Source organism: Pezoporus flaviventris, unplaced genomic scaffold, assembly GCF_033815535.1.
Source record: "Pezoporus flaviventris isolate CSIRO_AGI_PZ_B2104156 unplaced genomic scaffold, CSIRO_AGI_Pfla_v1 ptg000007l, whole genome shotgun sequence".
NCBI classification, from domain to species: domain Eukaryota; kingdom Metazoa; phylum Chordata; class Aves; order Psittaciformes; family Psittacidae; genus Pezoporus; species Pezoporus flaviventris.
The window spans coordinates 23,554,482-23,626,570 of NW_026892555.1; the positions used below are offsets into that span (position 1 = coordinate 23,554,482).

Sequence of the window (72,089 nt, forward strand, 5' to 3'; positions counted from 1 at the left end):
CTAATGATTTGCTAAGAATATGATGAGTGTAACACACTTCCTCCCAGTTCTGATTTGTATGCCTGAGTAAGTATAAAATTCAATCATTTTATAAGTGGCAGTGGTTCCTAAGCACATACTCCAAGTGTATATACTCAAAAGACTCCAGTTAGACATGGGTTGCCCAGAGCTGAACTCTGACTGCTCTTTGGGTCAACAGGAGAAAGGGAAGTGGGAATTTTCAATGGGAAAACTCAAGAGTATCACATGGATAGACTGAATGATGTCTGACTTCCAACGCCTGCATCTATACATACTGCACACGGGGACTAGTGTTTCTTCCCTTCTTGCACTGTTGGTGCGTATGGCAAACCCTGGGATACCACACCCCCGCTGGACGTGACACTGCCCACCTGAGGCAAGGAGAGCAGCAGGGGAGCTGAGAGAAGCACTGACAGGCACTGGGCAGGCAGCACTGAATGCAGGGATGATGGGCAGCCCAGTGCCCACCCCTCCGGAGGAAAGACCTCCAGCACTGCTGGGCTTTGCACCCATTCTCTGACTCTGTGTGGGTTTCACTGAATTGCTAAATGGTTTAACGTCCATGGACCTCGGAATGGACCTTGGTAACTTTTACACAGCCAGGAAGCTGTTTCTGTGACTACTTGTGGCTTTCAGCAATGTGTTTGCATTTCTCCAATTCACAGCTTTGCTCAGAAGTTGCTCAGGGTGTACTTCCTCTCTAAATACTGTTGAATCACTGCCAATAGGGTGTTTTCAAGCTTTGTCACTGTAGTATCATTTTATATGCTTTTTAGCTATATTTTCAGTCTTCTGTGCTTCAAGATTTTCCTCTTCCCCTTGGTACAATCTTGTGACATGAATGGCTGCATTTGTTCCTCCTTATTCAGAAGTAGGGATGCTCCCTTAAGGATGCTCCCTTGGCAGGGAGCAATCCCATGGCAGGATTTTTACCCATACAGAAATTCATCCTCTGATATTTGTGGCAAAGCAAATTGATATTGTTTGGTTTAAGGACTTCAGACTTGCCTTGGAGAACTATTGAAAAGGAATCTAAGGACCCTTGAGAAGAAATACCCTACTGCTTTGGACCAGTGGTGTTTCCATCCCTGTGCTGTCTTTAAGAAGAGGAAGCAAAGCAGTAATAGGACATGCTGTTCAGGGATATCACCTATGTGACCTTATGAACAGCAGTTTTTCACTCACTTTCTCCACTAGCTTTGTGAAACTGAAATTATCAGTCACTTCCCCTTCAGCCACCTTCTCTCCATGTCAAGAAGTCCCAAACCTTTCAGTGTTTCCCCTAAGGCAATTGCTCAAATCCCTTAATTGTGTTCATTGCCCTTCTCCGTTCATTCTATAATGGTCTCCTGCCTGAGAGGCAGAGGATGCAGCACACACTACTCAGGATGCTACATTTCAGAGAGCAATATAACATCACTTTCTAGCCTGCTTTCAGTACCCTTCTTGATTATGTTTCGCATTTGTTGGCATATTTGACTGACATTACACACTGCTTTCAGACCAGTCAATGGTAACTGGTCACCTGCCATCTTTTTACCCACTCACTCAATTTTCTAAGGTACTTCATCACCAAGAATAATTTTTATGTAAATTATGCTCCATTTAAATGCATTAAACATTTCTTTCATGCATTAGTTTGAAAATTACTAATTTGTAATACAATTTGTAATGCAAACTTTTCCTAATTAGGGATTTAAATATGTATGTTTAGCCACAGGACACAATTCCTATAGTCTAGGTGCCACAAAACTTGTCTTCATAAGGATTATTGGACCAAGTCGTTCCCACAGATAAAAATCTTGTATGGACACCTGAAGAGGTGACAGGTTGGTGAAGGGCAGCTCTGTCACTCCTGACAGTGGGATTACACCCTACAATGAGCGGGAGGAGGGATGCCTGCATCTAGTCCTTGCAGATGTTTGCTTAAGCAAGTGGTCCACTCCATGTTACTCACAGCAGTGGCATTTTGAGGACTAGATGATGTCCTTTTTACTGAATCAAAGAAGGACTAAGTGCCAAAAAAGATCTGTTGTATGTTTGTGAATAAGAAGTTATGTCATCCTTCCACACAAAAAGGAAACACATCCTGGTTTCATCTGGTCTGTCTGATACTTCTTTTAAGGTGTGCTCTTATCTCCGATGGGTGGGGCCTGGAAGTGCTCTGCACTTTGGCATACACCGAAACAAGATATTGTCTTGAGACTGAGTACAAACTTCTCTGAACTGCTCAGAGCTGGAGGCATGCTGCATGGAGACAACATTTCTGTGCAAGTATAATTTTCCATTTAGGCTGTGCACTCAACCTCTTCAATAACTTGCTGTCCAGATCACCAAAAGCTGTTAAAAATGGGTACAATCCATAAGATAGCACATAGATCCACTAGCTGATTCACATTTGCTCTGAAAAAAGTAATTTCATGTGTAGAATTTGGTTGAAAATAGGTCTCTCTGAGCTTACAGCAACCTCATGGTTAAGGATGGCATCTTAATTTTATTCCTGATCCCTTCCTTGACTCTGGATCCAATTACAGCCAGGCTACTTAACAAAGTAGCCTGTTTTCCCCCTGCATGCTGGGAGCAGCGCTGCCTCCTTTTCTACCATATGTGGTTGAAAGATGTCATTTTAAATGCCATGCAAGGCTCAAGGATGGCTGGTACATTTTGGGAGGTGCATTCCTCAGGATGCGGTAGATGACATCCAGCCCCACCAGCTCCCATGTGCAGCACAGTGTTTCCTGTGTATAATCCTGACCTCAGTATGATAAGACATGGGCTCTGCCGTGTGGAGGCTGAGGACTGCCAGCTGGGAGAGGTCCAGGCAAACCTTGCCCACAGTCCAGCTCCACACCTGAGGGCCACTACTTTAATAGCTCCTACCTGCAGTATTTCATCAATGTGGTGATTAAGCACTCCCATTTAAATAGAAGAAAGAAATGACCAGAGTGCTTCAGATTCACAGGAGGATTTAAGGGCTTAGCTCTGGAAGGCAGGGTTTGCTACGAGTACCACAGTGACTTTGTAGAACATTTGCATCCCTGGTGGACGGTATGGGCTACAAGGCTGCTGAAGTACAAGACACCAGTGACAGTTCTGGTTGCCAGAGTGGTAACCTAGAGGGGAAAAATGCTGCTTCCTAGTCCTGCTGTGGGAGTCAGAAGACCTTGGTTACAACAGTTTAGACTGCTGCATACTGTACAGTAGAGGAAACCCTTCTGCAGAACCTCAGGCATGGTGCCGGCTCTGTCACTGTGCATTTACTGCAGTGATTCTGGCTATCCTTGTCAAAGTCTTTGCTAAAGTTTACTGCAATACAAATAAACTAACAAACTTTTCCCTCTCTAAATAAAAAAGGAGTTTAGCCGGATGGCAGGAAAGTGTATGTAACATACATAGTTATATAGTGTTGAGATTCTGACCTTGAACCAGGCTATTAAAAATTGCATGTGTCTTCAGAAGCCACATTATTGCCTGGATGCAGTATGTATTTAAAGCAGTTACAGAAATACTAACCACATTTGCAGAAATAGAAGACCATATTCAGCTGTTGACACATAAGTCTGGCTAAAGAAAATGAAACTACTTGAAATCTAAATAAGAAAAAAACTACAGTTCCTGAAGTGACTCTCCACTGATCTGCAAGATTTTAGCAAAGCAGAAGGCTCCCTGCACAGCACCTCCAAAAATCCCCAGGAAGACCATGCACCACTGAGCCCCTGCCCTGCCCGCTTGCAGTCCTGCCATCCTGGCCTATGTAAGTAGCACTAATGCTGCTCACTTCACAGGGCTTCTCTCTTGGTTGTGATCTTTGCTATTTTGCAGAGGACTTTGCATTAAAAGCCATTAGCAAAAATAATGAAGCCAGATGTGCTGCCTGGCTGCCATCTAGCTTGCCTGTCCATGGCCGCTTGGCATCAATAGCTCAGCTGGAAGCTGACCCCTTCAGCATGGCTGACCTCTGCCAGTCCATGGCTTATACTTACCGGTCCATACTCCCTCAGCAAGCATGGCATAGACAAATGACTACAGGCTCTTTGTCAAACTGGAAAGCAAGCCAGGCCCTTGATGGGCATAAAAGAAGTACGAGTTTCTGTTTGGAAATGAAAATGAAGGAGTGAGCTAGTGACCTTTTGGTTTTGAATTCTCTCAAGCAGACATAAGTAAGGCCCTTAAGAATGTTATGTTCTCTTTATTTTCATTTTTGTCTTTTTTCCCTTCCTCTTGTAACTCTTCCCTTTCAAAGTGCATGTAAATGAGAGTTGGATGTGGCCTGGAACTGTAGCACAGCCAGCCAGAAAGTTTTCGTTCTGCCCATAAGGATAGTAAGGCAATAGCAAGAGTGAGATAAATTATTGTTCGAATTGGTAGTAACACACAGGGCCAGCATCCCATTTAGAACTGGTGAGACAGCAGCAGCCAATGGAGGAGAGAGCAGGCTTGCTCTGTGCCAGTTGCCCACTTGAGCAGAAATTAATAACAAAAATTTAGATCAGTACTACAGATACATGGGATCGTGTTAAAGATAGAAAGTAAAGTGTAAGCGCACAATAGGTAAAGAACTAATGCTTACAAATTAAGAACACATGCATTTATATGTTATATGAATAAAATATTTATTATTTATATTATAGGCAATATATAGGCAATAATGGTATGCTATTTAAATGGAAATTATTCAACATTTATGTAACATTCCCTTCCATGTGTTCTTTGCAGCATTTCCACTGTGTCAAACACTTGTGCTTACTCAACAAACTACTTTCCTTTCTGTAAATAACCTATAAAATATCTACATAAACATACATGCATAACTTCCATAGTAGCTAGATATTAAAAGCAAAGGAAAACAAACCCGAAACCATAAAAGCTGACATTCATTCTTAAAGTGTAGCAAAGTCTGCAAATACGGCGTGTTTAAAACTGGATTCCAGAAGCAGACAAAAATAAAGGGAAAAAAAAACCCAAAACAAATTAAAGGAAAATAAATCTGCTTCTGTTGTGCTCATCAAGCTTAATTTAGTAAAAACTTGCAGTGACATGAAGTTACCAATTCTAAGAGTAATTAGTACTTTGTAGGAATTAACTGTAAGAATTCTGTTGTAGTCAAACTATACACATACAAGTCCATCTTTTATTTATACTTATAATACTCTACCATTGTTAAAACCTGCTACTTCTCTCAAGCCTGCTTTTGAAAATAAGCAGAATATCAAATACGCTTGTGTTTCTTGTGTTTCCTTCTTTCTTTTAAAGTGTTACTGGAAGCAAAAGGGCTCTTAATGGAGATTAATAAAATAACTTGATTTACATTTTTAAAGTAAACTCAATTCTTTGAATTTACTTAAAAGACTTCTAAAATTAAAGATAGAATTTAAGAAAGAATTAATAGAAGTGTCAATGTCTGACGAAGATGATCTTGTAGTTGGTCGATACTGTTGCGGTTTCAAAAATAATTCCTCCTTTGCTGACTGCTGCACTGGAAATTGCTGACTTTGCATCAGACCAGAGGGTACACCTACAAATGTCTCAGTCAGTGTGGTGCAAAGCATTGTGAGGTGCTATACAGGAAGTTGACTTGGACATTAGATTTTACACTTTAAGGAGCTTTACAGGAACACTCTCCCTCCAGCGCAGCTGGTTACCCCCTTCAGTCACTGCGAGAAGAGCAGAAGTGATGGACACATCTCCTGACCAGCTTTTCCTAGGTTCTAAATATGAGAAATACATTTAAGAGAAATATTAGACAGTTTTCCACAAGCAAGGCATCACCATAAACAAAAGATGTAAATAAATTAAGGCTAAAAGAAATTCAGCAAAAACCTATTAAACACAGGAATCTGAAGGCTAAACTAAAAATTAAACTGGTTTTGAAGTAAATAGAAATGTAGCTAAATATGTTTTGGGCAACAAAGGACAAAAAACTCCCCTCCAGTTTTATTAAAAAATCCCAACCAACTACCACAAAGTGTGATACCCCATCTGCAGTCCATCTCTCCTCTCTGATCTCGTCACAGTAGGTTGAATGAACATCAGAGGCATTTGACATGTATTGCTTCTCTTTCTGCATTATCTGCTCATTGTGCTGTTTAATTTTCCAGCAAGAGTAACTAATAAAAATAGTTTACAACCAGCACTACTCTTTCAGGAACATAATTCAAAATCCTTAGACTGGTAACAACCTCTTTACACTTTAGGTTAAAGATGGGAGCTAAATATCTCTGTAGTTCCAAACAGCATACTAATTCATTTGGAAAATACACAGAAAGTTCTGACTGTGAAGTTGAAATAATCTTATTTTCTGCTCAACAGCTTTCACAATGCTATGAATATGTGAGAAGTTGCCTTTTGTTCAAAGAAGTCTAATCTTCATAGCCACAAAGAAACATGATGAGTCACACAGCAAAAGGTGAACAAAATGACATTCATTCATGTCTGTCCTTATTAAGACCTATTTAAGCCTATCATGGTGTTTTGGGGCTTGAATTACGGTTTTTGAATTCCTGGAATTGATGGCAGCACTGCTTTTGTGGAAAGGAGATAATTTTACTTGCAGAGATCTTGCAGAATTAAATTAATACTTGGAACTCCTATAATGAATTATAAATGTAAACTTATCATTAACCAGTAACTGGTGTAATTTATTCAATATCCCACAAACTGCTGGGTCCACTTAGCACTTACAGAAGACCCATTAAAACCAAGAAGTTCAGACAAACTGTTCTCCATCAGGCTGGGTTTTGATTTATACATGTGCTACTGAAGCGTGCTGGTCTCCCTTTGGACTGGGAGGAGAATCTGCCCATGGCAGTGAGCTTGCTGGGTGCCAGGAAGATTGTTTGCTCAGTCCTACACTGCTGTGCCTATGCTGGGGATATGGTCTAGGAAGTAGCTACAGGCAGAAAATGCAAAAGTAAAAGCAGGCTAGAGGTGCAGCTCTGACCTGAGTGCAGCCTAGCACACCTTGCTGGAGACTGGGGTAAAAGGAAATGGCTTTGTGCTTCATTTTCTAGTGACACCTTTAACTTCGTGTTTGGGCTCCCCAGGAAGAAGTTTGTTCTGTGTTCCTGTTGTCTTTGGCCATGAAATTAACCCCTGAATGCACAGCATTTAGTTTCAGCCTTGCTGGTCCTGAATCCCTGTGGTCTAGGTTGCATACTGGTACCAACAGTCCAGGCCAGCACTGGGGCAGCTCTGCTCCAAGGCACCATGATGCTAAAATTACTAGTTCATCCTCTGACTGCACTGACCTTGAGATGCAAAAAAGCAGAGGTAGCTCTGTACTGATGAATTTATCCTGCTGACTGCCCTTCTAACTTGAAAGGTGGTGAGACACATGCAAGTCTGAGATGTTAAAGTGGGAGGTGAGGGAGGGCATCAAGTCATGCACCTTCCATTAATGTCAAGCAAACAGACGTGTATGTTGAGGGAGGCATTTCCATATAAGTCATAAGTGAGGCAGGGAAGGAGCTAAAATGGTTGCACTCTTTGGAAGTACGGAAGTGAACATGAACTACATACACTGATAGCCTAATACCACAGCTATTTAGTCACAGAAATAGTCCCTTGAGGTCCTAGCTTGCATATGGTGTGCCAGTGAAAGCTGGTTATCCACTGCTGGTCAAAGTTAAAATTATGTGGTATTTCTGGCATTTTCTATTCTAAGCACAGGAACTAGTACTTTAAATACTGTTTGTTGTAGGTGGCTGTCACACACAATATGCACAGTCCTGTCTTGCAGACCATAGGCCTTATCCTCTAATGGCTCATCCGTGTGACAATCTCTTGATCACCACAGTAGGTAATTGAGATAAATGAGATACTTTATGTTTGGCTTGGCCAAACAGGAATGGCAACAAACGAACGTAAAATTCCTTCCAATAGATAAAGGTCAGTCTCAGCATTGATTCAGGTTTGTGTTGTGAGCCATGTAATTTGACTCTGAAATGAAACAGTCAGATCCCTAAAAAGGCTCAAGTCCACTTCTAGCACTTCTCTGGAAGTTCATAATGCTTTCAGTGTAAGGCATGACTTAACCAGATCTCATGGTACTGCTGAGATGTGTGGTAGTAGGACTGTTTTGTGACAATTTTCCAGCAGGTATTACATTTATGGCCATCTGACAATTCCTCTAAAGAAAATGTGTGCTAAAACAAACCCTGAATTTTATATTTAGACATAAAGTGCATTCACTTCTAGTCAAAATCAGTGCAAATATTTAGTCCTTTGCTCTCTGTCCCTAGTCTTGTCAAAGGCTTTAAGGAAGACAACTCAATGTTGGAAATGCAGTTATTATTTAGGGAAACGTACTCTGGGAACTCAACTATCAGTAAGAATTCCTATGAGTTGAAGTTTGCTGCTCTTCTTGCTATTACAGTTGCTGTACAAATATTTATGAGCAGTACTGTGCTCAAGGGAGCCACTTGGTATCTTATCAGGCTGTAGAAGTTCTACCCTGTGATGTAACACAGTGTCAGTATGAATACTGTCGACGTGGAGAAGAGATGAGCTCAAACCGAGGGGCAAATGAGCCAGGATTTTCTGATGCCTGTTTAGGGAAAGAAAGTGATTTCTTTGAACCCATCCCATCAGAAGCATCTTGTTACAAACTATAATGTTGAAGCAGTTTTATCTTCACTGGTCAAGATCTCCATTCTTTGGTTTATATTAACATGGCAACAATAAATCCCGCCATTTAGAAGACTCATTGAACTTGAGTGTGTTGGACTGATGCTCTGTTTCTGTTTTTGCACAGCCAGGGCAAAGGCAGAGTCAGAAAAGCTTGAGTGGCAGAAACTCAATTTGTATTCAAAGCTGTGTGGGTGGGAGGGAGTCAAACAAACGGCATCAGCTTCCAGTTACTCCAGTGCCAGTTTTTGAAAGATGTTTTCACTGAAAGGTTGGTTTTCCAGGTTCCCAACTGAGCAGTGGGACATGGGACTGCCCAGCCACTGCAGATTTCTGTGTATGCTCCACTGAATTTCAGTTTGGCTTTACTACTTGGTAAGTCTGTCACCATGTGCATAGTGCATATTGCATATTGTAACAGCAGTTTTTACTGAAAAGGTTGAGAACCAGATATAAGAAAAAGTATAAATACTGCTGTGCTTTTTTCTCAAGATACTGGAGTAAAATCTAACCCCAAAGCTCCAGGACCTTGGTCCTGACACATCTAATAGGGACAGTGAAACACCTCAGGTGTCAAACCCAGGAGGTGAGGAGGCGAAGCAGTGAGCTGCACAGTGCTGGGAACCAGGGAAGGCTAAGCACAGGGCTGAACGTGAGTGTCTGTCCTGGCTCTGGTGTTTGGGTGCCTGCAGGAAAGTGTTTCTGCTACATTTGGGACTCAGAGTCCCAGATCCCTGCCAGGGTTCGTGGGGATTTCCTGATTGTGATTTCTGATGAGCAGAGAAGGGAAATGAAGAGTACCTGAATTCTGCTTCAGTTTGAAGAGGGAATCTTGGCATTTGGGCTTTGCTTCTGTGTTTATTTCTGATTTTTATCCAGTGACTGCTATATGGAGCAGTTGAGGCAGCAGAATCTATGATCACAGTGATAAACAGCCATTGAGACTAGTTTGTTTTATCATGTGTCTTTCAATGTCTTACAGGTGGGTATGTACATCCAGATGATAGTGACTTAAGACCATCTGTTTCACAGGTCCTAAGGCCATCTCCATTTACATGTGTGTGAATAAACATAAAAGAGTGTCAGACTGCCAGCTTGAAGTTTGTTTCATAGAAATCATAGAATAGTTAGGGTTGGAAAGAACCTTAAGATCACCTAGTTCCAGCCCCCCTGCCATGGGCAGGGACACCTCACACTAAACCATGTCACCCAAGGCTCTGTCCAGCCTGGCCTTGAACACCGCCAGGAATGCAGCATTCCCAGCTTCCCTGGGCAACCCCATTCAAGTGCCTCGCCACCCTTACAGTAAAGAACTTCTTCCTTATATCCCATCTAAACTTCCCCTGTTTTTTTAACCCGTTACCCTTTGTCCTATCACTGCAGTCCCTAGTGAAGAATCCCTCTCCAGCATCCTTGTAGGCATTATGTCATAATGCTATCATGATTTCTAGATAAACTATAGCTGAGGAAAGACTTGGCTTTCCTATTTTGTTTTGACACAGTATTACATTTTTTGACCTGTGCAAATTGTGGACATGTCTTTATATGTATCAAGTAATGATTGAAAGAGGCAAAAAAATTGCTGCTTCTGCATTTATAAGGAAAAAATATGATTTTTGAATATGCAGTTCACAACTTCTAATGCATATGCTACCCTAAGATGTCATGAGAATTAGCTAGAGGACACCAGCACACTGAAAGAAAGTGAATTTCCCTGTGCTTCAGTACGGAGCTCAAGTTTTAATCTCCTTTGGAGGTCTTGCAATAAGTAGTATAAACACCAGTAATCTCTAGAATATGCATTGTTTATTTCAGAAGAGCCATTTGGTTCCATTATGTCATTGCTTGCAAGAAAAAAGAAGGAAACTAGAATTTTCATCTTGACCTGGGCAAGTTTAACAGCCCGGACTTTAACAGCATTAGCTCAGCACCTGACAGGGGCCAGGACCTGAAGGCAGCAAATAAGGGAACTTCTCAACAGGCCTCTTCTGCCAGTGATGAAGGCGGCAAGCCAGTAGGATCTACCTGTGTGTGATGAGAGAGGTCAGGCATCTGTGCGTGGGGAGGTGGGGACTGTGGCTAAGAATACTACATGTGTGGGCAATTTCTGCAGGGATGGGGCTGATCAAGGCCTTCAGGGAGATCCTCTGGGAACAAAAGTGGGGACATGCTGCTTCAACAGAGCCAGTCATGCTGCTGATTGAACTTCCTCCTGCTTTGAGGGTGGCCACACCTACCTATGAATGAAACCAGCCTGCAATATCTCTGCCCAAGTCCTGGTGGGGATTACTGAGCTGCAAGGTAGTATCAGTGTCAGTGCGAGCCAAGAACGAAGTACCATGCAGGTGAAAGACTGCTGGAGGAGGTGGCTAGGCTGAGACACAACAGCGGCTAGGAGAATTGTATCAATATGATGGACAAGGAGTCCTCCAAGGGTAGCCAAACAAAGATGTAGAAGGCATAGGGCAGCAACAACAGTGGGGTGGAAATGGACTGTGAGCTTTGCTGAGGGAGGACAGAGGCCATGTCTTCTAGCAGATGGGCAATTCACAATGACAGCTCCAAGGAAGAAAGCTACCAGAGAGAGTCTCTGCTTGTGAGATGGTGTAAACCTTTTTAGTTACCTCACCCGAGCTACTGGTGGTCTGTTACCTGCTTCCCCAGACAGGATAACTGATCCAGCTGAGAATTAATGTTGGCAGGTGAAAACTGAATATAGAGTTCTGGGAACAGGGATGCCTCAAGAAAGACTTTTATCATTCAAGGCCAGTCAGAAAGCCTCATCTGGTGGGCAGGAGAACAGAGTTGCACAAGTTGTATAGCTTCATCACCCTGGACACCAAGAATTACTACTGTGAACTGCTGAATACATCTGCATACCTTTTTTTGCAGGGACCTTGCTGAACAGTCAGTGCAATGCTTTGTTGCTGTCCCAACACATGCCTACCTAGTTCACCCCCATGTTTATGCCCTTTACCGTGGTGCCTCTTGTTCTGCATGATTGCTCACAAAAATGTTTCATCTGATCTTTTGATTCGTGCTTTTTGTCCAAGTTCCCTCTCCTCAACACCACATCTTGCACTGTTGTATAAACATAAATTATCTCAACATGAGCAGGGGTATAAACAGTAGAAAGGGCAAAGCTATCAAAATATAGGCCCTGTAATACTGAATTTGCTCTCAAGATTATGAGAGCCACAGAGATTTGGCTGAATAATTTGAGGCTGGACTGTTGTATGAAAGGGTAAAGTGCTTCAGAAAGAACTGTCAAGAAAGAAAGTGAAATGTTGATGGGGATGAATATATTTATTTTGGAGTGTTGAGTACAGCTGATGGGGCTGATATGAGTGTATGGTAATTATACCACAATGATACCACAGTCCTTGCAAATGGAAAGAAGGATAAGGAAAAAAAAATATGATGCACTTGAAAAAAACATAAGGTTATCAATAAGAGGAATTTCATAGGAAACAAACCAAAGAAAAGCATTAGCAGGATTGACCAGGTCTCTTTATAAATGGAAAAAATGGCATAATATGTCCCAATGCAGAAGTAATATTAGGAAGGGTTGTAAGAATAAACTACTTAGTTAAATCAGAGTTCTTCAGTGTTCTCAAATTCACAAGGAAGCACAAAGACAGTCATAAGTAGGCTACACCATTAAAGGTGATTGTATAACAAAGGGAAATACAAGCAAAATCAGAGCTAACAATGCAATGAAGATAACATGAAAATACTTTATAAGTGCATTGGTAAGAGCTGTATCATTTGGAAGATTCTGTTTGTAAGAATCTGTCCTCAGCAGCATTGGAAAGCCTCACCCAGGAGAATCTGGGGCGCAGCTCAGCAGCAAAGGTGACTAAGCAGTGTCAGGGCAACAATGTGAATGAGTAGATGTCTGAAAGTACCACAATGTATTACCTGTGGAGACTAGGAGTGGTCATTGTTTGCACTTTATACAATCAGGGAGGTTGCAAGGTTAGCTGACTCTGCTTCAGGAGAAGTAAATGAACTAGATGACTCGAAACTTGTTTCTTCTAAGCACTATTTTTCTGTGGTTCTTTTTCCTCCACTGGTGCTAGCTCTTTTTGACACATATTGATGATGATGTGAAGTCATCATGCCCTAAGAGATCCGCAAAAGAAGTATTTTCTAAACAAACAGAAAGGGAAAGAAGCTGAGGTCAGGCAGGTCCTGTTAGTTTTGTGGGAGTGGAAGAGGGATGTAGAGAGACATAGGGTGAATTGAAACAAGGAATAAAAGTAAAAAGACAGAAAGAAAAAAATCAAAGAGGAGAAAAGGAGGAATGACAAAGCTGATAAATGGGAATAGTGAAAAGGATGTGACTAATTATATGTGAAGAGTTGTTTCTGGAAAAACTGACTCATTGAGCAATGATTTGCACAATAAACACCTGGAGATTTGCCTTCTTTTCATCAGATTTACTGAGAGAAACAGCTGGCTCAAGGCACCAGTCTCACTGCTGAGTTTCTTCTTGTGATTTCATCTGTGGCACAATGTTATGACTGTTGTAAAGCCTTAAGTGCTTCTGGACTTTGTAATGCGTTTGACATGGGAGATTTTTTTTCCCTGTGTGGTTACAACCTGTAAGCCGTTGCTGTGGCTGGGAAATTATTTCAGCCAGAGAAAGATACTGGAGGTGAGCAGGCTCACATCTTCCTCTGACTTAAAAAATACATAGGAGTTCAATTAAGCATATTCTGTACCTTGAATTTATATTTCAATTTCCCTCTGCACTTCCTAATAATTGGACTTCCAAGCAGAGATACAAGCGTTTGAAGAAAAATACCTGACTTGTTTTTGTGGCTCTGACTTCTGACATCACAACACGAGTTATTCTGCACTTGTCATGTGAAGGAGGGCTAAAAAAAAATGACATTAGGATTTTGGTTATGTGAGTTTGTAATTGCAGCATGGATTGTTGCTGTTTTGAATTTTATACTTCATGCTGAAAGTACCGCTCTTTCATATCCAACTAGCACACAATTGATCTGCATGTAAGTCGTTTAAAGTCAACATGTTTCCAAGAAAGCTCAATTCCTACCCTCTTATTATATTTACTTTGAAACCATTAACAATGAGCTCTAATGCTTTTATGGAAACTGTTGGTTTTCAGCTGTGTTCTAAAGATAACTCACTGCTAGCAGACAGCTTTGAGAAAGTCTGAATCATTCTGAGTGCATAAGCAAATGGAGAACAGTTGTGTTTGAAAGCATGCTGAAAGCACAGGGTTTCTCCTGGAGAAACAAACACTGATTTTGAGGGAAAAGTGTGATCCGAAAGACAAACAGAAAGCTCACCTTTCCCAGAACTGTACACCCTCCAGCTGTAATAGATTCTAGACGCTTCTTTCTTTGGGTATATAAGTCAGAAATTGATGTGCTGTACAAATAATTTAACAGCTTTCAAGAGCAATCTAACATACTGTGGAAATTGAGAACAGAAGTTAGAACCTGGATGAAAAGTGATATTTCATGAGAGAATAAAATAACCCTGTTAAAAACTTCTGAATAAGCATGATATTAAGAAGGGAGTTGGCAGAAAGCATAGCATTTGAAGGATGATGATTTTTTTAAAAACTTGTTTTTTTTTCCCAAATATATTCCATTTATTATAGATTTTACCTTAGTCCTTTACAGTCCAGTTGATTTCTGTTTCCCTTACTACAAGTGCTATAATACAGACACTAGCAGGGCTGGTTCCCTTGAAGGGCTGAAAACCTTAAACAGAAATAAAAGGCGACAGATGGGGGAAAGGAATGATTACCTCCATTATGCAATGAGCTTCTGGAAAAGGGAAAATAGAGTCATTTGCCCAAAATTACCTGAAGTAAATTTCTTGCAGAGCTCAGGCAGAATTGGAGCTTTCTGAGTCGATGACTGACCAAGTATTCTCATAACTCAGCTTGGTCCTCCCAATGCACAGATCTGCTGTGAAAACAAGCCACCTTTATGTCCAAATTCTTGTCTTCTCAACATGAATTTTCCCTGTGACTAGGCAAGTAGCAAACGTGATCTCCACCCGAGGCCCACACCTTCTCCTTTCCACCTCCTCTCCTACAGAAAGGATAACTTTCTCTCTGTGGCTCCAACCCATTCCCTGTGCATTCATTTCTCACAGCCCAACTGAAAAAAATGTGTTCAGAAGGAAAATACCAAAGGACATAGAAATACTGGAGGCTGTAAACTATCTCAGGGCTACATTGCTTCCTTACACGGCTGCAGTTTCATACCACACCTAGTCATTAAGAATCAATAATTCTCCATGCTGTTAATGTTTGAGCTGCTGAATCTCTAGGGCAAGTCTGAGGAACTATAAACCTCCGTGTGGAGAAGCACGGGCAGACACGTCCAACCTGCACAAAGGTGATTCCCACAGCTGAAAGAAAGAAGCATTTTTAGAGCAAAATAAGCTCTTTGTGTTACAGGTAAGGGATAATCTAACTGTCATTTCACAGGAAGATTTTAAAACCTGAACAAATTCTTTGCTGAAGGCTTTTCAGGCAACATTAGGAACTCAGCTGTCCTTGTAAAATGGATGACTGATGTGCTAAGGCTGAGTCTGGTTTGTATTTGATTTGGATCAATTTCCTCCATGTTCTTTTTACTGAATTTGAACATCTGAAATAAATCATTTAAAGAAAATAACTTTTAATTTATTTATGTATTTATTTTATTTATTTTTTTTTTGTGGAACCAAATACTTGTGATTGTTACTGATCTTTAGCCTCCAGGAATATTCTTTGTTCTTTGTATGTTTATTATTGAAAGTTGCTGGAATATTTAAATGATGGTTATCCTAGAGAGTTCTGTGCAGGCAGGGGAACCATAAGGGATCACTAGGGATATAGCGCTGAGATGAAGCTAAGAAATGAAGGGGAAAATATGGCTCTGACGCTCAGCCAGATCTCAGGCTGCTTTCAGTTAAGCTGATCCTATTCTAACCCTGAAACTGTCTGTTACTGAAAACTTTTGTATGAATTTATATATGCTGAAACTCTATTCCGAGTGACAGAACAGTATGTATTTTGGTGCTTTGGTCCTTGGCAGTGCAAGGCTTTGTGAGACTTGGTAACAGCTTCCAGCCAAAAATTAACATTCAAGGGCTCATCAAGCCACTCATCCTGGCCTGGCAACAGGCTCCACAGTGGCACAACATTAGGGAATGATGTTTGAATAAGAGAAAGGAACAGCAAAGGCATTTACCATGCAAACCCATAACCTACATAATGGCTGTATTTCCACTTTTGTGTGTTGTAGTCGGATCTGGACAGAAACCTGGCTGAGACACGGCGCAGTTGGGCAGCACATGAAGGAGTGCATTTTCAGCATTTTCTGTCCTGTACACTAAGGCTGGACGTGTCCCTTCCTTAAGTTTTCTCCTTGCCATAGTAAGTCTTGCTCCTTCTCTTTTTCCTGAATCCAGACCATGGTATCCCCAGACCACCCCATGCACAAATGAGGGCCTTTTCCCTCACTTCTTGCCAGACTCTCACAGTACTTTTATCTCCCCAGTGTCCCTCCACCACAGGCTGGCTGAGAGGCATATATCTCCCTAAGAGGGGCAGATGAAACCATGCAGGCAGCTACTGGGCACACACTGCAGCCTTACCCTCAGGGAGGACATGCCTTTGGGTCCTTTGTCCCACCTGCTACCCCAAATTAATAAGAGATTAGATTGTTAATGTTCCCACCCTACTATTAAGTGTGACTAAAACTGGCCAATGTATCCAAAAAAGACCAGAGCATGAGAGCAGAGAGGCTGTTGGACTTACGGAGGAACTGAATGAATTTCCACCAAGTCTCTAACTGAACGAGCAGCAATGGTCTTGGTTCAAAGTGCCTTCCCAGGAGGTTCAAAGTGTCTTCCTGACCTATGTCCTGCCTGTGCTAGGCTCCAGCACCACTGGCTCCAGGCGGGTCAGTGAAGGAACAGTGCAGCAGGCATCACTGCCAGGCAGCTACCGCGGGTTCACCTTCAGTCCTAGTTTCCTGACACATTTATTGATTTTCCTGATCAATTCAGGTCTCAAAGCAGTGCCATTTTATCTTCATCCCATGTTCATGCAGCTAGCTCCAGCCCAAGAAGAGAGCCCAGTAATTTCAAAGGGTGTAATTGCACACACTAGAAGACCCTGCTCAGAATGGGGTTTGCAAGATAAAATCCTGTGTCATATCCTAAAATGAATGCTGGAGAAAACAACACTATAGGCAGCAGTTTCTATGCTTACAGGTCCCCTTTTTCATCAGCTGTTGATTTCCTCAAGAAGAAGGAAAAGGTGGGAGGGGGGGAAAGGTATGATGGGAAGCACAAGCAGGAAGATATCTGGAGGAAGCTGTGCCTCTACACTGCCTCCACAGTGTCATCTTCTCATTGGGATCCTCCATGGCACAGAGCTGCGGTAGCTGAAGGTTACCTGTAGGTGTGAACCACGTAACATGGAGCACCACTGAAGATGGTAGCACTGTACACCAGCTTCACCTCTTTCCAGAGCTGGCTTCGTCATTTTTGTTAAAATCTAGAAGTCGTGGGAAAGCAGGATTTCAGTTTTGAAGAACCCATCTAGTTTCCAAGAGGATGTAACACAAGTCATGGCAGTGTATGCTCAGCAGTTTTTCGGCATTTGAGGCAGGCAGTGCTCCTTGGACTTGGAAGTTTCATTTCCAGTAACAATGTGTTTTAAGGGTGCAGATACCTCCAGCTTCCTCTGACTCTGCAAACCACACTGAACAGCTGCTTTCTGTAATCAGAAGATAGAGGTTTCAGGGTGGTCCTTGCAAGACCTTCATCTTCTTGTGGTTATAATGTTTCATGAGAACGTCCTGTTGCCTTCAACAAAGCAGAAATGAAAATGGGACTTGTGTGACATAGCGTCATTGCAGCAGGGAGGTTGCATAGCTTTTTAACTTTGACTGCTGTTGGAGGTTCTTACAGCATGTGGCACCTCCTACATCACTGGGGACACACCTGATGGGAATGACCTTCCCAACCAGCCCAGGGACACCAACAGTCTCACCTCCTGTGGGCAGAGCTGCACTTGGTCCTTCAGAGCAAACTCCTCACCTGCTCCAACTCTACAGCTTCCAGAAGGCTTAGCTGTAGCCTTTATTCACAAAGAGATTGGGCCAGCTCTTTGGTGTTAAAGTGACTATCACCTCTTCTTTGCAGGACCCAAACCAAAGCCTATTCCAGTATGTTTAAGCTGTGTGGACTTCAATTTCTGCTTGTCATTCACCTGGTGAGTTACAGCTTTTCCTTTGTTTATCTGGGAGCAAATGGCAAAGGTTACCTGCAAACCTCTGAGCTCCAGTCCGTGGGGTGTCCCAGTCTGCAGGTCAGGCTGGCAGCGTGCTACAGCAGAGCAGCTGTAACTGTGGGTGCGGGAGTACATCCCTGGCACATGTGTGACCCATAGCCAAAAGTTAAGAAGAGATGTCAATCATTAGGGAAAAACTTTAAAAAGCCTAAAAGACACATGCTTACCCATTTTGCCTCTTGTACTTCCTCCTTAGTTATTTCTTTTTTTCCAATAAGTGGGTTTCATGCTAGGAAAGAATTAAAAATAATGCAACAAATCACCAAACAGTGAAGACGTCTGTATCGTGTTCTGTATTATAATCCATACATGTGCTACATATTAAATGTATTCCAAGACATATAATGGCACATAGTTTAAACCATTCATATTAATTATATATGCTCATTATGCTGTCTATATAAATCTCTTTTCAGAAGATTTTCTGGTGCTGAAATGTATTAATTGTGCTATTTATGGTTGTCATCTATTAAATTGATTGATGTTTGTGAAGGCTACAGTGGTGTCTTATACTTTACAAGTGAAATTGACAGAAAAGATAAGAAAATGAGTCAAATTCAAGTCTACTAAAAAATGTCTCAGAATACAGAGACCCCGAGGGGTGGGACTGATGTACAATAGCGAGTACCTCTTTCTTCCTTCCCATTTCAAAAGCTGTTGCCCGTAGTAGTACTGGCCCGCAACAAAGCCACTCTGCAGGCATTACAGCCATCTTCAAAAGAGATGCCAGCTGGATACAGACCAAGGAGAAAAGCCTATTTCCCCTTCAGGCTCCCGAGTATTGATTCATGCTGTAGACGTATGTTTGGAAATATTTATGGTCCACATAAAGTAATTTTAATCCACAGGAAGAGATATCTCTTATTTGCTTCACAGCCTGCACCTTGAACCCTTTGGGTTTTATAGCATCAGCCTTTGTTCTTCCATGGCAGAGAACACGACCAAGCAAAAGCCCTGTGCAGAGCAGCCCTGGGAAAAACCTCCAGAAGCCAGGTTGTGCCCACCAGTGCAAAACAGGAACAGCCACAGCAGGTCAGATCTAGGGTCCTGCAGTTTTGTTCCAGGCAGAGGCCAGCAGTCAGCATTTAACAGTAATGGTAAAGGGTAGCTGTAAAGTATTCTTTCCTGGCATGTGAACCAATTACATGGCTTTTTTTTTGACATTTTTCTACTGTTGCTCACTAGCATCTCTCCTCCTCCTTCCCCAGATCTCGCTATATCCCAGTATTCCTGTTTGCAAGAAGAGGCACAAACCCTTGTAGGTGAGGAGGGCAGCTCCTCTGGCTATTATTAAGCAGAATCTGGTGTTATTCAAACATGACTTGTGACACACACACACAGAGCAGAGCTTTAGGGTAAATCGTGCTGAACTCAGTTATGTTTTTGTCATAGACAGAATTAAGCTTTCCCTTGGTAATACGTAGACTGTGCTTTTCTGTTAGAGGCTGAGTAGCTGTCCCAGCAGCAATAGCACTAAATCCAGGGGAAAAGTCATGCAGCAGAGAACATGCACTCTCAGAGCCCGGCTCCATGGAGCAATAAAGAGGGTGGCAATGGCACTCCAAATCCATAAAGCAAAATAAAGTCATTTTTACTCCAAAAGAAAGGGAGTTTTACCTGTGCAGCCAAATGGTGAAGACCTAATTCTGGCAGGCAGCTCCTCAGCATTAACAAGACCTTGGTGACAGGGAGAGAAGGGTAGGCATTCAGAGGAGTTTATTCTTGCATTTGGAGAAAGAGGTAGATTATCTGAACCACAGGATGAATTGTCTTGTGTGCAGGGGCTGTTCTGGGAGGCTGATTTTTGCTTTCCTTTTCTTGTTTAAAAACAAGAACAGCACTGAAATGTTAAGGTAGGAGTGTGTGAAGAGGTCTTTGGGCACTAGGGAGGGGGTGGTTGTAAAACTCATATAAAACTCAAGAAAAATTTGCCAGATAAAACACTATGTGAAGGCATTGTCAGCCATTAGAAAGAAAACAGAGGCTGAGACAGACTTACAAGGCACTTCTGTGACAAGGTAGAAGCCAAAGATCAGCAGGACATGTTTGCTCTGGCTGTGGACTGCACTCACATGCTGCTGATGTGAAGTCACAGGGCTCAAGCAGCTTTCCCAGATGCTGGGGTAGTAGGGACCTGAGGATCTCCACCTTTTCCCCCTTACAAAAAAGTGTTGGATTTACTCAGGAAATTACAAGGGGTGCAGCCCCAGTTCCTTCCCATCCCCAGATGTGGCACTGGGTCTCCCAACACACTTGTGGCCATGGGACTGTGTGGCTCCTGAATGGGATGTGATTGGATCTGTCGGGGACACAGAGGTGGTCCAAAAATGCTTTTATGAATTTCTTCTTGCTGTCAGTCTGCATTCAGCTCTTTGGTGCTTCTGTTTGCTCTTGAATGTAGACCAAATCTCATGTAATTATGCAGTGGTCAGAAAAAGGTAGGGCCCAAATGTTTGTTTCCAAATTGATTAATAAATAACACTGCTTTTAAAAATAAATGTACACTAAATAACACAGAGGTGTTCAGTGCAAACCAGAAAGAGTCTCTTCCACTATATTATAGCAAAATAACTCTCAAGAGGTTCAGTTGATGGAGAACTGATATTTGTATGTGGTGACAGCAAACGTCCCTCGTCTGCTTTCTTCTGTCCCTTTCTCTATCTCTCACAGGCAATGTGCCAGAATATGGGGGACCTGCACGTGACTGGGCCTCTGAAGGACATGAATTTCTCTGTTCCAGAAGGAGGGGGAGTGCGCTTCATTTACCAGGTAATCAAATGTCTCTTGGTAGCCAGCCCAGTCAAAACCCTCATAGTTTGCACACACTGACCTTATGCGCACTGTTGTTATCTGTGCTGGTGGGAAGAACAGTCCTCTGAGAGGATCTGAATTTAACTTTGACTTCCTCTATCTGGGAATTCAAGAGTCTGCATGCAAAAAACATCAGACAGTCCCTTCTCAAACACATTTTGAGATGATATCCAAAGGCAGAGTTTAATAAAACCAGTATTCCTAGAGAATGGGTTTCCATGTAACTTGTGTCATCATTTTCCTTCAGCTCTGAGGTTTTCTTCCCAAAGCCATAGCCACAGAAGGACAGATCAAGCTCCCAGGCAAATGGAGAATGTGTGTCATTTTTTTCCATTCCCGTGCTCAGACAAAGCCTCTTCCTAAGCAGACGTTTGCTTTGGAAAGAAACCACAGTTGGGATTTCCTGAAGCATTCAGGAAATAATGTGAAAACTCCTCTCTTGAGGATCAGAAAAGAGCAGATTTGTTTGAGCAGACTCTTGGAATATCATTCCCTCAGACAAGTATACTGTTGGCCACAGATTTTAAAGACACAAAAGCATGGAATTATCTTGATTATAGTGAAAATGCTGAAAAAAGGGGATGATTTTTCCCTCTGTTTTTTCCTAATTCTAGTTCACATCTGAGCCACCTGCTGTGAGCTTCCGAGTGACTGGTGAAAAAGATGGAATAATTGACATTGTGCCAAGGACAGGCATCCTGTATCTCAATGGGTCTCTGGACTGGGAGACCAAAGCAGTGCACAGACTGCAGGTAAAAACTTGGTGAAAAATAGGAAGGGAGGGTTATTCATATTCACCCTTTTTTGGTAAACCTGAAATTAATGGAAAACTGCTGAAATTACAAATTCTTTCCTTTGTCTATGTTGACAGGCAGCTTTTCATTTTTAATATTGAGCTTTGCTGACTGGCACATGGTTTTTATAGTTCTGAAACTATTGCAGGAAAATGCTCCTTAACACACAAAAGTTATTTTGAGAAAACAGAAATTACCCTAATGCCAACACCAATACTTTAGTTCTTCTAATATGACGAGAACACTTGACTGGAAGTGAAATCTGGCCCATGAATGAGGTTAGCTTGTTAACCTTGAAGACTGATTGGGTGAATTCCATGGCTGAAATGGGAAAATTAGCTATTGTAATCTTTTTATTACGATTATATTCTATTTAGTGACAAATGGTGTGAGTAAAAACCACAGAGGCACAGATCTAACCTCTATTAGATAACAGCAGAAAGTTTGTTTTGTATATGTTGGAGGCTATTAGATTAAAAAGCATTCTGTGTTTGTCCTGCTGTTACGCTCTTTTCATAAGGGTGTCATTGTAAACACTGTTGGGAGTGGGACAGTGGGTAGGCGATCTTTTGTTCTCAGTGTACTGTTGTGCCCTTATTCTGTGTCAAAAATGGTGTTGTCTTATTCTGAGGCACAGGCAACTGAAAAGGTGATTGTGAGAGAATCAGTATCTGAACAAAGAACATTATGATGTTTCAGCTAGCCTTAGCTATCTTTATAAAGTCCAGCACTTCAGGTTTAATGGTTTCATGTTCTCAGCTTTAAAGCACCCTTGAAATGGAATTAGAGAGGACAATTTTCTAGCCCCAGAACTTATTAACCTAAACATGGGAATCCTTTACAGACAAGTAATGACAGAATTGAAAAATGATACTTGGTTAGGCATAGTAACTAAGGCATAATAACACATTTCCCAACAACAGTCAAAATAATAGACATAAATAATCATAATTTGTTCTATTATATGCTAACAAAATTAATTCTGGCAGACATAATACATTCTTGGTGCTTTAAGGTCAAAGAAGTACAAAAAATAAGTCAAATTGTTTGGAATGAAAATGCAATCAATCAGAACTAGGAATCAAGTTTTCTTTACAAATCCGTAGATCAGTCTATTTTCAGGTTGATATTTACAATAGCACACTTGATTCTGCTATATCGTGTTGGGTTTTCTCCCTGTTCTTTGGAAACTATCTATTTCTATTTAAAGAAGGTGTGTAGTCTAAGCTGTTCAAGAATACAAGTAGTCTGCTGAGACTGGAAGTGGGAAAATTGTCATCAGAAGTAGGAGTAAGTTATTTTGTTCTGTTGGCAATATATACTCTGGCAAATCATTATCAGTGAGCTACACCACAGTATATACCTTGTAAAAGGAGCCACCCAGTGATGACTCTCACCAGATTTGCATCACAGTAAGAAGGACTTAGCATTTGACATCCTGATGTTCATTTATGTCATTTAACTTATATACATGAAAATATTTCTTTGCTTTCTTTTTTTTGTTTTCTTTCAACTCAAGGTAGAAAGCTTGGATGAAAATGGAAACACAGTGAAAGGTCCATGTGCTGTTACAATATATGTGGAGGATATCAATGACAACCCACCAGAATTTGACCAGATGAAGTATACTGGAGTAGTGAGGCAGAACTCCCGTCCAGGTAATTGTCATAAGAATTAAATATTATAGTTAATGTGAAGCTAGGTAGATTAGTTTAATTATATTTCCTGACATCTTCTTCATCAACTGGTCTTCATGACTATTGGGAAAATACTAAGCAGAGCTGGTGAGGGGGCTACCAGGGTAGGGTGTGGGATGATACACAGGCAGTGTAACCTCTATACACAAGCATCGTTTACTACGAGAGATACATAACTTTCCATAAGCTGCCTTCCTAGCTTGAGGGCTCTGCTTGGATGGACTACATGTGGAGGTTTCTGTCTCCTCTTACTGCTGTTTCCTCTCTAATCCAAACAGGCAAGCCCTTCATGTATGTCCACGCCACTGACCGTGATGATCCTACCACTCTCCATGCACAGCTGGTGTACAGCATTCTTCATCATTTTCCCAATCCTTATTCAGAAATGCTTTTCCAGATTGACAATGTAACTGGAGCAATCTCACCGAGTAGAATGGGTATGTAAAAAGATTCTTATTTGTCAAAAAGCAAGCATGAATTCCTGGGTGTACATAGGAGCAAAACAACAGCACAGCCTTCATGTTAAATTCTGAATAAATGTAGTCAGTGGGACATACTCCACTGAGGCCCTGGTTTTGGGGGAACTTTGTGTTCTACCAAATTCAAGGGAAGTTATCAGAAATGGAGACTAGGATCTAAAAGAACATTGAGAAGAGAGGTAGATCCTCTGGCCCTCAGGACTACACTGACCCATGTCCTGGGATTTTCTCTTCCTTGAAATATAGAAACCCAAAAGCAGTAGCATGAAAAACACAAAAAAAACTCAGCTGGCCACATGATCCCAACTGAATTGCAATGGTTTAAAACTCCCTGTGTCTTCTGCTGGGCTGAACAGGAGTGCGTAACTGGAGTGAGGGATGTTCAGTGATGCATCTCCACAACATGAGACCACAGCAGAGAAATCTCATACAGTTATGTTCACATGATGCTGTGCTGCATTGTGCAGAAAAGCCAGAGGAAATGGCTTGCTAAGATTTGTCACAGAGGCCAATCTACGGAGTGAGTATGGAGCAGATGAAGAAGCATAGTGCATGTAGAAACAGTGCTTATAGTACCATGGACAGATGACCCATCTCCACAGCCTCTGCTTCACTTCACTTGGCTCTTTGCTCTGTCTCTAGGCTCTTATTACTTAGATCCTCAAAAGCAGGACACCTTCACACTCGTCGTCACTGTGAAGGACATGGCAGGAATGACAATGAATGCTTTCACCAGCAGCACCGATGTGATCATCACTGTGAAGGAGAGCTTGTGGAAAGCTCCCTCCATCATTCACATCCAAGAAAACTCAACCCAGGCCCACCCTGTCAATATCAGCCAGGTAGGGCCCTTGACCGTGATTCCTCTACCTCTCCTCAGTGCCTCATGGCGTTGTTTTTTCACAGCTGACTGTGAAGGTGTCCCCACTGCACTCAACACCAGGCTCTTCAGAAACACTTTGGTACCTCCCTATTATTTTTTGTTATACGGTATCCTTTGGGAACGACCTCTAGTTGGTCTCGTTAAATTATTGTTAGTGTGAAAGTGAATAGTTTGAATACAGTCAATGTAAACATTAGAGTGACTGGACTTTGCCCTTCAGTTTGGAGAGGCTGTCAGCACTGCCTTTGTGTGAGAGCATCGCATAGATAGAGGAAACATTTGGATAGTTTTGCTACAGTGTGATGACTGGAGGAAAAAGGGTACTTTACAAGGCTACCTGGCACAATATGGAAGATAAAGCTCTTGAGACATCCCAAGGGAGCTCCCAGACAGTTGGGACCCTCTGTGGAGGTGCCACTCTTCTCTCCTAATGGGATTCTTTGAGCATTTCCAGCCTCACTCTAACACCATGGACCCTTCAGGCTTTAGGCAGACCAAGAGCTAACCCGCTGAAGGTTATTCAGAGGTTAGCTTCTTCTATCCATAGAACAGTCTGGCCGGGGGTCATCTCCACTCCAACCCTGGACCAAGGAAGCTCTGCTGTGACCAGTTTGGTGTGATGCAGCACACCTGCTATATCAAAAATACCTTGGCAGGACTGATGCTGTCCTTCGGCATCCTGCATTCCCATGGTATTCCTCTTTTCACAGTGCAAATACAAAATACTTTGCGGATCACTGTAGACCAATAACAGTGTACATACATTGGCAATTATCAACTAACGGGCCAGCAGCCTTTCAGAAATGTTTGACTTTGAAAAATGCCTTGGCACTGACACCCAAATGCTGTCACACCTTGGACATGGCAGGAATCCTCGAATCCTGTTTGCAAAAGTAATTCACTCAATGTTATTCCCATTGGCCTCAGTGTCTGTCTGAGGCAGTCCAGAGGGAAAACAGGTGAAAGAAAAACTAATATGCAATGGTGCTCCTATTCAGAGGTCACTTGCATCTAAATTTCCCATGACAGCCAATGACAAGTGGTTTCTGCATAGGGGAAAATGAAATGCAGTTCCTGCAATATAGTGTATATATAAAAGCCCCAGCAATACTGACTCCATTAATTTGGAAGTCTGTTTACTGCATTTCATTTTAAATCTGAAACACCCCACTAAAGATACTTCATTACAGACTTTGATTCATATAAAGAGCACGCAGACGCATTTGTGCCAATAGGTACCTGGTATTAGTTTTGTTGTTCCACACCTCTGAATTAGGTAAACCAAAACAACAGGCAGGAAAATACAGTGTAAGGAGATGGAATAAATTAGTTTCAAGACATTCAAATATATATAATGCTTTTTTCTGGTGTACCACCATTTAGCTCCACATCCCAAAACCCTTCCATAAAAAGATAAATGTTGTAGCCCACCTGGACAGCTGAAGAAACTGAGGTAAAATGGCTTGAACACAACAATTTAGAGAACAGAGGTGGATTATCAGTTTGGTTTTCTGCAGCTCATCCCAAGTAACTGCCTAACTGTTAGTTTTCTGGTTTCCGAAGCTAACAGGAATGCAGTCTTTTCTGTTTGTGGTCCAGAAATGATCTTTGTTAAATCTCAGTCTGCACTTCTGACTTCCTATCCTGACTCATTTTTGTGGGCTTAGGTGCACTCAAATGAGCAAGATGTAATTTATGACATTTTTGAAAAAGAAAAGCTGCCCCGGCTCCCATTTTCCATCGATCAGAATGGAGTTATTTACGTGACCGAACCGTTGGACAGGGAAGAAAAGGATACTGTAAGTAAATACACAAAACCTCACCAATGGGAGAGACCGCAGCAGGAAGCTGTTTATTGGTGTGGGACTAAATTCAAGAAAGCTCACTAGAAAAAAGTAAAATCTTTGTTTCTTGTCATTTCTCTTTGGGAATGACTTGATAGATATGACAGAACATTCACCTACTACACTGCGAACAGCCTTCAGTTTAGTACCCTACAACATTTCTTCATGCATCTGGCAGTAGTAATCACTGCCCACAGTGTATGTATAATGTACAATGCAGACAACCATGGCAGGGTTGTAGATGCATGAGCAAGAGGTAGATGATGGCATTTGTGAAGGACAGGAGATTTGGATGTTTTATATCTATTCCAAATCCCAGGGGCCCAGGGATCTTTCCAGAGCGGAAGCGGAGTTTAACTTTCAGTTGCAACTGGGAAGTTAACCCATCCAGGGGCCTTTTAGACAGAAACACCTCTGTCGCCTTTTGTTATTTGAGGAACTTTGGGCACAGAGATTAAATATGCTGGAGGAATCCTACTTCTGTATGTGACAGATGAACTTGCAAAGTGATGATAATGAGGTATTTCTGCTTTTCTTGTATTGTTGTGAGAGCAAGTTCAAAGTGCAGTGAAGTATTCAGGACTTAAAAATTCTTTTGAGATCTCAGACTTCAGACGCTAAGGGGTGATGGAAGAGTTCTGAGTTAAACAAAGTGAAAATACTGAACAAACATATAAGAATACTTCATTTGCATGGAGCACTCCATAGCTACACATTTACATGCACGATGTTGTCACACTGGACATTCAAAACATCTAATCTCAATATTCTTATTGCAGTATAATTTCTTTGTGGTCACAAAAGATAACAAGGGAGAACTGGTGGACAAGCCTCTGCAAATTCATGTGGCGGTGGAAGACATTAATGACAATCCTCCTGTGTGCCAGAAGGCCCTCACTGTAATTGAAGTTCAAGAAAATGAAGGTGGAGGTAAGAAAACAGCTTCTAGTCATTTATGCATCCTTCTAGCCCTGTTATTGTTTCCAGCTGGGTGCATATAAAGCTAGAAGTTTTGATCCCAAAGAGTAAAATGTAGCTGTCCTAGATGAATGTTTTCATGTGCAAATAGCCTTGTTTTCACTTCAGGAATTCATGCTGAAATGGTTTCATTAACCTGAGAAAAGCAGACCCAAGACCCCCACTTAAAAAATGCTATTCCATTTAAAACGTAAAATTCCATTTTCCACAACCACAGTTTTGGACAACTGCATAGAACGTAAAAAGAAAAACACACCTCTCTTTACTAATATCATATAATCTGTCCCCAAGCCTTCACATCAGTTATCTGGTTTCAAGGCTGAAGTATCTATTGTTAGAATCACTTCTTCGATCAAAACACATGGCCTAGTCTTTTTGGACTGTTCCAAGCCCAAAACAGCTGGTTGGGATGCTAAAAGAAAATCTCCCAGAAGTCAAATAATTGTATCCTTTGCAGTGTTTTCCATGCAGTTGTATTTTTATTGCCCCTCTACTCTTTGCGTTGATATCACTGCTGTCAGTATGTACTTCTGTAAACGACCACTGACTCTCGTCTCTTCTCTGCCACAGGAAGTAATATTGGCACCCTCTTAGCTACGGACAGGGATCAGGAGGACACCCTTAATTCTCGCCTGCAGTACAAAATTGAAAGTCAGGTTCCTGATGTTCCTGCAAGTAATCTGTTCTTCATTCAGCAAGATACTGGGATTTTGCAGTTAACTGGCCGTTCATTAAGCAAGGGCATTGCATCCAACTATTCTTTGAAGGTGCTGGTGACAGATACAGGTACGTAAATGCCTTGAGATATATATTGGAAAATAATTATGTTCAGGAGTATCAGGAGATGAGAGGAGACCGGGAGGATTCACTGGAGAGGCATTAGCACTGAAAGCTGGCTTGCTCTGGCATGGTACTGCCTTGTTCTTGAGATGCAGAGAGGTTAATCATGATTCATAATACAAGTATGGAAGGAAACCAGCTCCAGGGTAGAGCATGGCTAAATTGGGAAGCTTGTTAACAAGTACTCCAGTAAGAGATTTCCTTCCACAAGGAAAAAATGTTGAAGAGATCATGATTGTGGTTTTCCCCAAATATTTTTCAAAGTCACTTAAAGAAGAAAATCAAGAAATTAAACACAGATGTTCAGAGAGTCCAGATAATGTATTTTAAAAGATTAAAAGCTGAAATTAATCTTCAAAAAGAATCTTGTCGATTCTGTAAGTTCCCAGAAGTCTTCTGTGGTTCACTGAATGGAAAGGAAATCAAGCCCCATACTAAACCTTAAAGCTTAAAGCTTTGTGCTGGAGTCCTCATAGTCAGGCAAAACTTGTGGATGGAGGAACTGGTATGTAAAGAAAGTAGTGTGACATATCTGTATGTGAAATGGCATCATTTAGGCAGATGATATGAAAACCTTGCACAGGGAGAAGCTGGTGATTTGCTTTGGTTACTAATTTGAATTTCATCCAAACGGATTTGTTTAGAATATTCCTTAACTTCCAGCTCACAAAGTGCATCTGTAAAACACCAAAATCCAGCTACATATGAATAGCACGTAACCAGACAGAGTATTCTTTTAAAATCACAAACCCCCATTGCTATGGGTGTCCTTTCCCAAGTAGCACATAGATTTACATAGAATTAAAATTTAATGCAACTTTAATGAATAAAAATGGGTGTACTGCCTGATGACCCACCAAGAGGGCAAAGTAGCATAACAAGCTGGGGCTTACTTTTCAACATGCAGAAGTAATATTGAGAATGCTAACCTAATTCATAGAATCATAGAATCATAGAATAGTCTGTGTTGGAAAGGACTTTCAAAGGTCATATAGTCCAACCCTCCTGCAATGAGCAGGGACATCTTCAACTAGATCAGGTTGTGGCCCAGAGCCACATCCAGCCTGGCCTTGAATGTCTCCATTATCACTCTGGTAAAGGGATATGATGAAAAAAATGAGGGAAATTAAATGAAACAGGATGGGACAATGCTGAATGAACTGGGAAAGTGAATAGTAAGAGAGTGAGGTTGTCACTGACTAGGAGATATTGGAGACCAAGTGCTTCTTACAACAGCAGGACTTCGATTGGATCGGGCAATTTGGCAGTGCTCACTTTTGCTCACAGTGAACCCTTTCAAAGGAAAGTTATTTTCAGCAGAAGGACTGCAGTGACCCGGTTTGTTCTCTTTCCATGCAGTATTCCAAACAATCTGTGACGTGCAAATACATGTCATCGACATCAATGATCAGATTCCCATCTTTGAAAAATCAGATGTGAGTATTTTGAACACCATTCTTGATGTCCCAATAGCTTTTGACGAATGTTTGAGCATACGTTCATGTCTATTGAATGTCAGTGGGAAAATAACCATATACAGAACAAGTAACAGCAATCTACTAGAGAAAATAAAGGGAAGGTATTGCTGCAAAGCCTGCATATAAATTCTATCTAGAGAGTGAACAGTGGGACAGACTCATAGTTCTAAAATATAAGGTAATATTTCAGTGGAAAACTATGTGTGCAGAAAGAAATATTTCCATTAAGGCAGTTTATTCCAGAAATAGAAGTTCTGGAGGGAAAGGTGGAAGAAAAGGCTTTGAAATTAAATAAAGTAGCTAAATGGAAAAAAAAACTAACGTCTCCCAAGTTCTATTCCAAAACCTATATTAATGTATCCAGAAAACACATAGGTGAATGGAAAACAAAGGTTCTATTTTCTTTAACCAGAAACAGTGGTCCTGTGATCCATGCCCAAATGCATACCCACTGGCCCTTGGTTACAGAATGGGTGTCAGGCTCTTGTCTCCTTCTCTGGTGGAGGTGCTGGCATCTGGAAGAGATACCTGCAAACCTTCCATGACTTCTGCCTGCTGGCCTAAGCCTCCCTGCAGGCACTGCAGTGGCTGAAGTATCTACATTTAGTTGCGTAAGCTACAGCCACATTTACAGGCAATATAGGGCTCAGGAGAGATGTCTGGTCCATCAGGTGTCGATGTCTTCTTGGGGAATCTGTGGTGGTTTTGGGGCTTTGCTGACTGCATTCATTGCCCAGCTCTCTGTTGATGATGACAGGAGCTTGAACACATGCAGACTAGCAGGTTGTTGATTTTCTCACCTCAAGGTCCAGGACTTGATTTTAAGATGAGACTGATGGGTCAGGGCACACATCAAACAGAGTAAATGGAGCCGGGCTGCTAATGTTGCAATGGCCTATGGTGCATGGAGCAATTCAATATTTAACAATCAGTGGCTATGGTGATTACTGGGTACAGAGGAGCTGTACTATCACTACTGCTGTGAGAACTGCATGAACATGGAGTGGTTTCAACGGAGGAGGTAAAGGTTTGGGACTGTTGGTCACTGTTCACCCATTGACAGATATCTCATCACCTTTGATAAATGTATGGCTAAAAAGGGGGATATAGCAACTTTGCAGAGGCCCAGCTTGCAGCTCTGGGTTCCCATGGGCAGTGAGGTAGCTCACATGTATTGATTGCTGTAGGGCACTTTACTAATGCTTTAGTACATTTTTCTGACCCGGATATGTCTCTGCTGTGAAGTGTACCCACTACTTCCCTCTCTCACACAGCTGCTCTGGGTCAAAATACATCTGTGCTTGTGGGTCACAACCTTGGTGTAGCACTCAAGTTTTATCTGCAGATGGTGCTTGGTGTGTCATGTTTCAATGATCTCTTTTTCCTCAGTATCACAATGTGACTGTTGCAGAAGATCTCCCAGTAGGAACAGTGATACTAGAAATTAAAGCTACCGATGGAGATGAGCCCGGCACAGGGAGCTCCTACATCATTTACCAAGTGAAGGAAGGAGATCCATATAACACGTTCTTCATAGAAACAGATTCTGACACAAAACAAGGGTTTGTCAGGATTAACAAGGTAAATAGAAGGTTTTATTCTTCTCCTTTATATATATATATATATATATATATATGTATAAATATGTAGCTGGCTCTTCTGCAGGCCCTTTCTCCAGCAAAGCAGGCTGTGGTTGATGAAGTAGATCTTGATGCACCATCAAGAAAAGAAAAGGCATTATTTGATTTTGCAACAGCATTTCTCTAAATGAGAAAGCCAGCTAAATTCTTCCATGGGCTGTGGTTGTGGTGGTGGCTTGTCATGGGGCAGATCCTCCTCCCTGCTGGTGGCCTGGGCTTTTGTGGTGGGAGATGCAAATGATACCAGCATGTCTCAATGTCAGGATGGAGAAGCAGTGTGTTCCTGCTGAGGCAAATGTTAACTGGGACAAAGCCAAGGTCAGAGCATGCTGCAGCAGGTGATATATCCCACATGTTGAAAGCTGGAGAACACTTTCTCTGCACCCATTAATTTCAATAGCAAAAGTGAAATCAGCCTTCTCAAAGGTGCTTGAACTATGGGTCCAGAAAGCCTACCACTAATTTTTCAAGAGGTGATGTGTTATTTGCATTCGGTTCACCTGCTGCCAGCCAGGCCAAGCGCAGCATTTGGTGGACCTTCTTCAGGCTCAACCTCAGTGTCTTTTTTTTCCCAAGGAGGCAATTGTGAGAAACTCCACAATGTAACAACCCTTACACAACTTTTGTCACCCAAGACCTTCTCATACAGAACTATAAATACAATTGTTGTAATCAGGATATAGTTATTGAGCTTAGTCAGGCAGGTGGCAACATTATTAGGAAAGGCAGTTGCTGAGGAGGCCTCCAAATCGGCATATGGTTTCATTTAAATTGACTGTTCCCAGTGTCATTGTGCTTCTGACAGCTCCCCCTTATTTAATCTGTGTATGAGATGCAGTCTCCCCCCTGAAAAGAGGGGGACTTTGTAGTTTCCCGTGGGAGCTCCCCCCGACAGTAGGGCCATTGCTTAAAGCACCTCTTTTCTTTCCTGATTTATCTAGGCTCTTGATTTTGAAACAGCTCCAGTGTACAACCTGGTGATCAACGCCACAAACCCCGAACCTCTGGTGTCAGGCGTGCAGTACAATTCAAGCTCCCTTGCCCTGTTTAAAGTATTCGTAACAGATGTGGATGAACCACCCAGTTTCCATGAGACATTTTACAAAGGAGAAGTGTCTGAAGATGTTCCTGTCAATACGCTGGTCATGACGGTGGAGGCCTATGATCCTGAGGGGGATACTGTACGGTAAAAAAAAGTGACCATGATTTATTTATTAGATTTAGAAAATTGTTCTGAAAGAGACACAAGGAAATCACACCCAGCATTTGACAGCAGGAAAAGACTTTTACAGAAGTCTTATCTCCTAGAAGAAGGTGGAGGAGTGGTGGGGTGGTGGCCAGTGACCCACTTGGAACAGACTGCTGGGCGGTGCTTTTCTAACCAGGGCCCTTTCTGTGCTGTGACAAGCATCAGCCAGTAAGACCCCCAAACCAGGAAACCAAAAGGGCCAATATATGTCTCCAAGGAAAAGGCAGAGCTGGTCTGAGATTAACAGGGTTTCCAGATCCATAATGTCTTTAACAGATGAATGAAGCACATACTGCTTACCCCCAGGAACCAGTAGGACAGTAACTTCTTTTCATGTTCTACAGAAACTGGACTGTGGAAAACAGAGCTTTTTCTCCACCAAAACACACAACCTGCAGTGAAGCTCAAGTCTGTCATCGACAATTAATTAATTTTCTTTTTCAATTGCCAAAGACAATATGCCTGCTTCCACTGTGGATGCAAAGCTCTGTGACAGGCAACTCCTACGCTTGTGAGGGGGGTGCAAAACCTCAAACTGGTCCATTCAGTGGCTCAATGACATGTTGTATGGTTAAGTCCCCTTGAGTTCCTGCCAGCTCATGGATGCACAGTGCTGTGTTGCACAGTGTAAATGTACCTTACACAGTAAAGCCAGATAAAAGTATTATCTGTGGCTCTTGCTGCAAGATTCCCTGCTGGGATGCTGAGCAAATCAACCCAAACCAAACAAGCCTTGAAATCTTACTAAAATTCGGCAAAACACCAAGTAGTTAATGGACTTGCAGAATATGACTGTTAGGCCTCCCATGGATTTTTATTCCCAGAGGTTTCTCATCTGGCTTTCTACTTTCCCCTAGCTTTTGGGAACTTAGCATGTTTGGCCTCTTGTCAAACTGGTTTGAAAGTGAGCCATATAGTCCAGAAGCTCTGGGAGATAATGACAGATGACAGGAATTCATACATACACAAACCACATTTCTGCTAAGAAATAGGTTAAAGGGCATAAAATAAAAAGTATAAAAAGTAAAAGATGTACAAGCATGTCAACATGCTGTTTCTAATGCAAGGGGTACTGAAAGAACAAAAACATTGAATGAGAAGGTCAGGTCACATCTACTCAAGCAAATGCCTGTGCTTTACTGGGTCATATGTTCGTGGTTAAATTTGTACAAGTAAATACCCAGAGACCTTGGGGTTTTTTAAACAATAATATAAAGGCAATTATGTGGCAATGTTTAAAGCACTCTCTGTTCCAAGGCTAACCTGATTCAACTATAGGCTGCTTAAGACTGGCAGCAGATAACCACTGGAGTCCACCTTGGGGTCCAGGCCCCTTGCTGATCCAAAAAAGGATGCCTGCCTCTACTGCTCCCTCTTTCCCCCAGGCTTTGGCTTGTGCCCCAATGAAAACCAAGATGTGGGCGATGTAATGGGGAAAGAGAGACATGGGGTTGGAACAGAGAGCACTTTTGGACCAAAAGCTCAGAAGGTTGTAGACTTTGCAGTCAGGACGAAGGCTGAGTTGCAGTACACAGGCTGAAGGAGTGGTGGTGTTGCCCTGGTTCTGCTCTCACTCTCAATAATTTTGGCTTCCCTTCCACTATCTGTATTTCCTCTTTGGTTGTAGTCAAATCAGGACTCTTCAAGAACCCTCTCTTCAAGCACAATTCTGATCAAGCCTAAAATCAATGAAGAAGTGTTTGCTTTGTCAGCAACTTTTTGATTTGGAATAGTAGATGTGATTTTTTTCCTATTTCTTTCCAAAGATACTCCTTAGAAGGTGATGTGAGGAAATGGCTGAGGATTGATTCAACCACTGGGCAGGTATACACTGCTTCCACTTTGGATCGAGAACAACAAGCAATGTACACAGTCGATGTTGTTGCATCAGAGTTAAGTAAGTGATGAAACAACTACATATGCACACAGAAGAATCTCCTGCTCTTAACTGCTTTATGAGGAATTATCATACTTCCCATGACTAAACTCATGAAATTACAGGAACATGTAATGTAGCCTTAGATGTTCATATTTCTTAACAATTTAACTTTCTTAAAAGAAATCTTGATATTGTAGATAATGAGGGTTAAAAGAGGTTTCATGAAGTTAGCTATCATATTTGCTTGAGTCACACAGCACTCTAGCCTAAAAAAGGCTAGAATTACTTCAGTGTTTTCAGCATTAACATTTTCTGCCACTTTTTTGCTCTATAGCTATAAAAATTTTAGTCTTTATTATAGGTATGTTTAGGCATCCTGAAAGCATACCTGGAGAGCAACTTGCAACCTTGTACAGAATTTTACTTTATTATGAATAAAACTGTACACTAGTTAGTCTGAAATATATTATGGCTACTAGTTCCAGCCGTTAGAATCTTTCAAAAAGTCCATCTGGGGAGATGTCATTGTGTGATTTACATTTAACAGGTTAAAAACTCTAGACTATATCTGATTGAATTAAGTACAAATCTAGAGTTCCTTTATTAAAAACAGATAAACAACAATACTGGCCACTGTTTTTGGAAATATGGGTAAAGACGCATTTCCTGTATGTCAGGAAAAAAGAATGCTTCCTTCAGCACCACGATAGAGTGGGGCTGTTCCTGCAGGAACAGGTTGGAGAAATGACAGGGCTCTGTAAGTTCTTCCTGGGCCCTGTGTCTAGGCCTTAGGCAGAATATTGACTTGCATTTCCTATCTATAGAAGAGATATGGGAAAGCTAGGCAGTTTGTATTTAAAAGTCTCCAAAGAGCACTGGTCACCTTGGATGTGACCACTTACCAGATGTAATGCTGATGTGGCCTCTTACTGGATACGATGGTCTATCTGCCTCCTTTCACTTGCTAGTTCTATAGTTAGCAAAAGCAGCTGGCATGAGTCCCTTAGGGTGTCCTGAGACCTTGCCTCTGCAACCTGCAGACAGAATCCCACCTCCCGCTGCCTGCCTGACGGTGTACCTATAGAATAGCTGCAAATGCAACAGCCCAGCCTGTGTCCAAGATGTGTATGCAACTTTGCATTATCTAACTATAATATCTAACTCTACAGATAATGCAGCTCAGAAATCTAAAACAACCTTGATGCTACAATTACTTGATGTGAATGATAACCCTCCTCAGTTAGCCATGGATTATACTAATTTCTTCTGCCACCCACTAAGTGGAGGAGAGAAAGCTCTGATTCAAGCTACTGATGCTGATGAACAGCATTATTATTCAACATTTACTTTTTCTCTCGTGGATGATATGAATACAAGAAATAGTTGGGAAATCTCAAAAGTCAATGGTAAGTTAATAAAGCTATTATTATAATAATATGGGACCCTTTAAGTACTCTGGCAAATATAAAGAAATATCAATTTCCTTTTCATTACTATTATTGTATATCCAGTATTCCATGTAGAAAAAAAACAGGTTGCTGAGAAATTACATGCATTTTGACACCTATTTAGTGAACACCTATGTCATGATTTTTTTCAAGACATTATATCCATCATGTTGCAAGCTAAAATTTCACTAGTACTTCCAGCAGAAGAAACACATAAGAATAAAATGTACCCTGTGATTAATGAACACAAATCACTTCTGCTATTGAAATAGAGCAGTTTGCAAACTGCCTATTTCTGACATTTCATGTGCAAAGGGAAGTCATGCCTCACGAAGTGGAGTTATTTGAAAGGGGGTCAGTAAGTGCCTGGATAAAAGCTTGGCCAATAGAGCCTGTCTGACTTCCTAACAGATACTTGATGAAATGTCCCATTACAGAAAACTGTGATTGTCGGGAACAAGTTTTGACAGGATAGATTGTAAGTTAAAAATGAGGAGCTGGAGTAAATGGTCAGCTCTTGCAGCAAAGGGAGTTCATGTATGGTTTTTCCAGAGTTTTTTGGGTGAATGAGTTAAGTTGGTTAGGACTTCTATGATTATGGGGGGGTTATTCTTGGTTTAAATGTGATACTTTCATCGTACTCTCCCTAATCAGATCTGGCCTGTTGTGGAAATTAGGAAGTTAATTCTATGATTGTATGATGCTGAAGGCCAGACTAGTTCCTTTTGACTTACTGTCTGCAAACCAATGACAACTGGGATGGGGGAAAACAGGAACTACCAATATGTACACAGCAGCCTTAAAAAACAGCATTTGCAGCTGGTGTGAATGTTGAGTTACATTTCTTTCTTGTACTGACATGAATGTTTCATTTCCTACTCACAGCTACTCATGCTTACCTCTCTCCGAAACATGCTAACTTTGAAGAGAAGGTGTATAATGTTCCAGTAATAATTAATGACAATGGAAAACCACCTTTGGAAGGAAAAGTGAATGTTGAAGGTACACTATGCACAGAACTGCTCACTTCAAGACAACAGTTGCTTTTATGAATAACCAAACTGGTTAACTTCTCATTAACCTCATGGCATTTCTTTTTGCAGTAAACATCTGCAAGTGTTCAAGTGAAAAGTCATGCTTTATTGAAGTAGAGCGTCATCATTCCTGGCCAACCGCTGGCCAGGCAATTGGGCTTCTTATTGGGGTCCTGCTCATCATTGGTATGTCAATTTTCTTGATTGATATGAAACGAGGTCTCTGGGATATGATGGTGCTGCTGCATTTCTGACACTCATTTGCCTGTTGGGTGAAAAGATGTCACAGATGTTGCAGAATAAGCAAAAGAGAGAGAATCTCATGATTGCGTATCATGACTTCTCCAAACTTGTAAGGTTTTGGTCATAGGAATAGCTTTATTTTACCTGTCCTAGATCGATGTACAATGACACAGAAAACAGCTACGACAGAAGAAACTGCTGCACTGGTAGCATATTATCACTTCATTGCTACCTACTGCCTTTTCCCTGTCAGGAAAAGGACTGGAGCCCTTAGATTATAGTGAAAATAATGAAGCATTCAGGGAGGTCATGCTTACAATGTCTGCACATGTAGCTTACAATTATGATTTCATCACCCATTTCACCTTCGTAGCTTTCCATTTTTTGTATGGATAATTGCTTTGAGTTGTGGGAATCTGGCATTTGCATGACCAAAGTACAGTTACATAGTTAAGCAGTAGTGAACAGTATTATGTTCTTAAAGGCATGAGCTGATGAAACTTTAAAAAATAGCTTAAAAGGTTTTCAGAAACAAGACAAAACCTTTTGGGGGGTATAGGATAGGACAGGACAAGATAGGATAGAATAGGATAGGATAGGATATTTCTGTTGGAAGGGACCTACAATGATGGTCTAGTCCAACTCCCTGACCAATTCAGGGCTGCACAAAATTTAAAGCATGTTGTCAAAGGCATTGTCCAAATGTCTCTTAAACTCTGACATACTTGGGGCATCAACTAGTTCTCTAGGAAGCATGTTCTGGTGTTTGATCACCCTCTTGGTAAAGAAATACTTCCTAATATTCAATCGTAGTCCATTTATTCTTTAACTGTCTTGCAGTAGTATGATCTTCTCCGTAATTTTTCCAGGAACTGAGGTTAGACTAACAGCATGTAGTTCCCTCAGTCTTTCCTCATGCCCTTTTTGCAGATAGGAATAACATTGACTACTTTCTAGTCAGCAGGGACTTCCCCAAGATTCTCAAGACCTTTGATAGATGATCGAGAGTGGTTCTGCCACAGCTAGGCTCCTTCAGTATTCTTGTTATCAGTGTAAATGCAAAAGTCAATAAGGATGGGATCCAGCTCCCTAGGAAGTGAGGATCAAGAAGAATTCAGTACTCAGTCCTGTGTGATTTTTGAATGTGACGGTCACAAGAGCCAGGCTGGGAAACTATGACTCAGCTGTAGAGAGGGGAGGAAGCATGAAAAACCCATGGAAAAAAATCAAAGAAAAGGAATTAAATATGTTACAGACCTCATATTTGAAAGAGTCGGATTAAATTAGAGGATAAAAGAGAAAAAAACATGACTTATATAAGTTAACATTAGCTCAATTCTAAAAGAAGAATGAGCCTCCGAGAACAAGTTCAGTACCTAAAATGACAAAACCAAAGCTCTGTGTTGATTTTCTTTTGTAATACACAACCCCCTAAAGCAAAAAAGTGCCAATACATATGTGATGCATATGTGTGTGTCTTTTGAAGAGAAAAAGAGAAAAAAAGTCAGTGAACTTAAAATAGAAGAAGCCACACTCAGACTATGTGATTGACAGAGAAACCCCTCAAACTTCATCTTTAGCATCTCTGTTCAAGCTTCTCACATCATCTAATTCTGCACAATGTCTTATTCTGATCCCTCACTTAATTTAGTGTCACATTTAAGTGAGAATTATGTTGGATAACTGACTGAAATGTTTTCATTACAAGAGATCTGGTCAGCTTCAGAGAGCACTGCAAAAATTGTTACTGCTTTATGACTTTTTAAAAATACAGTGTATGCATGTAGCTCATAAAGGAATTTAGAAATGAGAAGAATCTAAAAATTTTATGAAATCTGGGGAAATTACAAACATTGAGTTTGGCCTTGAAACTCAGAAGATATAATCATAAAACCAGCCATCTCCTTGGGGCCTGACACCAGAATGAATTCCTGCATGAACTAAGGACTCTCTCAGACCTCAGCATCTTTTGTTCCAAAAGCAAGGATCCTTTGCAGTCTTACTTTCTGTAAAAGAGACACAGAGCATAGACACTGGAAAACAAAATACAGCACAACAAAAGAATACACCCCAAACCCAAAGCCAGTCCTTTCTGATGGGAGAAACCCTTTCATTGAGACAAACTGTGTCTCTCCTGGAAGATGTTTCTCCCACTGAGAAGAGGGTAGAAGAATAAATTTCACATGGCAGATACTAGGCATGTTCCTTGATTAAGTACTCAGATACCACAAATATGAATGTGAAATGTGAACTGCTACAGAATAGATATTCAGAGAATGAATGGGGCAAGGGAGTAGCTGAGCATTCCTATAGACTTTAGTAAAGGAGCAACGAGATGTTGAAAGTGATATGTAATCTAACACTGAGAGGAAATAAATTTACATACAATGTAGCAAGGTCATAATGTATTTAAAAGACCAAATGGAAATATATACATTAAATATGCAGATTTGATGTGTATATACACACATATATATGTATATATGCATTTGCAGACATCTAAATGCCTTAGATTGGATATGGCAAGTGATGATAAAGGGTATAAATATTTCTATTCCAAGCCAGAAGAAAATTTCAATCATTCTTGGCCATAGGTGCATAAATCTCTGGGGTCCATCAGTTATTCCTAACAGATACCAAGGACTTCCAAAGGAACAATTTTGCTGTCAGCTACCTCAGCTTTGCTGCAGCAGAATTGCTGTTCCAGTGGGGAAAAAAAACAGGGATTACAATTCAAGACAAACATGACAAATCACTGCTCAAGGGGAGAAGGGCTAAAAAAGACACTTTGCCGTCTGTTCAGATCCTAGAGGAAAAGCTCTTTTTTGGGGAATGTCTCCTGCGACCTGAGGTATATGATCATGGCCAAGAAGTGCCTCAGGTCACTGCTGGTCCAGCCCTGCATGATCATTCCCCAAAGCTGTTGCTTCTGTTTAAGAGATAAAGGAGTATGGATATTACAGTGTGGGTGTCAGATCCGTTGCTAAAATATATTTTCCCTCCACTGACAAGTGCCTTCTGTTTTTTCAGGTTTTATTGTAGGGGGTGTGTTTTTTCACATGAAATACAAACAAAAGAATGAAGAGAAGAGCCATCAGAAAGATGTAAAGGATAAGTCCGAACTTGATAGGCTGGCTTAATGACTGTTCCATCAAGAGACAAAAATGCCCTTTGGGTTGGGAAGGAGTGAGATTTGAAGCTCTCAAAGCCCAGAAGAATGCAATCACAAACTGAGGATACAAACATGCAAAAGCAGGCTCCCAGCGCTTTATCCTCACTTTTGTAGTTAATATTATTCAGTCATGAAAGAAAAAATGTACATACACTTCAGCAGTGGCCATTAATAAGAATATCAGCTTTGACTGAAGTGTTAACTCATGACAACTCCAAATGCTGAGCTCCTGCAAGGATCAATACATGGCACCAGCCTTCTTTGTTTGGCAAGCTGAAGTATGCATACACTTTCCAGAGGACTGTTTTATATAACTGGACATCTTTGTCTTTCTGTCTCAGTGAGTTACTGAATAGCAGAATGGGGAATAAAGTCCTGTGCTACATTTGAAGATGTCCCATGAAGCTGCAGGAATCTCTCTGACTCTCAACGAAGGAGATCCCAAACTTACTGCAATCTGTGATCTTCCCTGGGTATTGCCTCCTTATGTTATGCTGGTGAATTTGTACTAGCAATATTCACTGGCAATGTGATATTTCTGTTTTTTAGTTTTGAAATCCACAGAGTATAACCAGTTTGTGAAGCACAAACTTTCTTACAGTTTCTAAGTTAAAAAATGCACTCTGAGTCATGTGTAACTGGGTAATGTGCTGATTTATCATACTGGTGCAAATATTGTTCTTGCCTCCTACACATTGGATAAGAATAAAAACGTTCTTTAAAGGTTTTAATGCCTGCTTATTTCATAAAAATTAAAAAAGGAAAAAAGAGTGCATGAGAGCAAACCGTGGTCATATATTGAATTTGACCCTCGGTTTCCTATAACAGATTAAAAATGGCTCTCAGGACAGAGTGATACATGCCCAGCTGATTCAAGATGCAATGATTGCCAGAGGCACTTACAGTAAAATGTATTTGAGCCAGGATGACACTCGGAGAAGGAAAGCCTTTCTCCTGACAGCATGCCTATAGAAGGGCATTTCTGGTGACAGTTTGAGGGAGGCTTTTCTTTTAAGCTATAAATAAAAGCTGACAAATATTGTGTTAAACTGAAAAGACAATATACTTCTGCAAACACTGAAGCAAAGGTCATATGGAAAAGAGTATGCTTGTTTACACAGGATTTTTTTAATAGCTTTTGCATGCAGCACAGAACTAGAAAGAAAAGGGCACTTTTTTGGTAGCATTGCATTATAATAGGTTTTCCTAGAGTGCTGCCAGAAAAAAATTTGCTTTTGGGCTTCAGTGACACAACCCAATTGTTGTACCTCTTACCCCAGCTTCCTCAGCTGCTGGAGCTCTGTTATTTGCTGTGGGGCTCACTGCTGGAATGTATTTATTTTATGATGGGAATGCAATCCATTATATTTGGAAAGTATGACATTAAGTTACGTCAGTGTGTCCAGGCATCAGGATCAGTATATTGTTTTATAAATAAAGGAGCCAAAGTTCAGGAGTTGTTGTACTTATGTATACCAACACAGCTTTATCTGAAGACAGGGAAAATGTGCAAAAATTTCACTTTGTTTTATCTCCCTGACCTTTCTGCTTGCTATTTTTACTCAAAAGCATCTCCTATTTTCAAAAGTTTCTTTTCTGGAGAAGGATATATTAAAAAGTCTTATTTACCTATATTCATGGCTGTTTGATAGCTGGCCTTATCCCTTCCTTTAGCCTACAGAGGCATTGCCACAGTTTCTTGTGTCTCATGGGGTAATGCACTGCGCCATCTGTCTAGCCGCCCCCTAGACAGTGAATAGCAGAGCTTCTAGGACAAACACAAGCCTTCCCACCTCAGTGTCTTGAGCACATCTTCAGTCTCAAAGACTCCCAGCCTCAGTGTGTCAGGGGTTAACCCTCCTGCAGGTATTACTCTACCAAATGTGGTTCACGTATGGTAGGAGAGGTCTGAATGGAGCTGCCTTGGGATGCTCCTTCTCCAGCAGCTGCCTTGGGAAAGCATCTCTAGGGGCAGAGCACATTTCCCTTTGCTGCTGCAATGACTTCCAGACAGCCCACACTCCTGCCTGCAGCAGAGCATAGCCAGGGCCTGCAGCACCCTGAGGCCTTCACCCCATCTGCACCCCCTTCCCCACACCACTTGCCCAAATTTCCCTGCACTCAAGGGATGTGTCATGTTCATGCTTGCATGGGCATTACCTAAGCAATGCAGCTGCTAACGAGCCTGCAGCTGGAGTATGATGGGCTTCTTAGTGCTTCTTAGTGTTTCTTGTACTGTGCAATAGTCCTACCCTCAAAAAAAAACCAAACCCCCAAGCAAACAAGCAACAAAAAGAAAAGAAAGAAAAAATAAAGCCAAAATATTTCCAACCCTGCCACAAATATTCCCATTTTCTTCACCCCCCTCCTGCCTGCTCACCAGCCAGGACTTCACCCTTAGCCCTCTGAAGCTTTATTTAACCCAGTACTCCATCGATTCAGTCTTTCGGGAGCCAGACAAAAGCTCTCACCCAGCCTTAACTGTCCCCCAGCAGCAAACTGATGCCCCCGGCCTCCTTTCCAGAGGACAAATTCAGTTTTCTTTGGGTCTCTGGAGAGGAAGAGAAGCAATATTTGTTATTGTTCCTTCCCACCATGCTTCCCACCGGCCTCAGCTGGTTCCCAGGTCCCTGCAGGACCAGCAGATACTAGAACGTTTTGCCTTTGTACGTTACATTTTGCTCTGAATCCAAGTTTTAAAGGATGAGCACTGCTTTTTGAGCTCCTTCAACTCCTGTCAATGTCTGTTAGCCACTGCATCCTCCAAAGTAGTTTCACTGACACTGCTTGGTAAAAACTAACAGCATATGAACTGCACTTTACACATGCATATGAACTGCACTTAAAACGTGAAAGTGTAAAGATATAGACAGCACTGAAAGCAGAAATTAGTCCAAACTTCCAAAAAATAGTTCTCTGAAGTTGGCCACATTATTTTTTTTTAAACAACTTTGAACTATTTCTTATATTCAGTTTGTATGCTTGAATAATAGGTATGGCATACCGGCATGATTTGCACATATACGTAATTCACTACAGACAAACTAGTAAGGTCTGCAAGCATTAAAAGTGAATTAGTGCTTTAAATGCAGGATACTTAACAGAAAATTGTAGAGAAGATAAAGCTTTCCTGCTTTATATCCACAGATTATCAGAACAACTTTAGACATTGGTAGCAGAAGGACAAATTTCGAAAACAGTGTTGATGGCTTTGGACTCCAGTTACAACCTTTCTGCCAAGAACAATATCACACAAGAAGTCCAGTGATGAAATCTGCTGAGAATATGTCCTCTGGCACTGTTCCTTTCCATGGCTCCTCCTCCAAGCATGCAACATCTCATTACAAGGTTCACAGATAGCAAAAAATATTTCAGTGCTTTCTAATTCTTTTGAACAAGATTAGAGACTTATCAGGGGTTTGATTACCTCCAGGATTGATGGCATACATTAATTAAACTGTCATTATGCCTATTTTCCAACGTTTTTGTAAATATAAACTTGAAAAGTACAAACAAGATTTTTACCTGGGTTTACAGAACAAACACCACAGAACGGCAGCTGTTGGAGGTGGGAAAAAGAATTGTCCTTAATCCATGTTTTGAAGTATGATTCATCAGCTCTGCTCACACGGTCAAACGCACAAGGCTGCATCCATCACATAGAGCTACTGCTGTGACTATTAGTAGGGATGAAGATAAAGCAGCCAGCGGTGGCATGGGGAGGGCTGCGGGCCAGCCGTGAAGATGGGACTGCAGTGCCAGCCAGGCTCCTGGAGCCAGCAGCAATCACAGAGGGACAGACCCCCAGACGTGGCGAATGCAGGGACACATGAGTCTTCACAGTTGCAAAACGGCTCTATAGTGAGCTGTGCTCTTGCAGTAGGCAGGCACCCACCATGGGTGTGAAACTGACTAGTAAAGGAGAATTGGTTTGGGCTGAAAGAGGATGGATGCTCTACTAGTCCCTCTGGGTAGCAGTGAATCCTAGATGCACCTCACCAGGAGTTTGAGAAGACTTTACTTTTAAAACCAAAACAACACCACCAGAAAAGAAAAACCAAAATCAAAACAGATACACACATTTATTCTTGGTGTTATCTCCTGCAGATTTGCCAGAATTGTGTGCTGAAATTAGTTAATTGCTTGTGCAAACTAGAGCAAGGAACCACACAATCCATAATTACTACTCCTTCTAGAACAGACCTCTCATGCCTAGTCTCTAAATGTCATTTTAATTGCATTCACCCTCTCAGAGACATCCTCCTTCCCTATGGGCTGACTTTGGGCCTTGAACTGAGGATGCAGAAATCTGCATCTTAAACTACAAGACAAAGTCCTAGAGCTACAAAGACAGGATGTTCCCATGTTCTGTGGACAGAACTCAGAAAAGGCAGGCACCTCAGCCTGCAACCAAAGGGTTACAACGGTGCACACGCACACCCCGCAGTGCAGTAAAATACCATGGAAAAGTTCAGAAAGATGGACAACATCATCATGTCAAGGATCCTAAGCCAGGAAAAACACTTCCAGTTTTTTTAATTGCATATTCCAAAAGTAAACCAGAAGATTAAAGGCAAACCAGCAGCAGATCTTTGAACTTGTTGCTGAACAGCATGTTCCCCCACTGATAGTGAAAGACTGTATGTACAGTGTAAGGATATGAACTACTCGAGCCTGTTCTGTTTACAGCTTGGGGGCCAGAGATAGGCAACATGTAAGGTTGCAAAAGGATATTGCCATAGATGAGCTCAAGGGGAAGAAGTGTCGTGCATTTGCAGTTAAGAAGATGACAACTATTATTGCCATGAGCCTCATGCATACTTACATCCAGTTCATCTGGTTATGATACCAGTATCATAAGTAGATTCCTTTTGCCATTCCTAAACCATTCTGTAAGATGCATGTTAATGCTGAATATGGTCAAGAAATGTTTTTCCACAACCTCCTCTCCCAGTACACTGCTAACTCAGGGCTAACACCTAACTTGCATGTCCAGTAGGGGAGTGCAGGCCTAACATGTCATTACTGGTTCTCAGAAATGGGGAAGAAGAATAGAAGCTGGAAGCAAGAAAGAGGGGTACTCTGTCTCTCATGCAATAATCCCATTGCCAGCTGAAGAGCTGGGGTCAGCAGCCAGTTGCTAACAGACAGCATGGGCATACCTTCTGCTGTTTCTCCACCTGCCAGAAACAGCCTCCTTGAAGACTTCACACCCTGAGGTCCTCATTGCTGAACTACATTCCGACATTTGAATTATTTCTCTTGCTTGGCAAAACCAAAATGACACAACAGCTGAGCACACAAGACATATCCTCAGGTGAGATTCACAGAGGGTTTATTGCATCCCTCTGTTCAATGCAGCAAGCTCACATGTGCTGCTCATCCCTTCCTAGACAAGTGACTTGGCTGTTCTTACACAGCTCTGAAAGACCATTGCGGGAAGGCAGTAGAGGACCAGCACTAAATAGACTGAAGCCAGTAAAGGTTTGCTGACTTGATTTACCTGAGTTACAACCCAAGAAGACTTTTGTCATGGTTTAAACCCAGTCAGGTAACTCGTTCACTCACTCCCCCCCCTTCTTTCCCTCCCCCTACTACCAGAGGGACAAACAGGAGAATCTAAAAGAATGCAACTCTCACGGGTTGAAATAAGAACAGTTTAGTAACTAAGGTATAACACAGATCACTACTGCTACCACCAATAATAACAATGATAAAGGAAATAACAAGGGAAGAGAATACAACACCTCACCACCAGCCGACCGATAACTCGCCCCCCTCAGCCCGACCAAGCACCGACCGATACCTCCTCCAACCCTGCAGTCTCCCAGCCCTTCTGGCTCACTCCCAGTTACCTCCTGGGCATGACGTGCTGTGGTATGGAATACCTCTTTGGTCAGTTTGGGTCAGGTGTCCTGTCTCTGCTTCCTCCTGGCTTCCCCTCCCCCCTGGCAGAGCATGAGGCTCACAAAGTCCTTGGCCAAACCAAAACATCGCTATCAGCTCTGTTCCCGAGCTGAAAGTCAAAACACTGCACTGCACCAGCTACCAAGAAGGAGAAACATGACTGCTACTGCTGAACCCAGGACAACTTTCAAAACCAATTTGTCCCAGCCAGCTGAGCAAACTAACAAGACTAACAAGTGCAATGTTGCTTTCAATCCCAAAGAGATGATGGTGGGAGAGCACCAGAGGGCAGAAGGAACAAGAAGGTAGCACCAAGCAAGACATGCCAAAAAATGAGAGCAGGAGAGTACTCTGAGCCCCAGTTGAAAACCTCCATGAGTGGCCATGCCTGAAGGCTGTGCAGCTTCTCTAAACCACCACTGTCTTTCCTACCTGGAAGGAGGATGGTGAATGCAGGATGCAAATACACCCTGAGTCTGATGGGTAAAGAAACGTTAGAGACAGGAAGTGCCAGTGGCTTCAGAAGCCGGGGGATTTCCAGCTGCCACCTCTCTTGAGGTTCTTTTGCTGATGCTGGTGCTGGCTGCTGGTGCCAGACCTGCCTGAGAAGGCACCTGTGGTTTTATATTTTTATTTTTGGCCAGCCTCTGAAAAGCTGCAGGTCATTTTTGTGCCCTTTGGATAACTCTGTTGATGTTAAAATCTGCTCTTATGAACCTTTTTCCTTTTCCCCAGGAAATATTTTCTGTTAATACATTCTTATCCTTTCCTTGTTGGTTTTATCTGCAGTGCCTTTTGCCAAGTCTAATTTTTAGAGCCTTACGCCTATTGCTTTAGGTCCCAGTCAGGAAGTGTTTTGCTGGGCTCCTTTTTTTTTTTTCCATGATGCACAGTGCACTTCTTTCAAGAGAGGCACAGCTCAGAGGGGTTTGTTATTTCTGCGTAAGTTAGGCTGTCAGTGTGCGCTACCAGACAGGATGAATGAATAAGAGATATGGCATCTCCCTACATAGTTACAGCAGGAGAACTGAGGCCAAAAGAAAGTTGAATGATGCCTGATTAGTTAAGATAAGAGAGAAATGAGAAGGGGACACATGGGAAGCCCTAGGTGTTTGCTCATGCTGCTGGCTATGTGGGTTCAAGCATTAGAAACCATTTTGTACTAACAAGTCATTTAGTTATAAGTATCTTGTATTTTAGGAGTATCCTGGATGTTGGGCTTGCAGGTTTCTTACCTGTTAATGTCTCTTACCTTTCCAGAGCTCTGTGATGGTGCAAGAGAGGGTGACCCTAGGGACAGTGGCACCCTGAATGCTCCTGAGATATGCATATTACAAAGTCCCTTCCCTGTGTCCCTTCTGCATTGGTCACTTGTTTGCTTTGCAGTCATCAGACCACGTGCTTGTCTCTTTCTTTTAAGGCCTAGCTCCTGAAAGTTGTGAGCTGTAGTTACAAAGAAATGTCTTCTCTGCCAGGTCCACACGTCATCTGCTGAAGTCAGATCTGCTGAGAAATGGCTTTTAAGGCAACCTGTGGCATTCATCACCTGCTTGGGGCTGTGGGCATTCCCTGGAGAGCCCTTGCTGGGCGGACAGCTTGTTCACACTGGCTGAAGCCACCAAACAGCTCCTTTCATGCTGTTTGCATGGATGATGTACCCAGCTCTGACAACAAAGACCATTTTGTATGAGCTATTCTTATGACTAAGCGAATGCTTAGACATCAGCAGCAATGAGCAAAAGTTGTGTGGTGGACCAAAGTGGGGTGTCAGCCCCAGCAGAGCACCCTCGTGCAGTGAGGAGCCCTGCCTGGGAAAGCATTGATGGTGGGGAGGGAGGGAGCTTGGCCAGAGCCACGGCGACACTGAGTGGGTGTCATGTAAAGGGTGTTCAGTTTGCAGGGATGTGGAAAAAGCTGTTTTCCCATGAGCTCAAGAAGGTATTATCACAGCAGAGCTGTGAAGATAGCCACTTTCCAAGGGTGTTTAGAGTGGAAGGTACCCTGGATATTTAAATATTATTGATACTAGCAATCTCCAGAGATTGTTTGATTTGCAAGGGCCTATCACCCAGCCCCAGTCTGCCTTTGATGTGCATTCCTGCATGCGCACAAACCACATTCATTTCCTTTTGCAGTGTTTTCATTTGCTGCTAGGAAGCCTCTTGGCCCCTCAGACAGGCCTGTGCCTATTCAAACATTGTCAGTAGTTTTCATATCACTGAGAGTCTTAAACAAACTCTGCTAGTTTTCTGCTGCACTGAATACAAGCGTTTTACCATGGTCCAGAGAGTTTCAAATTCTCACAGTAAGACCTATGGCTTCTCTTCAGAAATGACCCACCATCACCACTGCAACTGCCAAAAACATTTGCCTGAAAACTGAGATCTTGTCAACAACTACTGTGGAATCCTACTTTCTACCACGGTAGTCTAAAACAGGGCTTCCCTCTCCCAAAGAGGTATTGAATATGCCACCAGAACATGCAACAGGAAGAATAAGATGATGTACGACTCAAATATATTCTGAGAAATCTCTCAAGCTGCAGTTTGTTCATGTGGCAATGTTAGCTGGAGGTAGTCTTAACAAAGAAGTGTGCCCATAAAACACTTCCCCATGAAACATCCCTGTAAAAATTGACAGGTATGGGAGACAAACAGTTCTCTGTCACAGAGGCCACTACTCCCTATGGCACTTCTACTTGTGTCATTTTTTATTGTTATGATGGTTGCAGCAGAATAATTAACCTGCCAGTGGCATTACTGTTTCTCAGGGTGCACCGCAATGCCTTCAGAATGTGGTGCCATGAAAAGACAGGCAAGCATGTTGCAACTGATGTGTGTGTTACCAAAGATGTAGAATGGACCAGCTGAAACTGGGAGAAAGCAGAAGTAATGGAAGTACACAGTAGGGTTTGCAATAAAACAGTCTGGGACCAAAGCCAGGGTGGAAGTGTTGACAAGGCAGACTAGGGTGAAGCGTCCTTGCCCATGGCACAGGGATTGGAACTAGATGATCTCAAGGTCCTTTCCAACCCAAACCATTCTATGATTCTATGAGTATTGTTGAGGTCATGATTCAGAACATCAATAAGCCTTCAACATTATGCATTGAACAGGAATACTGGGGTGCAGCCTTCAAAAAAATGTCAGGAAATCTAAAAAGCAAGGACAGTAGGGAAGAGAGTGACTACAGCACAGTAAATAGGCTGATCAGGAGCAGTCATCAACACCTGTGAACCCTAAGGCTATGGCCAAGTCTGTCTCTGAGGAGTACTTGGCCTCCCACAGATCCTGGATCATATCTGCAAGGCCAGACAGATGGCAATGACATAACCCTTCCTAGCTTGTGAATACGGGAACTTGTGGTGTCACCCTCTGGGATTCAAGTCATGACCGTGAATAATGACTACCAGAGGAGGAGACTGAGGAAGATGTGAGCAAACAGAAAAGGGTTAAACAGTGAAACATGACAGTCTTTCCCAAACTTCTGTAGTGTTGGGCAAGAAAACACATTATGCATCAGTGCTTTAGCTGAAAACAGGTTCAGATAACAGTGGCAAGTAGGTTTGCTTCTTGAGGACTTCCAACACTTATCTGTCAGCTGAAAAATTAAGTGCTTTCAAGGAGAAACAATGCAGATGTTCCTGCCAAACTTTCTTGGCATGGTGGTTGATCAGCTTTGCTGTACTTGAGATTCAAGCAGAGCCAGTAAGAGCAGAGTGGAAGCCAGGAGGAAATCCCCAGCTGACAAAGAAGCACCCCAGAAAGCGAAGGCATGGAAGGCATTGTCCTGAGTGAGTGTGATCAAGTGTGTACATCATGTCACTCTGATGAAGACTGAGAAGTCGGTGGTGTCACCTAGCACTGATTTCTATTGCAAGGGACTAATTGACAGAAGGATGTAGAGGGATTTGAAAATGATGCTTAGAAGACTAAGGATTTACCATCAGGTAAAAGAAATGAGTGTGGGCCTCAGCCTGAGATTACTCTGAGCAACGCTGTAAGGAACCAGGTGCTCTAAAGGGCAGTGGGCAGTGGGGGATCCTCGCATGGAGACATCCACCTCTGAGGATGGCGGTCACCAGATTCAGTCTTGTGAGCAAGGTAGCACAGAGATGATTTCTGAGGGCAGGGTCAGTGATGTTTGGAAGGAATGAAGTGCTGTGGGCTTCTGTGGATTGGTGTGACCAACCATAGATACTACATGAATCAATAGATATTCAGATCTTGAGTTCTGTGTCTGGCCACCAGAAATTGCCCATGTTTTAGTATTTCAAACCCAATTTGTGCCTTCAGGATGAAATATTTTTTTTTTTTATTTTTTTTTTTAGGACAGATAAGCCTTCAAGTCTTAATATAAATTCAAGGTAGCTGGTTTTGTCTGTCTGGGTGGGGTAGATCTGCACAAAGAATCTTACTGGAACTATCTTACTAGGATAATTCCAGCAGAACAACCTCTATAAATTGCACATTTTTTTAGTGTTGTAACTGGGAGGTCTCAGAAGAGTACAACTTGCATTTGCCCTTTACTGGGTGTCTGCCTTGCTGTTTTGATTACTTGGCTGATAAGTAAGATATAGAAGTCTAAACACTGAGGAGAACAAGGACCATGCCGCTTGTTGTTTTGATAGCACAGCCTTAACTGCAGAGTTAGAGGTAGCTGCCCCCACAAAACAGAGCTCTGTGGGGTTTCAGTGTGTACATGTAGGGATGAAGTGATCACCGGCTGCTCCAAAGCAAAATGGAATACACTGGAACATTTAATCTCCATTTTGGAGTGTACAGATAGAGAGGCCAAGCCTTCAGTGAACCTGTAACATCCACCAACAAGGAAGCATGCATTTTTTAATTGTTGGATCAGCCGCCAAGCACCCAGTATCGAAACAGTGATGCAGAAGAGGAATGTTTATGGTCTATTGGAAGATGGTCTGCAGAAATATCATGACTGACACCTCTAGACAGATTGTCTTGACAGAGATGTCCCAAGGCGAAGGAAATGTAAAGATTACTCTAATTTTCCAAGAAAAGGGGTGGTTGCTGTATCATGTCCCTATACATCAATCTAAGGCTCAAATATAATGGATAAAATTCTGGAACACCACTGGAGCATTTAAAGACATTTGATTATTTAAGATACCAAAGTATCTATATCAGATGTAGAGTGTTGTCTTCCATTCACTGCTCTGACAAATGCAGGCCTGTTTCCGAAAAGCCAACTTAAATTTAAAATCAGGGCTTTTCTGCTATCTTTGAAACACTTCATTTCTGAAGACTGGGGAATAAAAATCTCCAGGTTTGACTTGATTCAGAATAAATGACAAAGCTTGGACTCACCCTTAGTATGAACTTCACTTTTCACTATCAAGTTCCAGAGTGTTGCTGAGTAAACCAGCAAAAGGGTTATGGGCTAGTTCTTAGAGAGAGGGAAAAAATATACCTTTAGTGTTGTTAACTCAGTAGAACTACATGATGCTATGTATGGCACTGCATCATCTAAACCCAGGTACTGTAAATGTGTCTTGACTATGACAATGGCATGGCAGTAAACAATAACAGCAGCAGCTGTACCAGGAGAGGCTGCAAGAATAAAAATCCTCACACTGCAGGATCCATTGCTACCTGCAGGACATGTGAGGTCACTGAGGGCAGCTCTAGGATCACGCCGCTGAATTGCAGTACACAGGGAGAAGAAATTATTTTCCCTGTCTGACTGGACCAGACACAGCAGAAACAAAAGGAAACCAATGAATAAAAGGCTATAAAAAGGGAGCTTAGAGTTTCCTGTACCAGCTGTGAAGAAAAATGTGAAGGATGAGGAGACTCAATAATGGCAATTTAAATTTGTTCTTGAGGCATAAGTGGAGACATCTCCAGGAATGGACGTGATGACAAAGATAACAGAAGTTGCAAGAGGGATTATCTGACAACAGCTATTTATTCACCTGATCTGGCCAATGAAACAGAGTGCCTGTGGGCAAATAGTAACACTGAAGATGGAGAGGACATGCAAAAAGGAAGATGCTGGTGTGAGAAGGGGAGCGGAAGTAAGTTACAAGTGAAAAAAATAGTAAGGAAGAAAGACTAAAAGAAAAAGGTTATAAAGGAGTGCAAAGAAGAAATAAAGCAGTAAAGAGGATGTGGTTGCACTGAAGGACAGAAGAGCAAATGTCTCCACCAAAAGAGGAGTAGGATAGAAAGGATACAATCTCAAGAAACTGAGCTGGAAACTGGTAGCAGACCATAAGTGTGTGTCTTAGTTGTCAAACTGAAGCAGAACCGAAATGTTTAGGATGCAGTGACTCAAAAGGCTGCAATCATGTGAACATACTCTAACCTTCCAAGTTCAGTTTGAAGAAAAAACTCTACTGGAGCTCAGATGTTCCTGGAGGTACTAAGCCAGAAGATACTTTCCAAAAGTTAACAAATAAACAAAACCAATACTATTTTAGACTGAACATCAGTAAGTGGGAGGAAATTATAGAATGCTTGATTATAAAACATAACTTTAGTAATAATATTAAAAGCTTACATTTTCTGGAATGACTGCCAAAGATATGTCTGTAAACAAAAATTGCAAACAATGAGCTTTAGTAAAATAAAGAAAAATGGTGAAGCTGGCTGAACTGAGTAACTCAGAAAACCGAATGACAGGAATCTTGGTACTTCTTTAAGTTGAAAATGCAATAACTACTTGTAGAGAAAGAGAAACACTCCAGACTTAATTGGCTGGGAATCCTTTCAAAGAAAAAGTTAAGAATGGTCTTTAAGGAATACAAACAAATTCTGATGAGTATATAAAGCTATGATCCTTAAAAACTATAAACAAATTCTGATGAGCAAAGGAAATGATGTTTTTTACATCAGGATGTGCAGAGATTAAGTAAGAATAAACTAACAAAAAAATCAGAATAGATTTAGAAGCTGCAGTGGAAATGAAAAACAAAACATTTTTTCAGCAGTATACTAAAAAAACAACAGCCAAGCAAACAACCAAAACAACCCACAAACAATGGGGAGAGAAGTGAAGCCACAGCAGAGTAAGGACTAAAGAGCTGAAAGAGTCAACTCATACTTTGTCTAACTTTACAATAACAAAAATGAAATAAAGTATGGAAGAAAGCAAGGCAACTGAAGGAAATTATTGCATTTGAGGCATAAACAAACCTTCGGGTACTTTAAAAATGGGCTTCTGTCTCCTGAATTCTTGAAGAATTAATTACATGCATCCACAGTTTTGGTAGCCACAGTTTTAGAAGCAAGTTAAAAGTGGTGCAATTATGAGTAGAGAATAGCAAATATGATGCCTCTGTTTCAGGAAGGGAAAAAAAAAATAGTGTTGCAGGCCAGGACCAGTACTCTGGCTTTAAAGAGCAAGCATAACTGAAAAGAAAGACAATTAAAGACATGAAAATAGTAGCTGCATGGGATAAAAGACACATGGTTTTGCGAATTATCCCAGACTGACAGAAGTATAAATTTTCCCTGATAAAAAAATATAACAGATCTAATTCTACTGAGTATCAGCTGATATTTTGATACATTGTCAAATGGGAAATGGTTAATATGAGTGAGGAAGGTAGAGGATAGAAGAGGGATTAAAAATCATACCAGGGTTTCACACAGAGAAGGCAAAACCAGATCATGTTGAAAAGGAACTACTGGGCTGAAGTACATTGTTAGAGTTTGTTAAAGATCAATCTTACTTTTATCTAATCAAATATTTTCCTTTGGGACTTCAGCAAAGAAATGTAATTTTTCCAATGACATTTGCTAGAGACACAAGTAGTCTGTCATGGTCAACACAACACAGAACCAGAGTATCACAAAGGAATAAAAGGTGACCTTGAAAAATAAGTAATACAAATGGGTTGAAAGTTAACAATATGAAGGGCACCATCACTTGGGGATCAAAAATCATTTCTGCTGTATCTGAAACAACAGATGGGAATGACTGGGAAAGAAGCCTACTATACTGCTGTGGTGCTGGAGGAGCATGAACCACTGCTTCAACACAGCTGTGAGAAAAGCAAATACGTGCCTAGTATGTATCAGAGGAAATAACTTTCACTGCAGACAGAAAATTATGAATATTGGTCTCCAAGACACTGGGAGATCTCATCTGAAACTCTGCTGACATTCTTGGTCATCCCCTGTCAAGAATTAATTGAAATGGGAGCAGATGCAGACAAGGATCAGACTGATGAGCACTATCCTACAGGAGGGACCAGAGTCTGCTTAGCAGGGAAAAGAAATACAAAGGATTTCTAGAAAGACATCTGGAAGGAGTAAACACTAGGGGAAGAAAAAAAGCTATATAAGGGAAACAAGTTGGAAATGTAAACTAGTTACAAACAACATTAGTTTAGATAATAGGGTTTGGGTTTTACGACTCAGAAAAGCAGGACTGTGACACATCCTCCTAGCAGAAGCAATGGAACAAGAAATTTGCCTGGCATCAACATGCAGCAGGATCTCAGTGTAGAAGTATTGCACCCAACAGGGTTGCCTGTGACGCAGGAGACTGTGCTTGGTGATCCCATGTGATCTTGGAGGAGGAGACAAGCCCTTGTTTCTGGTGTCATGACCATCCATGGTTCCTGCATCTGAGCTGTCAGCCTGGTTTAGCTAGAGCTCTGCTTCCTATTCCTTGAATTAAATGTTGTATGCATGGAAATCTAAAAGTGCGCATCTTCAGCCAGCAGTGCTTCTCACTCTTGTTCTGCTTTAGCAGTACAATACATTCCTCCCATTTAAATGAGAAGCTCTGCACATCAATCTGCCCCTGTTCAGCTGTACCAGCAGCAGTCCCGTGAAGGTTTGTAAGGGCAGTATTTACACCTTCCAGCCAAGCTCCAGTGAGCAGCTACATCACAGTGTTTGATTTTTCCAGACAGACAGCTTGCTGCTCCTTTCTGCCTCTGCTGAGCAGGCCCCTTGTCAGGATGGTCACCCATCGTCCATCCCATGCTGCAGCTGGGGGAGTTCATGGGATGTCTCACCAGGCTGAGTGATGAGACATAGCACCCTGCTCTTAATGTCATCATTAAGCCAAATGGTAGCAGGGCTCTGAGTGTTATTTAGCTGTGTTTAACTTTCTTGTAATAGATGTTTTAAAACAAGCTCCTGTTTTCAGTGCAGAGTTGAAGATGGTTTGGGGTCACACAGGGGCACTCGGCTGGCATACTCCCCCCTTCCTCACTCAGCTCTTCAGGACACATGCAGCTCTGCACTATGGATGATTTTTCCACTGCGTTTACTGGAATGGCCCCATCCTCCACTGCTGCCCAAGTGCTCTGTTAACAAACTCAAGTGACAGCAATAAATCTTTCTTGGGCCCTGCACCAGCGCTGCCAGAGCTGTGAACTCACCTGTCTTGGGGTGATAAGGAATTAGTTATGTGCTTAGAGCACTGGAAACCAAGACTTGCTATGTGCAATAAATACCTCTTTTCCTTGACATTCCTATGTGAACACCCAGATGACCACCTCGTTTGCAATGGAGTATATAGTAACAAATGCCTTCAGAGTGGGAGCTCATTTACTCACTCCTCCATCTTTTCCCTTTTCATGAGCTCAGAAGAAAAAGGCAGGGTCAGGAGAAGCTACCCAGAGCTGCTCGGTGTCCAGGGGTTAAGCAAGCACTTCAGACAGGCTGAGGATATGATTCATATGATGATGACTTTACTGCATTTTGTCTGCATTTCAGTCCCTGTGCTTTGGTTCTGGTCCTAGAGCACTGTGGGAACCAGAATATCTGTTTGGGGAAATTTCTTTCTTTTTCTAATTGGAACAGAGCACCATGACATTTTCAGAAGGCAAATTATGCTGGTGGAAACCCATCATTTCCTGTCTATAAGAATATTTCACGTTGATTTTTGCATTTCCAATAAGAAAAAATCCCAAATATTTTGAAAAAAAAAGATTATCCTGAAGTAAAAGAAAAACATTGCATTTTTTAAACTGACTGTTGAGTTTTAAAATAATAGTAACAAAAACCAGACTGAAATATTCCATTCTCCTTAAAGGCTTCTGGAGGCTTTCCTTTTCCAAAATAAAATGCTCTTGACATACCCATGTTTCCACGGAAAGTTTCAGTTTGACATGAATGGCATTGTTAAACCGAAAAAAGTCTTCCACTGGAAAAAATTTTACTAGTTCTTGTGTGGCCGCCCACACCCTCTCTTTCTCCTCAATATCTTTTTCCAGTCTTGATCAGTTGGTCTCCTGCTGAAAAAGCTCTGCCTGCTGGAAAAGGAAGCAGAGACAACACATTTTCTGCTGTCCTGCTCATTGCTGTGCGTACCCTCTGCTGCTTCCATCAACTCTTTCCCCCCCAGGACCCTGCGTAATTCAGGTTTTCAGGGCAGTTGCAACCTCTGTCTCTGAAAGAATTACAATGGGGCAGGATCAAACCATAGATCCCCAGCACCAGAGAGGATACCTCACTGTGGGCAATGGGACTACCCTAGCTAGGGCAGGCAGGCTCTGGTCCTCAGTAAACAGAGCATGTTTTGCTGTGCCTCACATTTGCTCTCCTGTTCCATCAGCTGCCTCAATATTACTCAATTCAGTAATATTGAATAAGTATTGATTGCTGACAATGAAAGGAGTTCTGTGTGCAAGCAGCACTGATAACGCAGGCCTGAGGTAGTGCTGGCAATTTTTTAACTGCTTTTGCACTATGTGAGGAGAATTTCTAGGAACAGCCAAAGTAGTTGAGTGTAAGCTCTGCACATAGGAATGTCAAGGAAAAGAGGTATTTATTGCACATAGCAAGTCTTGGTTTCCAGTGCTCTAAGCACATAACTAATTCCTTATCACCCCAAGACAGGTGAGTTCACAGCTCTGGCAGCGCTGGTGCAGGGCCCAAGAAAGATTTATTGCTGTCACTTGAGTTTGTTAACAGAGCACTTGGGCAGCAGTGGAGGATGGGGCCATTCCAGTAAACGCAGTGGAAAAATCATCCATAGTGCAGAGCTGCATGTGTCCTGAAGAGCTGAGTGAGGAAGGGGGGAGTATGCCAGCCGAGTGCCCCTGTGTGACCCCAAACCATCTTCAACTCTGCACTGAAAACAGGAGCTTGTTTTAAAACATCTATTACAAGAAAGTTAAACACAGCTAAATAACACTCAGAGCCCTGCTACCATTTGGCTTAATGATGACATTAAGAGCAGGGTGCTATGTCTCATCACTCAGCCTGGTGAGACATCCCATGAACTCCCCCAGCTGCAGCATGGGATGGACGATGGGTGACCATCCTGACAAGGGGCCTGCTCAGCAGAGGCAGAAAGGAGCAGCAAGCTGTCTGTCTGGAAAAATCAAACACTGTGATGTAGCTGCTCACTGGAGCTTGGCTGGAAGGTGTAAATACTGCCCTTACAAACCTTCACGGGACTGCTGCTGGTACAGCTGAACAGGGTCTGGAAGTGCTGCGGAGATGACAAGGCTTGTCAAGCATTTATGAGTCTTTAGCTGATTAAACCCAAACAAACTGTTCAGCAATCAACTTATGGGTCTATCTAAAGATGTAAGCAGAAGGGTCTCTTATCCCTCAAATACTTTACAATTAGCAGGAGCTATCTTTGACAAAAGAAATCGTTAAAGCTTTGTAATATTTATTCCTTATAACTTGAGTCTGATGTGGCGTCTGTCCTCAAGTCTATGTTTTGAAGGGGAAGCTAAGAAACACATATGAACAAAGCAAAGCTTTATGTAACAGCATCACCACTCAAGGACCAGTGTCATACCACAGCATTCCTTTGGGGCGGCACTGTCCCTCCTTCAAGCACGAGAGGTAACATTCCTACTACAGCTTGTGGTTCCCACAGAGCTCCAGGGTCACATGTCCTGAAAGTGTCCCTGCTCTGTACGCTGGGGATGCTACGAACCAACAAGAGTGAGTGGGATCTTTCTTTGTGACCAGTGGCCACATCCAAGAAGTGCTGGGTACCTGCACTGTGCAAGGGGCTCAGTGTTTTTCCATCCTCAAGGTGGGGAAGGAGGTGAAGCTGTCAATAGGGCTTAAAGATGACCACTTCAGAGGTTGTATTCCTCTAGCTCCTGATAGGTAAACATCAGGCCAGGCTGAATGGGGCTTTGAGCAACCTGGTCTAGTAGAAGGTGTCCCTGCCCATGGCAGAGAGATTGGAATGAGATGATCTTTAATGTCCCTTCCATCCCAAATCATTTTGTGATTCTGTGATTCTATGATCACCTGTGAAAGGGACAACATCAACAGCAGAGAGGCAGAGCTTGAGGTGCTATAGACAGATAGGGAGCCCTCAGCAGACAATAATGGGCTTCAATATCTCAACCTGATTTCAAGTCTCAACCACCTGTGTCTGTGCCTATCACTTGCACTGACACAGCAGCACCACAGAATGGAGGTAGACGCTATACGGGGTTTCTTTGCACTCAGAGCTGCTGGCGGGAGCATTCAGCAGAGAGGCAAGAAGCCTGCTCTGCAAATTCTTCTCTTTACACAAGTATTTCTTTCCTTGTGTCAGTGCAAATGTTCATCACCGTTTATCCTGGCACAGGTCAGGAGAAAGCCAACAGCATCAAAGCCAGAGGTCTCTGTTGTTTGTAATCTCTGCTGAGCAGATGAATCATTGCTGTGCACCGTCAGATCATTTCTGTTCTATAACACCCTGCTCATTTCATCACAAAATCCAGCCTTGAGTGGAGTAAATTAATTTGGTTTTGGTTTTGTTTTTTTTGTTGTTGTTTGTTTGTTTGTTGTTGTTTGTTTTTTTTTTTTTGGTTTGTTATTTTATCCTCACATTCCTTTTGATATTTAGAATGTGATTTCTATGGAAAAATCAGAAATAATGATCTGTGCCTTTGGCCACCTAACATCAGGCCACAGGCTGTGCATCCAGCACAGCACTTCCTGGGTACCACCATGTTGTAGACAGGGTCCTTTGAAACAGACCCCTCTTAGTTATCCAGTTCGTATCCTGTCATCACTTACTTGCTGTTTCATCACTTTGCAAAAGCAAGATAGTTCTGGAAAGTTTATTAATCCCAATCCTGTCTGTCTAACGTCAACTTTAAGCTTCCCCAGCCTTTTTTATGAGTTCACCTGAGTACACCCTACCCAAACTACACTGCAATGTGCATCAGGTTAGGCAGCCTAGCAGCTGCCTTCAAATCAGGAGGTGACTGTGTCTCAGTGGTGCTGTGCTTTAAGTGTTCACCATACAAAAATCTCCAGAGGATGCACTGAAATGAAAAGCATGTGTAGTTATCCATTGTATTGTCTAACCATACCAACCCCAAAAAGAGCAAAGAACCTCAGGCCCACCAAGATCAACAGGGATCCTCCCCAGACTTTGTAACAAAGCTGAAATTGTACCCATCCACTATGTGTGCAGTGTGTACAGTGGAAAGTATTCTCTGTAGGAGCTCCAAACAAAGGGAAGTTGTTGCTGGGATAAGTCCAAAGAACATAAAATAGCTCATCCTCTGGTGCGAGTCTTCTAAGATACTGCACTGCAATTTCTATTGTCTTTCTAGGTTGCTTTTTTATTCATGGAACTTCTTGTATCAGCTGTGAACTTCTTTGGCTCAGTGTACTAGCAAGGAGTAATCTGCAACATGCAGCTGGTAGAAAAAAGAACAGCAGTAACGACAGCTTGGCCAGAACTGTAATGTTGTAAAGCTAAATAGAAAACAGCCAGTGGGATAGAAAACTTCAGTGATACCCAAATATACATACTGATATTGCAACAAAGACTGTATTTTCTGTCACTGGTCAGAGCTCCCAGGGGCTAGCACCAATGGTTGCATGCGCTCCTGCTATGCTGGTGCATGAAAGTTATTGCAGCACATCTGCCTCCCATCCATGTCTCCCTCTGACCCGTGTTCCAGACTATCACAGCAGCATAAAGGGGCAGCAAGGACCATGGTGACCTGCACTGTACCAGCTACTCTAAACATTAGGGAGAACTCCCAACTGTTGGGGTGGTATTGAAGCTGTACACTTTGAGTACTGATTTCTGTGAGTGTGACACAAACATGAAAACAAGTATGCCCCAGGTGCTTCCCCATCAACTGCAATGTCCCATGTCATCTACCAGGTCTGGTTTCCTTGGGACTGGTGCAGAGGCCTTTCTGCTAGCACAAACCCCTGCAAAGCAGTTCAACTCACTGGCCAGCACCATGGCCCCTATCACCTGGCATAGCAGCTTAGAGAGGCTTGCTTGCTGATCTTCAGTCAGAGTTGGAGCTCCACAATTTTCCATTATAAAGGAACAATATTTTTAGTGGGGCTGATTTTTAGCAGAGAAAACAAACCCTCAAGCTTTTCTAAATAAAATGTGTTTTGGAGTTTAATTGAGGCTTTTCATGCACATACTAATGTCAAGCTTTATTTATTCTGCTTCGTTGCTTGAAAAAGTACTGGAGAAGCATCTTCCTGCATATTATTTTAAAAAAAGGAGTCTTTTAGTAGGACATCTAACCTTAGGTCACTGCAGACCAGGGAAAACAAATCCCTTCACCTCTGTGTCTCTGTTTTCTTTCTACCTCTGCAGGTTTACCCAAAGCAGGAGCTCCTGGGTTAGGCAATGTTTAACTGCATGGTTGTACAGTTTCTGTTATGATGCTGTCTCAGCTGTGCCTGGGGATGCTGCTGTACATTAATGTACATGTTTCATAATGTTACATTAATGTTTCATAATGACGTGCTTGATAATTATATACATTTCAGAAGCATCAGGCAATGTTGTTGAGATCATCTTTATGATTCAGCCACTGCTTTATCGTTATTAGCAAAAGTCACACCTACCCCTGCACAGGACTGTGGTGGAATAGGAACAAGGAGTTTTCTCCTGGCTCTGCAGGACCATGGTGGGGCCATAGGAAGCAGTGAGCTCCTCTTTTCCTGTGTCTTAGCCAGTGGAAGATACACAGCTTGGGAAGCAAAGTATCCCTCCAGATCCCATAACCGGGTGCCTTTCATGCTGTTTGAGAGGAAGTCTTGACCACATGTTACAAGAAATCACAAGGCAAGCTAGAAAATTCAGAGAGTACAAGTCACCTTTGCTGCTCCCCAGAACTTCGTACCATAGTGTGCCACCAAGGAAAGACCATAAGGACAGTCAGGCTAATGAAGAACTTCCATCTCAGAGACAAACACTCAAGCCTCTGAAATATGAACTGGTTTATAGAGAGTCCTGCTCCCAAAACTATAGGAAAGAAGTCTTTAAATGCATAGAGCCCTGTGGCCAGATTGCTGCTCTGGAGGACTGTTTCTTGGACTTGCTCCGTTGCCTCTTGTCCTGCAGCACATCGTACAGAGCCCTTGTGCCTTCTGTCTGGGACTCGTCCTACCACTCCCCTTTACCCTTCCCAGCATGGTGAAGGAGAATGGTGGTAATAGAGCTGCTGCCTTTGGCTAAAGCAGCCTTAACCCTCACAGTGACTCTGCTTGCTCCTCTCCATCTTGGTCTCTTTTCATCTATCATCTCCTTTCTTGGAGGCTGGTACGGAATCCCTAGCCAGCACCCTTCTCTAGGCAGCTGCCCCCCCCCCCCCCCCAGCCTGTTGCTGTCCGTGCCACTCCAGCCCCTCTGGCACACCACCACGCTGCTTCCCTTTCTCCCAGAGGAGGTGCTGTGGCTGAGAAAGGTGCAGGCGAGCTCTTTGTTAACGTTTTGGGAGTACATTACTGTATGCGTTTGTACATAAACTCTTGGAGGTTCACCAAGTTAACTGTGTCCTGATGAATGCCATGCCTCTGGGACTCTCTCTTCATTTCACAGATAAGATCGCTACTTGTTAATGAGCCTTCTTCTGTTTCTTATGATGTGTACTTGCTCCAGATCAGTTTGTAATGTTGCTTTATTTTTACTTGCCAAGAGGTAAGCAGCTACAGACACCAATTCTGTGTTTCTTGCCTTCAGCTCAGGAACATTGTCATAAATGATATCCCACAGCTGCAGCAGGTCACAATCTATAGCGCTGTATTTTGAGATTGCTCAGCCGCATGGATTTGGCAATGTGTTTTGGGAAGAGACCCCTTAAGTCACTAAATACCATCAAACATGATTTGAACACTGGAAAAAAACCCAAAGATGTGTGCCCGTGACCTCTGTGAATAGCAGCAAAACAGATCACTATCTCCCACTATCTCACAGAACAGCAGCCATCTCCATACCTACCTGAATGTGCAGAAAGCACAGCAGCCTTTTTCAATTTTCAATTGAAAAAGCAGACACTGATAAGTACATTCTGCCTGATTTTATGCTTTCACCAGTCAAAATAGAGTTCTTCCGTCATTCCACATCTCTTCACACAGGATAATCAGGAAACAATGGCTTCTCAGTCTAATCAGAAAATGTCATCTAATAAAGCATCTAGCATGCTCTGTCTTCAAAGGAGAGGTTTTCTGTCATTCAGATCTCCTTGGTCATATAAAGGAAACATTTGCCAGTGTACACTGTAATACTGGTTGAATGTTATCAGCTAGTTATTGTGGTGTCTGACATAAACCCATAGTGCTTGCCATCATCAATTAACCAATCCCATTTAAAATATTTGGCTACACTGGGGAGAACTGAAAGTCAGCAGAAGGTATATCTTCTTAAACATCATGCTTTCTGGCTGTAATAGCTAAGGAGTCTGACGTGCTGTGGGAAGGAGGCAGGAGCAGCCATGATATGCTGTGCTCTCCCTACTATATTAGGTAACATGGAAGTGGAGAAAGATGTGCAGGATTATGAGTAGGATGAAGAATTGTATTTCTCCCTCGTCCTCTTTGCTAGATTTTCCTGTTGTACATATCCCAAGCACTTTATGGCTGAAGAGTGAGAACGTGAAGAATGAGCATTGGGATCACCACACAAAAGGAGCAAAAAGAAAAAGGTGTGTGGTACTGTGGGTTATGTCCCAAAGCATGACACCTACCAATGACAAGCACAGTATTGACTTCCAACACTTCCTCAGCTGCTGCACTTCCTGGCCAGGGCTGCATGAAAAGTGCTCTTGTGTCTGCCCAGCGCTGGTGTTGCACGCAAGGAGAGCTGGAAAGTGGCTGCTGCCAATGGGCAGCAAGGCTGGAGCCCTTCCAAGAACAGGCCGCTGAGCTCAAGCAAGAACCCCCAGGGAAATGGAGCCAAGGGAAGAGCAGAGCTCACTCCTGCTCCAAGCTTGCACTGGGCAATGGAGCCAATGGAAACCAAATCTTTCTGAAAAATCAGATCATGCAGTCTCTTTCAAAGTTTTTAGAGGGTTCTATCCCATCAAGGGTTGAGATTTGCTTTTTTTGCCTGACTGGTTGGACGTAATCACTCAAAGCACCTGTGCACCTCTGTGGAAGAAGAGTCCATTCAACCCACTGTTTATGCTCTGTCACAAGCATAGTCAGTCGTGTGCTGACATCCCAAAAGTGCTCATGAACAGCTGAGGCAGGGAATGGCCAGAGGCATTGCTCTAGCAATCATAGATTGGCTTCAGATCCCTAAATCTAAGCTTAACTGAAGTGGGTTCCTCTTTTCCTCCCAGCTGAGTTATACAGACATGGCTACTGGGATACCAGCTGAATTACAATGCCCCTTCAAATGTTGGTTTCACCATGGACTCACAAACTAGCATGAAAAATCTCTTTGAGCCCCTTGTTCCTTTTGACATTGCCAAAACAGGGAGTACACTACCCGTGTCTCTAGACGATGGCAATGTTGTGATGTAAAAACACTGAGAAAAAACAGGGATCACCTATCTTCTCATACAGTAGGTCACTTTTCAAGTGAGTTATATTTTCCTGAGGTCTTTCTGTGTAGAACAATAATTACTTTTGCCTACACAAAACATTAAAATGAGTGGGAACATTCTCAAGTCGTCATCTGCATCAAAGCTTGCAAGTTGCAATTTTAGAATTATCATTTATCTTATTTGTCCTAGTAATCTTATTGCATGGATCTCTTCTGCAAGACATTTAATTTCTAAACTTGTTCATACACTAGATATTGTAATAAATTAATTTATTTGAAATATATCAAGCTGGGGTATAATTATTTCAATAACAAAATTTGTTTAATGACATAGTTTGTTATTTCAATAGCAAATTAATAGCAAAACTACTAAAACTATATATGGAATCCTCGTTACAAAATATCAGAGCTAACAGTAAATAGCTAAGAAGTTGGGTGAAGAAAATACTGTGAAAGGCCAGGATAATTCAAAATAACTTGTTCGTAGATAAAGTGTTGTGTCAAATTTGAGGAGATCATTATTTCTTGTCTTGTTCAGTGCTTTTCTGTGTTAATGGACATTTTCCAATGTGCTACACAAATTGCCAAGTCTTTGAGGATATTAAATTCTCATTGTCACAGGCTATTGTGAACAGCAGATTCAGAGATGGAAGCATCTGGTTGCAGTGGGAACTTTCGTAAAGATCTTTTAGATCAATAACATTAAGTTTCCAAAATACATAATGCAAACAAAACAGGCAAGAACTACAGATGTAGTTTGGCTTTTACAGTCTTAATAGGTAGAATACCTGTAACTCCGTGAAACTTCCACTACAGAAATGAAGACAATATGGATTTTGAGTCAGATGAAACAATGGGATATGAACCATAGTAATTAGAGGAATACTTGGTCTTTGATCATGTCTTTCATCTATCTGTGTTTTCTAAAATGATGAAAAACATCAAGCAGCATGCAACATTTCATAGGTAGGATGTCTGAGATGTAAATATCTTTTCCTATTAATCAGGATTGAATTTTAAATTCTACCTTCTTAGTTACATTTTGATCTGCAAAGTACTACTAAATATTCACAGTTACAGATGTAGCACTGAATTCTGTCAGTGACTTTCAACAATATGCTTAATGGCTTTATCAATTTTTCCTACATTCATGGGTGACATTTTGTTAGCTAAAATTGTGTATTCAAGGAAAACACTGTGAACAGCCAACATATATCTAGCTGTGCATGAGAACTTGGGCATATTGTCACCAAAGTTAGGCAAGTAAATGCCTTTGACATCCTCTCTTGTTTTGATGCCTTTCAGTTTACAGCATCAGATGTTACACTCGCAATCTTTCCTGGATCTGCCTAAAGCTAAGTGTTGTTTGAGACTTGCAGTTTCTATGATCCAGTGACAAAGGAGTCTACATTACCTTGCAAAAATATTGAGTGGTCTAAAACTAGCAATACTTGCAAAATAATGAATTTTGTGTGAGAAACAACATGCATGGATACAGCCCTCATAAGTTATTTTTAGCACAAGCATTTTCTAACTGCTAGGCTTTAAAGGAAATTTCTGTTGGGGAAAAAAAAAGGGGCGGGGGAAGCAGTTTCCAAGGAGCAGACATTTGACCCATCCTTGTGTTTGTAAATACAGAGATTACCATAAAATATTCTTGTTTATCAAACAATCACATCTTCCTGGGACCTGTTTGACTTTCTTTTAATTCTGCAATGGCTCAGCTTTCACTAACTGGGAAGTATTTACTCCCATCTCTTCTGCTTTACAGAGCCTGAGGAGCCAAGTCATGTCAGGTGGTGACAGAAGCCTTCTCCAGAACTCCTCAAGCAAATGACACCGCACCAGCACCCTCACGTCCATCTCTTGATTTTCCGCATTGTAGAGCTGTATCATGGAATATAAAAGTAAGAAACGATGTCAAATCCCCAACCCCAACCTTGCTGGCTGAATAAGAAAGTTTCCAAACCAAACCTAGTGCAGATCAGCCTGGCCTTGGTGGATCTGCATCCCTGTCCCATCCACAGAGCCAGTCAGTCGATATTGATGGTAAAATCCTCAGGTGGTTACAGTGCTCCTGACCTGTGCTCCTATGAGGCTGTGACCCACATGGGGAGTTCCCCAGTGCCTTGAGAAAAGCCCCTTCACCTTTCTTCCATCACACCATTCTCGAGTGAGTCCAAATATGTCAAACCTACATATCCTTTTTGCCTATTTCTAGTCACCTGAATGTGCTGCCTAAATATATAGCGAAAAAATGAAACTGCCCTCATTGTGCTCCATTTAAAGTCCATGGAGAGCTTTGCTGCTGATTTTAACATGGCAAGGGCAGTACCACTTCTTTCTCCCAGTGCTGGAGCTGTGACTGCTGCACTGCTGCCCTTCAAGCCCCAGCACTAAGTCAAAGCCTTTAACAGAGGACTCTGCTCACTAGCAAACAAACACCAATGAGAACTGAAGGAAGCACTTCTTCACAAAACCAAGGAAAGTAAAGACAATATTGTAGAGGAAAGGGAGGGTATCATTATGCTGTTTTGGTGATGATTTATATTTAACCTACTTTAATAAACTGCAATGACTGTTCTGTGAATGCAAAATGGATTGAAAGTTTCCGTTTGATTAAATAAGGAGAAGAAATTACCCTGTGGCTAGTCTGTACATTCACTGATCAACAATGAAATCTCAATGGAAACTAGTGACCTGCTACTGTCAGCACACAACTAATTTGAACTGAGCTCCAAGGGGGCAGTCATGCAAGCACCACTTTAGAAATTAACATTACTTTAAAGCAGGGCTTTCTGACCAGCTCACATTTTTTTCCATGTATTGTTGGGTAAGACATGTTGGTTCTGGCTATACATGCAGATTGAACAGAACCAGGTTGTGCCAAGCTGTTATACAGCTGGGTGGATGCCCAGCACCCTGGGATTTGGATGAATAATCCCTGGGGGACACCAGGCAAAATGGGAGATGGTGTAATCAGGGGCTATTCCCAGGGTCAGGCAACCAGGATGACGGAGAGAAGAGGGGTTGGTAGCACAGACACCAAACACCCTGGGCCAGCAGGCACCAGTATGGGAAAACAGCCTGAGGAACATGTCCTATGGGTGCAAATATCCACAACCACCCAGCAAGGCATAGCCCAGCTCCCCAGCTCAGTATCAGCCATGAAAGAACAGGGTCAGCTCCTCCCACAGCCACCCCTGTGTACAGTTGCTATCCTCCCTCAAAACTATCCATCTCTTTTATTTCTGTTCAAGCATCCTGGGAAATGTGAAGCTGACTGCACCTTATACACCTTAGAAGATCCAAGGGACTTCCTTGTTTACCAGTGGGGGACTCTCTCAGCATAAAAAGACAAACTTCCACCTAAACCCTTCCAAGATGGAAGAATTCCTGACATGTGTTGTCTTACATATTGGGTTAAAAAGAGAGTTGAAAAAAAAAATTATGTAAATGCAGATTTAACATCTTGTAAATTTTGCCATCCTTTTACAAATACTTTCCCTAAAGAAAACATTGCCAATGCTGAAAATAAAGTCCCAGAAGAATTTACAGCATAATGTTCTGCTCTCAGCTTTCCTCCAGGCAGAAACTGGACTGAGGGAGATGTATTTAACCCATACAAAGAATTTTAACATAAAAAACAGAAACAGCCGACTATGTTCCCACTGGTTGCTCAGAAACCTAGCTCGTGAATTATCCTTTATTTCAAGATTCATTATTTAGCATGTGAAAAATGCTCAACATGGCTCACTTCGTTTAGGAAAAAGTTGCTGTGGAGTTCTTATTCTGTGCTTTCTGGAAATGTAAGAATACTTTGCTTTCTCCTTCCAATATTTATTGGCTCTTTGAATGCCATTACTAAATTCAAAGGAGGGCATGAAAGCAAGGCTGCTCCAAGGTAACATATCCGTGCCTTTTTGCAGAACTCGCATACTCAGTACTTAGAAGGGGCCTGTAAGAAAGGTGGGGAAAGACTTTTTAGCAGGGCCTATTGCTATAGGACGAGTGATTGTTTTAAAGTGAGAGAGGGGAGGTTCAGGCTGGATGTGAGGAAGAAGTTCTTTACAATGAAGGTGATAAAATACTGGCACAGGTTGCCCAGAGAGATGGTGAATGTGGCATACCTGGAGACGTTCAAGGTCAGGCTGGATGTGGTTCTAAGCAACCTGATTTAGTTGAAGATGTCCCTGCTCACTGCTGGGGGGTTGGACTGGATGACCTTTGAAGGTCCCTTCCAACACAAACTATTCTGTGATTCCATATTTTCCATGCTCTTAAATCTCTGCATTTGCCTGGTAGAAACAGGCAATCTTTCTCCTTTGGGGGTGTTTGTCTGAAGAGGTCTCTAAGGTTTCTCTCAGGAAGTTTCCTGCCTGATTAGGGACTGTGATTACAAAACCTAACAGTCTCTTTGATTTCAGATTTCCCCACAGATCTTGCTTTTAAAGTTTGATTATTTTGGTCACCTGTTTTGGCCATTGCTTTTATCAGATTCATAAACTGTCTGGACCACTTGAATCTCTTTACTTCCAAAATCACTTCCATCTCAGCTCAGTCTCTTCATTTTTTCTCTGTATTTTTTCTGCACTTACCGTTTTCAGGTGCTCTTACTTCTGACCCTACTTTCTGCCATCAGCTGCTGGCAATGCCAATGCTTCCTCTGCTTCATCTTCCAAAATAGAGCCCAGTGTAGGGGGAATGCTGGATGCCACAAAATGAGAACTGTAGCAGCCATGTGTGCAACCAACACCCAAAGACCAAGGGAGGAAGAAAGGTCTTCATTTTTCTTTCCTTGTAACACTGTGTGACAGTAGGAGTTCATTTCCAAAGTCTTTGATTGCTATGCCTCTGCCTTTCCCTATCTGGAGAAGGAATGAGGGACAAGCTGTGAGGGAGGCTTCTCTCCTTCACTGCAACATCTGATTACTTCAGTTCACAAACACAATTCTAAGGGAAAGCATGTTGTAGGTTGAGGAGCCTCAAATGCGTCTTGCTTTGTGAATGCCACTAAAAATGACATTTTGGGTACATCATCTCCAAGAATCTCTGTGTGTCAGATTTCTCTTTTAATGCTGGGTGAATTTCAGAAGGAATTAGCCCATATTATTCTATATTAGTGAGCTAAGAATGACATTTTAGCCATTGCAATTGCAAACACTGTTGCAAAGAAAAGTATCAAGTAAGAAAATGTGTTTACAGATCCTGTTTAGCTGCAAGGCTTCTCCTTTGTTGCTCTGGTACTTTATTTAAGCTCGCAGAAGCTAGGCTCAAAACTCTCCTTTCCTCTACAATTTTCAGTGCTACTTAGAGCCCACAGGGGGGGTTGTGTCCTTTGCCTTTCTCTTTTAAAGGTGGAACTGCTCTGACTCATTCTTGATTTCACTTTTCAAATCCCTTCTTTTTTCTAGAGTGTCTTCCCATCACTGACAGCTGGGGAGAAGCGGACTGCAACCCTCACCTCAAGGCTTCTCTGAACCTGCAATTCCTTTGGATTTCTTATTCAGCACATTTCTGCCAGCCTGAAAAAGTCACAAAACTGCCAAAATCATCCTGATATTTAGACATTGTCAATATTTACATATTTCAAACTCATGCGTCCCCTTTTGCTGTTAGCTTTACAATGCCCATGCATGACAAGCTAGTAATAAGGATTGTAGGCAACAACTCAGTCACTGATGTGACTCAACATCAGTCGAGGTGGCTTTGAGAGCACCTTTTTTCTGAAATACCTTCTTCACCATAGGAAAAACATTAAGCTACTTTGGGGGACTGGGTAATAACTCACTAGCTACCCTGTACATTGTCTGAAGAAACTTTCAAGACAAAGTCAAGGTATACGAGGTAGGAACAGTCTGTCTACTTTGAAAACAAGCAGAGCTCTGTTTGCTACCAGGTGAAGTGGGAATAGTTTCATGCCATGGAAAATGAGGCCCTGACACTGTTGTGTTACTGGAGTAAAAATTGTGCTGTCGATACACTAATAAAAGAAGGGAACACTGGTTGTGAGTACAAGGATCACTCTGACCCCGTGGAGTGCAACCCAGCTTGTCTGGGAGAGCTTGAAGGAATGATTAACTAAAACAAGAACACTCTATTAGACCTTTTCCAACATCATCTGAACAGACAGGGTGTGGATTTACAGTTCTGGGGACACGCATCCTTAGCAAGGATGGGCTCAGTCTCAGTCCTCGGTAGGTTTCCTGTTTTTTTCTCTCATGCCCCCCATTTCCTGGGAAGTTTTAGTTACTGACATAATTCGCTCTGCTTAGCACAGCTCTGTCCTCTGAGGGAAGGGTGAAAAATGATCTGAAGCAAGCCTTCAGTGCTCAGGGCTGTACACCACTAACATCTGATTACTGGTGTTCAAAACACAGGGCAAAGCTAAAGAGGTAACAAATGGAAAAGCTCGAAAGAAAAGGCTGAAGATGATGCTAGTACTAAAGGAAAAGTAGTAACTTGTGAATTAAAGCTACTTGCCTGAGTTACTTCCATGGAGCTCAGTACCTAAAGTATTACTATTCTATTCAGATCTATAAATCCACTTGTAAAATGGCCTTAGGGCATTTTCTCTGAGAAAACAATATTGCCAGTGGGCTGGGATTTTGGGAGGCAGCTGGACACAGAGACCCTCCCAGATGCAGGGGTTTGAATTGCCCCATCTTTTGTTTCGTGGTTTTGAGTCATCAACATGTGGTGACACAATTATCATATTAAGGACAGCCTCAGGCAGCTGAACTTTGCTTTCTGGTGGCAGAGATGCAATCCCTGTCCCACTGGTAACATATTAGGCTGTTAGGCTGGCTTGTGTCACACTAATTACAGATGAAACAAGTTACTATAGTGTTACAGCCACGGATGTAATAACCAGGATCACCAGTGGGTGAGTCTTATAAAACTCACACATATAAAGATCACTGAAGGCTGATGCTCCAAGTTTCAATTTAAAAAGCAAGGGCTGAGGTCTGTGAGCATTAACATTTCTGTGGAGTTACTCATGTGCCTAACGTCAAGCCTGCATAGATTAGGGGCTGGCAAGACTGAGATCTCAGAAACAAAACACTGAAAAGAGTACAGAAGAAAAGGAGATATGAATATGATACTAATTTATGTCAAAATTGGAGATTTCTAGATGAGCACAGACATGTTTCAAGGACATGGTGTTTTCCCATAAGTACAAGAGTAAAATATAAGAGGCAGCAAAATCAGTGCCAGCAGCAGTGAAGTGTCCATTGTAAAGCACTCCCACTGAGCACTGCTTAAGCTGAGAGCAGGAGACAGAATGTAGCCATAAACTGTAACAAGTAGAAGTTTAACACCACTTGAGAAATACTGTGTAAAATCCAGTGTCACGCGTTTTGTTTCCGTTGTCTTCAGATAGAGCAAGGGAGGGTTTTGCAGTGAGCCTGTGCCTGTGGCATGTCCTCAGCCACCTTGCTTCTTTCCTTCTTCACTTGTATCTTTGCAAGAAAATAGTTAGATGGAGAAGTAGGAAGAAGTGGAAATTTAGAGTGAGACACGTATCTCAACAAGACGGCTCTATGAAGGAATTACTCAGCAGCATTGGGAACAAATTAGGAAAAAAGAAATTATCCAGGATTTACTGCCCCTGTCAGCTGTTTTGGATGAGTCAGATCCAAACTCAAATCTGAGCTCTCATGTCTGGAAGAAAGAACAGTATTTAGACATGTACCTAGGGACAGTAACACTTCAGGCTGGGTTGGTAGTATGCCTCAACTACCTCCTTGTTTTGATATCAGTCACTGTGCCAGATGTTTCTCTGGTACATACAGAAGTATGCTCTAGAGAAACCCATTATCCTCAATTATTTGTTTTTCAGGGCCCATTCTGCAGGGTTGCTGACCCTGGCCAGTCACCTGGGGCCCTGCAGTAGTGGGGAGGCAGTGGGGAGGCAGCTGCTGAGCCACATGGCTCAGCAAGCACTGCCTTTCCCTAACACAAGGCCTTTATCATTCATGGACCATTTATTGTGGCTGTGACAATCACCAGTGAAC

General features: G+C 42.1%; 1 protein-coding gene across 2 annotated transcripts; it reads left to right on the forward strand.

Annotated features, from left to right (window-relative positions):
• Positions 1-3,620: 3,620 nt before the first annotated feature.
• CDH17 (cadherin 17) lies at positions 3,621-41,179 on the forward strand. Of its 2 annotated transcripts, none has more exons than XM_061448087.1 (18): positions 3,621-3,775; positions 17,836-17,905; positions 20,654-20,752; positions 21,409-21,546; positions 23,108-23,246; positions 23,564-23,722; positions 24,407-24,606; positions 26,315-26,446; positions 27,271-27,421; positions 28,040-28,255; positions 29,669-29,745; positions 31,177-31,368; positions 32,369-32,613; positions 34,443-34,573; positions 35,725-35,961; positions 36,889-37,005; positions 37,107-37,223; positions 40,311-41,179. In XM_061448087.1, coding segments are annotated over exons 1-18 (2,532 nt in total). In that variant the 5' UTR covers positions 3,621-3,773; the 3' UTR covers positions 40,421-41,179. The 2 variants fall into 2 exon arrangements, with proteins under 2 accessions (XP_061304071.1, XP_061304072.1); XM_061448088.1 differs by lacking the exon at positions 3,621-3,775 and adding an exon at positions 14,977-15,094.
• The last annotated feature ends 30,910 nt before the right edge of the window (positions 41,180-72,089 follow it).

Coding starts and splice junctions, on each gene's coding strand:
- CDH17 (XM_061448087.1), top strand. Junction 20,753..21,408: donor GAGTGCGCTTCATTTACCAG/GTAATCAAATGT, acceptor TCCTAATTCTAG/TTCACATCTGAGCCACCTGC. Junction 21,547..23,107: donor AAGCAGTGCACAGACTGCAG/GTAAAAACTTGG, acceptor TTTCAACTCAAG/GTAGAAAGCTTGGATGAAAA.